Source organism: Mytilus galloprovincialis, chromosome 7, assembly GCF_965363235.1.
Source record: "Mytilus galloprovincialis chromosome 7, xbMytGall1.hap1.1, whole genome shotgun sequence".
NCBI classification, from domain to species: domain Eukaryota; kingdom Metazoa; phylum Mollusca; class Bivalvia; order Mytilida; family Mytilidae; genus Mytilus; species Mytilus galloprovincialis.
Genome location: NC_134844.1, coordinates 64,965,308 through 65,037,396, shown reverse-complemented (window position 1 = coordinate 65,037,396; position 72,089 = coordinate 64,965,308). Strand labels below are relative to the sequence as shown.

Genomic DNA, 72,089 nt, shown 5'->3' with positions numbered 1-72,089 from the left:
AAATAATCTTACGTCGTTGAAAGACCAGAGAAGACGTATAGAGAATGAAATCAAACAAACAAGGATGAAAATAAACAGTCACCTAGACCAAATCCAAGAAGACCTGATAAAGGAGTTGAATATTACGGAGGATAGAGAAAGAAAGAAAATTGAAGATTTACTGACTTCATTGGAGAAAACCAAAAAGAAATTCAATGTACACAAAACGACTATTTCTAATGTCAAGCAGTATGCTTCAGAATTTCAAACATTTTTAGCAATGAAAACAATGGAAACTAATGTTTCTAATGAAGAAAGATTTTTGGAAACATTAGCAACCTCCAAAAGTCTCCGGCAGATTGCATTGTCAGTGAAATATGATGGAGCTTTACAAACGATTTATAATTTCAAATCTATTGGACATATAGAAGTTGAAATGATACCCAGTGAAATAATTATGACAAGAATGAAGCGGAAACAAGCCCAGCTGGAAGTAATCAGTAAATCAGCAAGATTAATTGAAGATATACAATTGAACTTGAAACAAACTATTAAAACAGGATTGTCCCAGACCACTGGCTGTTTAATACTACCTAATAACAGATTGGTACTTTCTTGTCGAGTCAATAACATTGTACGAGTTTTCAAAAATGATGGGTACAAAGATTTTGAAATAGTTCTTAAACCATTCAATATTATTGACATAGCCTTTGATTCAGAAAACAATACTATTGTTGCAACATCTGGTGAGTCAGGCAAGCACTTTATCAATATTATTAATATGCAGGATAGAAAAATCAGCAGACAGATAAGTGTGAATTCGTCGTATTATGGAGTAGTGTACACTGACTGTAGGTTTGTCACTTGTGCAAAGATAAAGGTTCACACATAATAAAAAAGAAGCAGTGAAGTTATTGAAGAAATAAAAAACAAAGAAATATCCGCATTTTCATACGTTGCAGCTTTTGCCAACAAACTGTATTACACAAATATCAACCTACATACATGTTGTGATATGAAAAGAAAAGAACTTTAGACATTTAATGACAAGAGCGTTCTGCAGTCACCAAGATGTATCACTGTAGACAATGATGGTAATAGTTATGTATCAAGTTGTGGTACTGCTAAAGATATTGTGATATCATCTGATGGAAAACGATGTTTAGAACTGTTGAGCGCGAAAGATGGACTACATAACCCACGTGTACTTCACTATGATCGACCAACAAATCAATAACTAGTGGCAAATAATGAGGATACCGCCTTCCTTTTTCATGTTACAACCAAAAATTAGAAACCAATCAATACAACATGGAGATAGATGTTTATACTGATAAAACCTGATACGAAAAGTATTCAATGACAATATTCATAACAAACTTACAATCACTATGACTATGATAAATGTTAAAGCAGTTGCCAATTTTGGAGAAAAAAATGTTTATCCCCGGCTTAGTATATTTTTAGGATTCTGATTAGTTAACGTTTGTCGTTACAAAACCACAAGCCCCGGGTTGGAGCTGACCCACATACCCTTGCGTTGCTTTCCAACACACCGAGGAACTTCACTTGTGTTTTCCTTAGTTCCATAGTTGTTTCTTTGTGAAATATCGAGTTAGTTAGCTTAATCATGATGCCTAAAATTCAATATTTAATCCACTATCGATTCTATCTAATTATGTCAATCATCTGCGCGCATTTTAGTTATTTGAATGCATCACTTAGCTGTCACATTTTTAATGACCTCCTGTTATTCAGTGGTTGTCGTTTGTTGGCTTTTTGCATATTTGTTTTTCGTTAATTTTTCGTTCATAAATTAGGCCGTAAGTTTTCTCGTTTAAATTGTTTTACATTTGTCATTTTTGGGTCTTTTATAGCTGAATATGCGGTATGGGCTTTTCTCATTATTGAAGGCCGTACGGTGACCTATAGTTGTACATTTTTGTGTCATTTGTTGTCTCCTTTGCAATCATACCTCATCTTCTTGATATATAGCTATGCAAAATGACCCACGTTGACGTCACGCCGTCTTAATGCAACACTTACAACATTGAGCGTACATTCGACACATTATAGTTTCTCTATCTCTAGATTAAAAATAACTTATATTGAACTACTCGTAGGTACTACCAAAAAAGTAATACCGTACTATTACGTCAAAAATACATGTATGTCAAATTTTAATCACATATTTGTTAAAACGAAAAAAATTACTTACTTTTAGCTAACACTTTGTTGGCGAATTTCTGTAAAAAATCTCAAGATTTGGACAAAGACGGGGGATACATTCGTTATCTACGTTTATATCCGTAGATATGAATATGTTAGTACCCTGTACTTGGATACTCCAGGGTGTTGAAATGTCTATATCTACGGATATGCACGTAGATAACTTATAGTATATCCTTACAAGGGTTCCAATTCAAATAATAGTAATTTCAAAATAGTTTGCATAAATAGAAAATTGTGTAATTTTTAGTTTTATAAAAATTGATAACTACCACGTGAATCACTGTTTACATTTACTCGGAAGAAATTGTTCCGAGTATTCCTTATTTTGATTGGCTAATTCTTTGTTCAACACAGTTGTTTGTTTTTGGCGGCAGTTGTCTTGACGGCTAGATCATATGTTTATTCGATCTGGTTGGATTATTATATTTATTATTTCTAATGGCTTGGCTCTATATTTGCTCATTAACATTAACTATACATGAGACTGTCAGTGGTATAGTCGAGTGTTTATCCGGTGCTGTGAAACATATTTGATTTCGAGGTAACAATATCAAATTTCAATCCTGGTTTCTATAGTGAGTTTATTACATCTGAAGAAAGACATGTTATCTTATCCGGACACGTTTGTCAATTAATCTGATTTACAGGGTATTTTTCATAAAACGGCTTATTTGTGACAAACTATAAACGTATGTATTCTACTTTATCTTATCTCCTTTATATTTATGAAGATATGATTGGTATACATATATTTGATAAAAGGTGTCCTAAAAAATGGGTTTAGTAACCATATAGGGTTAGTAACCATATGGGTTAGTTAGGAGTTACTTCCCTTTCAATTTGGGGCTAAAACTGTGACACTTTTACTATGAAGTTTTGTGAAACATTATATCCTAGAATGGGAAGTTAGTATGCGCTACTATTCTATTCAAAGATAAAAAAAAAAGGGCTGTGAGCCATATTTTCAACATTCATATGCCTTGAACTTGTTAGAGTTTAAACTTATATTAAAATTGTTTATTACCCTTACCTTTACTGTTTGCCTACTTAAGAATTAATTTTTCATCGCAATAGTATGTTTTTTTGGGGGGTTAAAGTCCCAAGTTATAGCAATATCCTTTAACTTTACTTTTCGCTATATAGATGATGTTCTTTCACTAAATAATTCAAAATTTGGTGACTATGTGGAACGCATCTATCCAATCAAGCTAGAGATAAAGGATACTACAGATACAGTTACGTCGGCCTCATATCTTGACTTACATCTAGAAATTGACAATGAGGGTCGGTTGAAAACAAAACTTTACGACAAAAGAGATGATTTCAGCTTTCCAATTGTGAACTTTCCATTTGTAAGTAGCAACATTCCAGCAGCACCTGCATACGGGGTATATATCTCCCAATTGATACGATATTCCCGTGCTTGCATTTCCTATCATGATTTTCTTGATAGAGGGTTGCTGTTCACAAGGAAGCTATTAAACCAAGAGTTCCAAATGGTGAAGTTGAAATCATCCCTTTGTAAATTTTACGGACGCCATCACGAGTTGGTTGACCGTTATGGAATAACCGTTTCACAAATGATATCGGATATGTTCCTTACGTCGTAACTACAATCCCCTTCCCTTTCATGAATGTGACCTACCGAATTAGACTATTTACCGGATTTGTTATCACATAAGCAACACGACGGGTGCCGCATGTGGAACAGGATCTGCTTACCCTTCCGGAGCACCTGAGATCACCCCTAGTTTTGTGGTGGGGTTCGTGTTGTTTATTCTTTAGTTTTCTATGTTGTGTCATTTGTGCTGTTGTTTGTTTGTCTTTTTCATTTTTAGCCATGGCGTTGTCAGTTTGCTTTAGATTTATGAGTTTGACTGTCCCTTTGGTATCTTTCGTCCCTCTTTTATGTCTGTATGAGATAAAACATAGAGATCATATCTGGGAATCAGTATGTCAACAAATCAAATTATCTATGAATATTATATATCTCCCCAAAAGAGGCGTGATTTGAGAAACAGCTGTATTTACAAAGTGCAACCTAAAGAGAATACTTTTGAAACAAGATATGATTGTCAATGTAATAAATGTCAACAATAAAGCAAAAGACGTGGAAAGATGTAAGCGTATATAGGTTTGATTACATCCTTAAACAAGGTCAAAACCCTTATGTTATATTAAACTTTAAAGATTAAGACATACAGTCAAAAGTAATAAAATTAAAAGATTGTGGTTATATTGCAAATGAAAATTCAATTTATCATTCAGTGACGAAATAAGATAGATGGGACCAACTTACGGTTAAACCTTATAAACTTTTTATATATATGTGTTATGTGTTTGTTGTGTTGTATGTCCGTGATGCATGTCCACACTGTTTTTTGCTGTTGGATCCCAACTATTATAACTTGAACCTATTCATCCGTTTGGACTACTAATCCAGTTCTGTCAAGATAACGGAATAATATACGGTCATACAAATTAAAGGTAAAACAAACTATTAAATCTTCAGAAAATGCATGTATCAAGTTAGGAATATTACAGTTTTTTTTTACTTTGTCCATTGATTGATATAATAGCGTTTGATTTTGTCAGTTATGGACCTTAAAGATTTTTGTTATCTTTTGTTTACATTTTTTGTATAACTTGAAGTTCGTACTATGCTTTTTTTTTCTTCACACTAGTGTAAGAAACGAATATCATTGTGAAGCAAATATAGGGTTGTTTGTGCTCAAACTAAATGAAATAAACATTATCTATGTGATGATTTTAGCCAGTAGTATGCAGTGATGCTCCAAGTCAAAGGTATGTAGTTCGGTGATTGTTCTTGAATACAGTTTGTCATAATTGTTTTTCGTTTAATGTCATTGGTTTAAACCAGTTGTTACTTTTGTCTTCTAAATTGTTTCTTATTATGTTAGCCGGGCTTTGATTAAATTATTGTACATTATAAGCTTTGACGGAAGTGGTACAGTATTTCTTAATTCACCTATATTCTTGTTCTATTATCTTTGAAAGAAAGTTGTGTTATAATGAATTATACCTCGTCGCCTAATAAATGTTCTTTTATTATTATTCATAACAAGGTACTACTGTATATTTCGCATAAATGCAAGTCTCAACAAAATAAACAGAAAGAGTTCTATGAATAAAAGTTCAATCAACATTTATGAAGTATGCGTAGTACATGGGCATGCAGCTTCCGTTATAATTGTTTGCAATGCATTAATGATTTATTATTCACTAAAGAGAACTTTAAAAAGAGACCACAGAATGATGGGCAATAAACATCAAACATTCCAGGAGTAGATATGAGGTCATCAATGAACACCTGAAGTATATTTCACTGTCTGTTTTCATCAATGTAACCAACATTTACACTTGTAAACATTCGGTTACTAAAAGTATTTAGAGTTCACCCCTGAAATCGTGCAGTTTCTCAAGTAGACGGAACTACAAGGCAATTCACACCAGAATCCGCTTTATAAAAAAGAACATCCGTATCTTTTCTGCCACATTACAGAACCACTGACTGTTGTATGATACGATATGTTAACATTCGTAACAAGTATTTGGGAAGATGTTTGTCAACAAATTTGACGTACGGTGTCCGACCATTAAACGCGCTGATGCATCGAAGCGAGGCATACAAATACATGGGAAAAACATGGAGCAGTTTCATGTGAAACTCAATGCCCTGTACTGTCAATTCTGGGTTTTCATCAAATATAACTGAACTGCAGCATACTAAAGACTGTTCGCAATCATATTGTAACAAAAACCGAGCGGTCAGGCTTTGATGTTAAACCATAAATGTGTAACCCTTAGTGTGTTGCTATAAGAATGTGTTTTATAACAATGTATAAGTATATATGAACTAAAGTTGTAACTGGCGACCCTTTTTTGGTAGAGTGGTACTCTGGTATCGTGGTTCTTTGCGGTATTCCGGTAGATCTAAGGTTGGTTCTGTATAGGTTTTGTGGCACTTAGTGGTATTCTGGTAGATCATAGTTTAATTCTGTTTAGGTTTTTGTAAGAATAACAGACTCGTTAAATACAAATCAACTTGTATTCACTTTAAGATGGATTAAATATCAACAATTCATACAAATAGTATATAACTTAACAGTATTCTAGTCTAACAAATAAATACCGTACTTTATTAGAATATCGTAAAGAAAATGGATAGCGGAAATATAAATACTCGAAAGTTAAGTTTGGTTATCGGCAAATGGTAAATCAAATTCAATGTGAAAAGATAACGTTTCTCTCTAGAAGTTATTCTCTAAATACAACTTGTTATGGAACTAACAAGCCCACATTATACGGAAATAGTCTGGTTATTACTTAGTCTGGTAAATGGTTTCGGTACATGTATATTTAAATCGCTTGGAATTAGCGTGTGTTACTTGCCCAGGGTAAAGTCGTACTGAGCCTTATCCTTTCTCTCCTCTGTATTTATACTTTGGTAAACCATTACCGAAATGGTTTACCATTTACCATTTCGGCTTACCATTCACCTAAATTACCAAACCCAGAGCCGACGTCATACCAATATGTACGTGTACTCTCCCTTGCCATTTCTATAGTACAACATGATTACCCTGGCGCCTAAATGAATGAGTAGGTGTGAGTCAGGATGCAATTCACGCATACCTTTATAATCAATGAAAATTAGATAATGAGGTCACACATGTAAAATGACATTAAAATAACAAATAGGTGAATAAATGATAAAAAGAACTACATAATGAAGATCGTTACAACATTTTTATCCTGTAAACCATCTCACAAGAGTCTTCAAAGATCGTGACTCTTATGAGAATCAGGCATGGACGGAAATTTGAAAAGCTAGAACTAATATCACGAGACTCTAAGTGTGAATAGCGCATAACCATAATCCTTTTTCATATATTAATGAATAAAATATGTTTAAAATCAAAAGAGATGTCACCTGTCACATGACTAGAATTAAATTTGAACAAAAAATAAGGTTTTCCATTAATTGAACATGACGTCTGAGCCCAATGTGTTGTCATGGTTGCTACCCAACAAAATTTAAAAGTAATATTAATTGTTTTTGCCATATTATTCTACTTGATCGACCGGAGCTTACGCATCAATTTGCATAAGGACAATCTATTCGAAGATGTGTGTGATAAGAATGATTGCCGTTATAATTATAATTACTGATTTCTAATCACCTATCAATGCCATCAAACAGATATACAAAAGAACTGAGTGTACTATATGGGAAGAAGAAAATAATTTAAGACTGATAGCATTTATATATGCTGAAGAAAGTATTTTAAATATCAGCTATTTTATAATTCTGCTTGAAACTTTTCTGATTGTGAGATTTTTTTTTAAATGTGATTTATGAAAACATTTTTATACAAAAGAAAAAAATATCTACCCTTATTTTTCCTTACTTAACTATGATCAAATCTTATTTGCTATTTATCCCCGTTTAACCTCCTTCACCGCCACCAACCTGCCAAAAAACCAACATTCATAATGTAAGGAAGGAAAAAAGTTGTTCAAAGTGTTATAAAATAACGGTATATGCATATTTTGCAACTGATATCGTTATAGTTTTACCTGTATATCCAAAAATGCCAAAACGTGGTAAATTTTACATGTTTTTTTATTTTGTTTTACAAGAAAATCAACGGTTGTGTCTCATCATTTATTTTGCGAAAACACATAACTACAGTGTCTACATATTTTAACCGGATCAATGACCACAACTGTACACTTCATTGATGAGATTATCCAAAAACGGGTTAAACTCCTCCAAGTCAAGTGAAATAAATAAAGTAATAAGAATAAAGATAAAAAGAGTAAAAGGCAGTGTTTGATATATACATTTTATAACATAAAACGTGTTAAGGTTTTTCATAATATTCAAGCAACTGTATATAATGCAGCATTAGTGCTGGCCTTATCACAAACAAGTAATATTTTACGTTGTTTGTCATAATATATTGCTTGTGGCTCGTCTATTCCATCAGCAGATGTTAACAGCGTTTTACTATCTTTACCGTCGTGGCGAATTATTGTGATGTTGTTTGATGCACTCCCAGCTACAAACACGTCGTCATTTTCCCCGATTGCTAAACCAGAAGGAAGTGAAATAGACTTGTTTCGAGTAACCCAAATTTTCTGTCCATTCATATCATAGCAATTGATGGTGTTTTTGCCCTCGTCCGTGAAATATATTCTATTTACGGCAGTTGCAATGTGCATGACATTAAAAGCAGCTATATAAAATGTGTTGACTAATTTCCCTGATAATTCATACACCATTATCCCAATTTCTCTTGCTACTAGGTACAGTTTGCCATTCTGATATGAAAGTCCCACGCAGCACTCTGGAAGTTTAAACTTTTTATTTACTCGTTTGAAAGTGACATCTACTATTTCAATATGTCTTCCATATGAAATTGCAATTTGGTTAGAATCAATCACTGTTAAATCATTTGGTCTTTGCAAAAGTGGGATATCACGGATGTGTTGACCCTTTTCGTTAAACTCTGTTAGTTGATCCTTCCCAAGGTCATAGGCAATCAACAGATGACCGTTTGGAAGTATCGCACAATGTTCTACATTATATTTATATGGTCCCGACTTTTTGATTTTGAACTTTTGCTTCAAGTGTAAATTAATGTCATGGATGCTGGTCGTTGGCATGGAAACCTGGATTTGGGCTTGTTCTATTTTGGTGTCCTTAAATGAAAAGTCTGCGTTGCTCTCAGTGATCAAAAGTTTTCCAAAATGACCGACATTTTCTGCTAAAGACATGATCATTGAATCTACTCCGAAACTTATCTTGTAGAGCTTTATCTTGCTGACTGAACTTTTAATAGATTTTATCTCCTCTGCAACTGTTTTGTTAATTTCTCGAGTTCCAAGAAACACTTGTAGATTTGAACCCAACATTTTCATTTTTTCAGTTTCTTGTTTTAGATGTTCAAGTCTTTGGTTTGCAAGTTTCAAATTTTGTAATGTTTCCCCATTAACCGATTTGCAATTGTTTGATTTCGCAGTTAAATCTTGTACTAATATTTGCTCTAGGTAATCTAAATGTTTACTCAACTTATCACGTGTTTCCGTTATGCTATTCCTGATTTTAACTTCCTGCTTTTTAAATGTTGTTGAAGCAGATTCTTGATCTTTGATTATTTTCCCAACATTTTGTAACGCTCCAATGATCGTGTCCTCCAAATCGGCTAGAGCAGTTGATCGCTTCGCATTTACCGCTGCTTCATCAAGAGGAATGACTTTTAGACATAACCTATGCTGATCTACGCATGTGCTACACAAAGCAACATCGTGCGAGGAACAGTATAGGTTGTATCTCTGTCCGTGTCTAAAGCATGATTGGACTATTGACACACCAATCATTTTCTGATGATCTTGAATTGAGATAAGATTATGGTTTCGTGACATTTTAAGAGATCCATGGACTTTTTCACAGCCTTCACATAGCCCTTCCTTGCAATTTGTACACCACTTTTTAGCATGTTTAATGTTATTATCATGCCTACATGGTCCACAAAGGTCGTTTTGAGCCATGATTATATCCCTGTTGAAAATACATATAGGTTATTTTTGGCTAGTAATTAAAAAAAAAATTTCTGTTATAAAATAATAGCGAAAATTTATGGAACCGACTGATTTTAAATTAGAAAAGTCCTATCAAAGTTACTAAGGAGTCAAATCTTATACATGAAAGCTAATGAATATATAAGACTATCATTACACAGATATTCAAACAGCTATTTTATTGGAGTCGAACCAAAAAAATACCGAACATTTCCTAAGGTCAACTTTTCACAAGAAATAACGGATGCTTCTATCGCTCCCTACCTATAAGTATGCATTTTAACCTCATAATGACAGTAAAATTATTAGTAATAGAAAAACAAACGATATGGGGTATCTATACATGACACGAAATCACAGCAACAAAAACATAATAAAACACACACAAAGCAAAGGAACAACGCTTTTATTGTTGTTCCTGGTCTCAAAATCACAGTGATAAGTTTAAGACGAATAAGTTTACCAATTTCTTTTGTAAAATATTGGTTTAACGATTTTAAGCTAAAAGTTAACAAAAGATTCGCCAAATTCTACACACTAATTCAACATGCAGTAAAAGCAGCTGTGGATATTAGTATTCAAATTATTTTGTTTGCATGTTTTTGCTTATTATCATGTTAACTATAACAGATAAATAGAAACCATAAAAGGTAAAAATTTTAGCAGGATAAGATGTTAAAATATGTTAACATGACTGAAATTGTCATATATACTGATAATTTATAAAAGAGTTATTTCCCTTTCGTGATTTAATGAATTAATGATGCAGGTGAACGACACCATCTCTTAAGAGCCTCTCGTTTATATTAGATACCCTAATAGAGTGGCCAAGTTTGGTTAAATTTGGCCCTGTTGTTTCAGAGACGCTGATTGTTAAAATTATCTAACGACAACCACCACAGACAACGGATAACGGACACCAAGTGATGAATAAAGCTTATTTGGCATTTCGGCCTTGTGAGCTAAATATTTCGTTAGGATTACAAATCTGATAAATGTTTAAAAAACTTCAATTGCAGACTGTATGCCATTTTAACTGGAAAAAAACCTAAGTCCCTTTTTAAATAATATACGGAAAAGCAGGAAATAATTTGTTTACAAATTGCCTTTCTAGTAACTATCTTTTGAGCATAAACAAGCTTCTGTTCAAGTTTGGTACAAATCAAGGATAGTTTAGGAACGTTATTAAAACTCTTAAAACAATAGCCACAGTGTGAATATACTGTTAACTGGCATAAGGATATGAAGAAGTAACTATGCAGAATGTTTGAAATAAAAGCTATCAACAGAAACCAGTTAAGAGTCCTGGTCAATTAAGTGGATGTAAACCAGCTGTGCATTACTACATGTTGAACCGAAGGTTTCGTCTGCGATTTTTCTACTGTATAAAAGTTCATTGTTGACTGATAAAATCTACGCCCTCGAAGTAAAATGAAAACAAATGATTTTTTTGTATTTCGAAAATGCTGTTGATTTTGTCTTTTGAGATCGAAGAAGATTAGGTCCACATACATAAAAGTACCTGAACTTGGCTGAAGGTTTGACCGAATCATTGACGGGAAAATAATTCTTACCACACTGAACGTAAATGTTGATAACCCCAACGACGAAATAGAGAACTACTTTCGTCTATAGACAGAAAGTATTGAAAAACGGCTCATTCAAAAGGAAATAATATCATGCATATGACAAAGACAATATATACGTAAATATGTTTCATTTATTTTACTGGTAATGATTGCATTTATAATGAAAGTCTTTACAATAAAGATTCTTTAAATAGTAGCAAACATCATTAATGGTAATATATCCATACTATGCGTTGCTATGTAAGATTTTTAAACTAGCTCCAGTGTGATAATAGGTTTTGCCAGCGTTAACAAAATATGACTGTAAGTATAATATCACCCTTGAAACTATCGTCACCATTGACCATTTTTGTATACAATTGGAAAGACCATCAAACTATGAAATTACTGCAAAATCAAATTAAAAGATTAAATAATTCTTCACTACATACCTGTTTCACAGTTGGATCAATATGTATATGTGTCGTTTAAAATCATTAATCTGTTTATAATCAATAACACAGGTGAAAACACACAGGTTCTAAACATTTTCTTTTAATAATTTAGTACGTAAATCTAAATTTAATACCGACATACCTTTAAACATTAATCGGGTTAACTAAAGGTCAGAACTTAAGGAAGACTTGCTATATATACATTCAGACCTTTCTTGTTTTTCAGTTTTACTGTTATATCTAAGAGATTGTGATGATATTGACGCATGCAGAAGATCGTCTAAGCATTTACTAATAATTTGCTAACAGTACGCGGCTAGCAGCTAGGCGGTTGATGGCCTGATGTGCAGGCGGGTGGTAAAAAGGGTATACTAATTTTGTTAATTAAAACTCCTGCTACGGGTTTTATTTGAGATATGTTTTGCAGGTTTTCGGTAGGTTTAAACTTCGTCAGCCGTTACAAAGCCTTGCAACAGATCTTTTAAAAAGTATTATGAATTTCAACATATACTTAGGAATGTATCTCCAATATATATTTCTAATCACTCTGTATGTGATTCAAAAAGGAGTAGGTCCGGTAAGGGCCGATTAAGGCCTCAAATTTCATGTTCGTCTGACGAAATATTTTGGACACGTTTTAAAGACTTAAGTGTCTATTTCAGATGATTCAATTAGTTTATGTGAAAGATTTTTCTGATTAAGTCATTAAAAACGCTCCGATTCAAGCTGAAATATGAAAAATCTATCTATGTATGACAAAAAAAATGTCACTTTTCAGATGGTTTTTGTCAAAAAATGAAAGTGGCCGCATCAGTGTTTATCCTCAACCTTTATATATGTTATGTATTATCATCAAATACGACTAACATTTTAATATTAAGAATGAACACAAATGCGGCCACTTTCATTTAAGACAGAAACCGTCAAAAATTTATATAAAATGCTAAATTGTGAAGATTTCAGTAATTTAGCAGGAGTTAATGATGATAGTACCCGACATATGTGCATTGTATTGTCAAAAACAGCCCATATTTATGTAACAGAAGCATTCTACTTTCCAATAAATAATTAACAGTTTACATCTTAACAATTTTGTAAAACTGCTATATTTTGGGACCAAAAGGGGATGTTACTGAACCTACTCCTTTCGTTATTATGTAACACGTTAGAATAATAGGCTTATTATCTCTGCTACCATACATATTTTTTGTTTCTAACCGGGACGGTTTCAAGGATTATACTTTACATATGTGTCCATTTTCAACTTGAACCATGTTGTATTGTAGTTTCAAAGAAAATCGTAGAATATCTGTCCTTATTTCTACAAAAATCGTCGATTTTTTTTTTATTTGCCAATGTAAAGTTTTCATTGTTTGCTTGTTTTGTTTGGGATTTTTTTCCCCTGGTTTGTCTTCGTCTCTAAAATATCGTTCTTTTCGACTTATACTTCGTTTTTCAATCCTTTCCTCTGATCAGTTTAACCCGGCGTTCAAAATACAAAAAAAAACTGAACCTTTTACTATAAAATTTAACCTCATTGAAAGTCAATAGAGTCTCCGAGAAAAAAAATAACTGGACCATGCCGACTGAAGATATTATTTTCGCTGGTTTAGTGTAGTTACAGATTGTACTTTTCCATGATCTGTAAATCAAATCGAACTGGCTTACTATCGTAATTTCAACATTCTAGCGGTTCAAAACAACTTTTGAATAATTTTAAATATTTGGGATACCACAAAGATCCTGAATCAAATCTAAGTATATATTTCTAAATATTGAAATGAAAACTGTCATGATAACAAACACAATCATCAGGGAAGTTTTAACATTATTTACCACTACATGTATTGCTGCAAAATTAGTAGAAAAAACTACTTAGTGCAAAAGGTGTGAATAGTGCCACTACATATATTGTAAAATCTTTCTATATTCGGAGATTTTTTTTATTGTTAAGTGCATGTCAAGCTTGTTGTGAACAAGAACCCTACACAAAAATCATTAATTATTGTGGGTCATCCTAAGGTATTAGGCTGCAGTGAAAATCTAGTCCATTTATTAAATACTACAATCTGGTCAGTTATAAAATACTAAACGTTTCAATAATTTTTAATCTCTTAAACTGAAATTTCTGTGCGCATAATTGACAATCATTTTAGTGTATGTAACTGTAAAATTCAACTCGTTCATTTTGCTCTGTGTATGCTCAGACACTTGTCATAGTCTGCAAAATACCTTAAAGTTTATACGTTGATAAAACATTAACAGAGACAAGTGTGTGTATGTGATTATGCTGAATTGTACCTATTTCATGCCTTTTATCTTGAATAACATATTATTTTTACTTCTATTTTCGTAACATGTTTGAGTCAGACTTGACTTATATATTGCAGTGTGCAAAAAGCTCACAACAGGTAACAATTATTGTACAACATTCAAAGATTGTTTGTTAATTTATATTTATCTCGAAATATTATTAAGCTGATCGCCAAATATCTACATTTTTATTGTTTGTTCTAATACGTATGTCTTGCTATTACACCACTGTACCAGGTTTATTTAGCAGGTCTTGTCCGTCTTGTATTACTAATCATAATTATTGTTTACATATAATTGGCTAGTTCAAATAATTATGACATTTTAAAATGCTATTTTCCTAGGCGTCACAGAAGAATATTTAAATAGCCTTTCAAGACGTCAAATTCATTTGGACTAAAATCAACAGTGTATAGTATCCCGCTTTTCAAAAGTCATTAATCGATGAGAGAAAAGCTAATAAATTAACTAAAACCAAAAGAAAAACATCAACAATCAGAGGAAAACAACGAAACAGAAGTTGAACACTGATGTGCAACAAAAAACAAACAAACAGCGTCATTAAAGGACTATAACTAAAGGTTTTGGTAAAATTGGGAATTTAGTAGATCTCATATTGCTTATCTCTTTTTTGTTAACCATTTTCGTCGTGTGTTATATTTTTGGGGTTAATAAGCAACAACATGATTTAGGAGTTGTCTGATAACTTTTGTCAATTAGGAATATTTTCTCCATCTTTTATAATTTTCAAGATAGGGATACAAATCTATTATTACATTTAACCTTCTATTTTTAACCATGACGGCAATGTTTGTAGCGGCAGACAAAATAAATAAAATCAACTTACTTAATACTTAAACGATCATTTTCCATGAGTTTGTTAAAATTTGGTCATGAATGTAGTTTCGAAGGGAAATAGTTTGTATACAGTTTACGACGACGAACGAAAGTCGCCAAGTGATGGCAATACCTGTCCAGTTCACATTGGAATTTGGTCAGATAAGCAACAACAAAAAATAAGTTATAACGTATTGATCAACATATGCGATTCATAAAAAGTTTCAAAGTCATTTGATCATATCTTCACTAACCTTGACAATTTCGTTTCTTAGACATAATCCTTCCAACCACGGCGAAGATTGATTGCATGATCAAAATTTTATTCATGAAACTATTATAAAAGAGCAGAAAACAAATTAAAATCATATTTTACAAATTTCATGCATTCTGGTCGTATTGTGAATGTTCATATCTAACAGATGTTAGTTACTTTGAACAAACATTGTGTAAATTTAAATACGTAATCATAAACTTCTAGTCGAACGTTCAAGTTGGTACAATAATGAAAGGGAAAACATACAGTTAATGTATGCAATTTTGGCATTATATATTTATTTCATTAGATTATAAATTCTTCATTTGTAATAGAATGAAATAAATTTATTAATCAAAGTTTTAATAGAAGGCAAGATACTGATTATACCATCTACTGAAATTATGACCTCTTCAAATAGGACAGATTTCAAAAATTTATGTAAGTTTATAAAAATTATAAACAACAAGTGTGTTCTCCTGAATAAATTGAAAATGTTTTTGTTTTCGTTATATACAGTATATTAATGTTTTGAACTATGAACGACGTGTAGTAGTCAGTCGAAAACCAGCTTAACGTGGTTTCCTAAATCCAATAGTTTGACTCCGAATCTTGACGGATACACTAAGGTCAAGAGATGACTTCATTTGTCAAATCAAATGTAATGTTCCTCATTCAAACTTTATAGAAAAATTAAATGTTTTAGTCTTACAGCTTCAAAAGATTTCTAAGTAAAGATTACGGTTGATAATACATTTTTATTATATATTTTAAACGACTTTGTACAATGCAGCATTTGTTTTATCACATACGAGCAAAGTTTTACTATTTTTATCAAAATGCAAAGCTTTCGGTTCGTTAAGCCCGTCTGATGCAGTCAATAGATTTTTAATATCTGTGCCGTCGCAGTGAATAAGAGCAATGTTATTAGTCGCACAACCGATGATGAATATATGCATATCGTCAGCAACTGATAATCCTGCGGGAAGGATTAAACTTTTATGTTGGAAGACCCAGATTTCTTTGCCGTTCATGTCGCAAAAATGTACAGTACTGCGTACGTCGTTTGAGTAGCATATAACATCTTTAGATGTTGAAATATATTTAACATTGCGGGTATTTAACGGTAAAGTATTTAAGATGTTTCCTTCTACATCAGCTACCAGAATACCCTCTTTTTTCACTATAATGTATAGTCTTCCGTCCTGATGAGATATTCCCCAGCAACGATACTTTGTTGGAATATTAATTATAGAGTCATCTGTGATGCTTATTATTTTGGCATAATTTCTATGACTGCTTAATCCATAAAGGTAGTTGACATGTTGTTTCGTCGTTCTGGAATCAGGTGCGATATGGGTTACAGCAATCAAATTTGAATTGATAAATGTTAAATCAAAAATAGGTCTGGAGACTTGAATATCACGGATGTAATCACCATCCTCGGTATACTCCATTAAATAATCAGTCGCTGCTGCTATCAACAAATGACCATTTGGCAATAAGATGCAGCCTGTGACATTTCTTCTCTCTGTTGTCTTTCTAATTTCTAACTTCTGTTTTAACTGTAAATGAAGGTACCGAAAACCTCTTTCAGGTGAAACAGAGACTTGCTTTTGAGCTTGGTCAATTTTTGCATCGTTGATCTGTAAACCTGCCGGAATTTCCTGAAGTAATATCTGCCCCATTCCATCTGTCCGATTTAGTAATGAAGAAATATCTAAATCCAATTCTGCCTCGATCTTAAAATGAAGAGCAGCATTAATCGTCCTCGTGATAGTCTCTATTTCCTTGGCAACAATTATATTCATTTCACGTGTTCCTAGAAAGACTTGTACATCTGAGGCAAACTCTTTCATCTTCTGTGTTTCTTCTTTTAACTGATTTAACTTTTTGTCTGCAGATTTTAACTGGTTTAATGTTTTTTCCAGTGATGATTTGCACTTAGCAGATTTAGCTGAAAGGTCGTTGATCAGTTTTTGCTCTAGGACATTCAAGTGTTTATCAATTTTTTCGCGTATTTCCTTAATCTTTTTCCTTATCATTTGTTCTTGATTTTCGACATGTTTTTCTGTCGATTCTTGATCTTTGATGCAAGTTTCAATATTATCTAGCGCCCCATTTATTGTGCCTTCTACGTCAGCGAAAGCAGTTGACTGTTTGGAATCACGAGTAGCTTCTTCCAGTGCAATGACGTCAGGACAAGATTTGTGTTGATTAACACAACTTATACACAAAGCTTTGTCATGTGTACTGCAGTACAGATCAAACCTTTTACCGTGATCATCACAATTTTGTTTAACGAAAACATCCTTCATTTTCTGATAATCAGCAATGGATATTAGTGTATGATTCCTGGACATTTTTGTAGATCTATGGACCTTTTCACAGTCTTCGCAATATCCATCTTCACAATCAGTACACCATTTCTTCGCACCTTTAATATTGTCCTCATACTGACATGGTCCACACAGAATGCTTGACGACATGGCTAAATTTCTGAAGGTAAAAAAAACAGCTACTTATATTGATTAGTGGGAAGAAGTCATCGATATGTATCATATCAATATCACTGCATTTAGCAGGTTGTGTAAACAATAGACGGTATAAAAGTTAAAAAAAACATGGAAAGTCAATAATAGTTTAAATAAAAGTGTACGAACATTTCAACTATAGTCTAACATTAACGGGGTCTATCAACCTTTCATCCTATCTAAATCTAAATGATGGAAGACCTTGTTATTTGACTGTGGCAATGGGGTCAAAATAAGATCAATTCAAACATGTACCCTTCATAATAATTGCACTTACTAAATAAGGTTGACATCTGCCTAGTAAATACTGTGATGCATTCCTTTATCTCAAAATATGAATGTTGGCCACTGAAGTATCAGATACACCCTGTGATACATGGGCATGTACCTTTTATCAAGTATTCCATATATTTTGAAATACTCGTTTGTTTTTGTTATTTTTCATATGTTTCCATTAAGATATATTGTGGTTTGTTTTAAAAGAATATACTTTATTTAATATTAATGGACCCACAATGTGGCAAAACAAGCTTATTGCAAAATGTACAAAAACAATACTGAAGGAAAGAATGACTTAATTAATTCAATGTAACTGAGATGGAGAAATACAAGTTGTTTACTTATGAATTATTTGCCTTGAACTGTTGCAAAGTCTATAACATCTGTACAACGTCATACAAATAAATACATGAAATATTTAAGATGAGAATTCCGATGAAGTTTAAGGATAATGGTCATACAAAAATTGAGTGTAAACATCCCAGGACTTGTCTCTGAAAAAAAAACTTCCTATATAGCATTATGTTACACATGGTACTTAACTCTCATTTTTGAAAAATGTCACCCGATCGGGAACTTCCGTTATATTTCGATAACTCGAATGTCTGCCCAAATAAAACTTATTATGCCGTAAATCTACATTGATTTATCTACACAATGATGTGTAACTCGCTTACCTTTGTTGTTGGAATCATTCGTAGTAATTAAGCCTCCCAAAGTATGTCAACCGTAGTTACTTCCAATAATAGTACCCACAAACGATTGCAAATGTTAAGTGCAGTTAGTGATTCATAAAAAATGTTCCCTATCTATAGTAGCCTTCAAGATGATTTAGATATAACCGCTAAACTGATACCCACTCTCCTTTTTCCTCTCTTAAGTTCTAATTTCAGCAAGTGTTCCATAGTTTGTCCCAAAATGAAAACCGAGAACAATCTTAAAAATGATATCAGCTTTTTGTTTTTGTAACACAAATTAATAAAATAATTTTTCAATATTAGACATCCAATATAAAAAAAAGAAGATGTGGTGTGATTGCCAATGAGACAACTATCCACAAAAGACCAAAATGACACAGACATTAACAACTATAGGTCACCGTACGGCCTTCAACAATGAGCAAAGCCCATACCGCATAGTCAGCTCTAAAAGGCCCCGATAAGACAATGTAAAACAATTCAAAAGAGAAAACTAACGGCCTTATTTATGTAATCAAAGCGCGAACGCGCTGTTAAGGCAGTTAATTACAGGTTGTGTGTATTTCTGGTCCAGTTATATCATCATCTTCCATAGAACAGAGGTGGTATGTAGTATTTAAGATTTAGAGTTCTCTTGTACCTAGTTCACATATATCTATAGTCTACTGTTTACAGTATATTTTCTGTACCTCGCCATGAAATGCATTTTTAAGACATATATAAGAACTTTCCCTTTTTAATATAAATAGACTATTTTTAATTATTGATTATATACGCATATTCAATGACTCCCATCCGGCTTGAGCGCACACCAGAAATATCTGACAAAGCATTGTCAATTTTATTATAGTAATATTAAAAGCTTTAGATATAAATTGATTTATATTGTCAATATTATTGTAGATAACGGTTTCATAGCAGTCACAGATATAAATTCAGATTCTAATATAAATCTCAAGGTGGGACATTATTATATTTTCTAAATTTATGTTAAAATAATCCGTCGACTAGATTTAAATCGTGACGAAATTAAAAGTATCTTGTCTAAATTAAAACCCAAAATCTGATTGATGTCAATGAATATCAATTATAAGTCGTAACGGCAATTTTCAGTTATTTCTAGTAGTATTTTGATAAAATGCTGAAAAACGCCTTGGATGAAAATAATTGTATCATATGCTTAGGTGATATGAACAAAATGTTATGTCAGAGCTACCGTCAAATAAAAGAGATAGTATTTTCATTAATGGCCTAATTATCATTATTGAAAAAGCTACTAATCTTGACACAGGAGCAGGTGGCGAGTAATCGATCTTTTCTCAATCACTGATTCAATACATGTGTTAGATAAAGACGTGTAGTGATTCCTTTTGATAGAAATGTAAATGATTACAGCGGGACATACGTCACAATCTATTGTGGTTAAGGTAGCACTCCACAGTTAGGATTGTTAGTTTCGCATTATGGCCCCTGTTGATTTTTTTTATGAAACAAATTAACTTGGTAAAAGTAGTTGAAAATTAGTAAAAACAAAAGGTGTAGCTATGAAAGTGGTTTTAATGGAAAGATATGACTCCAGAGAAGAGATTGAGCCATGTTTTGTTCAACAGAAGTGTACATTTCGGGTTCAAATTAGTTTCCATTCCAGCAATGACTCTAAAATTATATCAGCATTATTTGACTATTTTGGTAAGGTGTTAATTTAGCACGAACTTTTGAAAGTTAATTTTCGAGAAAATGAGGCGAAAGACCCCAATTTATTTCCCTATTTTTTAAAGGGCTATACATCAGTGTTAAAGTATTGTATATCTGATATGCATTGAAATTCTAGTTTATATATATTTTTTAGCCTGATTGAGAGGGTCCCAACGCCATTTTTGAAGAAAAAATCAGAAAACAAATCCTTTTTGTTTCTATGGATACTGATCTTATAAATCATTGTTTTAACTATTTTGTTACAGATTTGGAATTGTCTGAAAAAAAGGATTCTAAATGTGTATACATGTTTTGGTATCAATGTAAAAGTGGCTTTGTGCATTTCAAAATGCATGTTCATGTTCCTGCACTTTTAGATGCAATTTTACCTTCAAATGTGACTGTGGAGTGCTACCTTATAGCACTATGGAATTTCTCAATTTAATGGTCATAAAATTGAAAACACTGAATTTTTGGTAGAAATTTTGACCGACCAATTTACTATAGTGTTTGTGACCTAAAATCCTATCTTTGTCACAACATTTTGCTTATCATACTATAATTTTGTTTTTTAAATAGCGTTTTAGAGCTTATTGTCATGAATTTTTGCAATGAAGTCAACTACAGTATATAGACGTCGTTAGATGTGAAGGTTCATACAATTCTATTTTTGGCACAAAAAGAAACAACTGTTTAAATAACAAAGAAAAGAACTATCAAAAGTGCATATTTAATTTTATTCACCATTATGATTGTATACTTATAATTGTATTCATAATTTCTTGCAGGTTTAAATATAATATATAGCTGCATGCAGTATGTCAGAAATATACTTGTGTCACTTAACTATTCGTGAACAATTAAAGATTGAAAAAAAAACCTAATTTTGACGTTCAGTCTGGGTGCCATATATTAATTGGTGGAAATGTATCTACTTATGGATACGGTACGATAAGAATTGTTTTCCGAGGAAAAAGAAAACGATTCTTTGAACACCGTCTTCTGTATTTTATTGAAGTTAAACATGAGTTATGTCCCACTTTTCATGTTTCACATCTTTGTCATACAAAGTTGTGTATTAATTTTAAACATTTATCGTATGCACCTTAATCGGCAATGAATCAAGAAATATTTGTAAAAGAATGGTGAATGTACTGGACATAGAAGCTATAAAATGCATTTTATTAAAATAAACGTTATGCATGTGGTAAGAATATTTTTTTTTTTTTTTATTAATTGTTCATTTCATTCGGCAGAGGTGTACGGATAAATTTTCTTTTTCTGTTTATAAAACGATTTGTTTTGTACCAAGGAGTCTTTTTCCTCTCAATGTGATAACGGTCTTTGTCATCCCGTTTCACCATGAACCTAAAGAATGTATCAATTTTGGTATATTTAATCCCAGTTTGCCTTGCAACCAAAAGAACAAATTTCTCTGTGCCAACAGATGTCGAATGTACTGCATTTTTGGGGGCATAAGAAAAAACTCTGTGATGTAGGCTCTCAGACTTATTGGTATTAAGAAGACGAGAAATTTTCTGCAAGTTTTCCAAAGACAGAGACTTTTGTATCGCGTTTTTTAATTTCAGCTCGTCTTCTATGCCTAATTTTTAATGTCTCCCATACGGCAATAAATTTGTGTTGTATGCTGCCAAATACAGATACAGATATGCGATACAGACCATTGCATTAATTTTACAATTTGTATGCCTACCTTTAAAACATGAAGCCATATTTTCTATTGCTGTCATCGCTTTTTTTTACAAAAGGTCTCCTCAAAAGGAAAGATTTTCTTAATGCGCACTATTACCAAACGCACTCTTGTTCGAACACAAGTAGCTAATCTGTGAAAAAATATGTCTCTGTTTGTATGGGGAGGAGTGCGATTCAATTTTAAATTTTTTACATTTTTTTTAACTGTGCGCATCTTGTAAACAAAACAGGTATACTGCCGTATGGTGTAGCCAAAGTTTTCGGAAGTTTCACGGATTGTTTTTGCGAGTTAAGCACTAGCATTACAGGTGAAAGAGTTTAACTTTAAGCCCCCCCCCCCTCTGAATTAACCTTTTGTAAATTAAATTTAACTTGAAGAAATAGACTCCTCAGTATTATAATGTTTTTTATAGTTTGCATTTTCATGTGTACATTTTCTTTTTCTAAATAATTTATTTTTCACATTCAAGGCTAATGTTTATTTTTTTGTTGTATTTATTTCAACAAGCGGTGTAAAGGACTGTGTGCCAGCTTCACCACCAGTTTGCGGTCTGTTGTTGTAAGATGTATCGGTCTCAACATCTATAAAGTGATCATGACCTAGTATATTGTTTACCTTTAAAAAAAAACCGTTGATTTTCATTCATAGATTGTTCAATAATTGTAACCATTTTATCACAGGTGCTACTGACCTTACGGTAAAAAAGACTTAGAGATGGTGGTCTAATATTAAGACAAGAAAGAAAAAAAACAATGCCACTCGGTCCACATTTGGTCTTTAAAACATGAATGACGAGGGCCTCATTCAGTGCACCAGGATTTGGTCCAGGCATGTTGGTATTCTGTATTTTTTCATACATGTCTTTATTAACTGATTGAAAAGTACAGTTTTCACACATCACAGTAATGGAAACACAAACACCAATTATTTCTGCTATGTGAACTGCAGGCTTTGGTGATCTGCATTTAGTATTCATGTGTAGTAAAAATTCAGCAATAACAGTTGAAATTTTAGTTACATTCGCAATAATATTTTCATTTGTATCATCAAAATCTATTCCCAAATGATGCTGGGTTTAGTTGGCAGTATCGTTACATCACGCTGTTTACAACCTCTGTTTTCAGAGCTTCGGCAAAAATGAATTTATCCGGTCTTGAAAGATTATTGGATTGAAGATTAAGTGCAGGAAAATCAGAAGAATTACTAGAATGAGAAGATGAGATGTACAGTTCATGAAATAAAGAACCAGTTCTTTGTAAAGAAGAGTTATTCCTGCAGTCTGCCTCAATTTGAAGAACTTAATCCTTTATACCCTTATTCCAAGGTATGTTCCCATTTTTAAAAATACACTTGCCTTTTGTTGATTTTCTTGTTCCAACCATTTTATTAGTTAACATATAGTTGCTTTATGTTTTAATGTTGCTAACCGGTATTTGTGACGTCATAATTCCCTTTATGAAATCATCATAATTGAAAGAGCAGATAAAACCATAAGAAATTTTAAAAGATTTTCAACAAAGTCATTTGTAAATTATCTAATTTAAAAGTAAACGTTATTTCGATACTAATTATCTCATCTGTACAGCTTTAAAATTTCAAATAAAAAGCATCTAAAATTATGTTATTTTTTAACTGATCTGCCCTTTGACCATTAATCTTTGCAGTGTATTTTTTTTCCAATCAAGGTACAATTCTAGTAGAAAGCTTGGTAAATTTTCATATTAGAATAAGTCAAAGCTTAGAAAATCCACTTTAAGAAAAACAAAATGTATTTGTTACATAGTGTGTGGCTGGGAAAATAAAAAAATCATAAAAAATTTAACATTTTTTATTTTTTTTCCCTGTTGTTGCCCATAGCAACACATTTTTTTTCAGAAAAAGTTAAGAATTTGTATATACACTTAGCATAACTACCAGGTACTTCAAACCTCCTCTTATTGGATCAATTTACTTTTATTTTAGATTTTATACTCGTCATCAATAACTAAAATCACAACAGTTTTATCTGAAAAACTTCAACAATATTCTCAAATAGCATGTTATATGAAAACAGGCATATATGTGGCTATTTTCGCTCGAATTTGAAAAATAAGACACCAAAATGCTCGAAACGTTGTACCATTGATAAAAAGATATGAATTTAAGTAGAAAAAAAAAGTTTTATAAATCTTTAAGAAACTCTCCACAGTTAGGATTGTTAGTTTCGCATCATGGCCCCTGTGGATTTTTTTTTATAAAACAAATTAACTTGGTCAAAGTAGTTGAAAATTAGTAAAAACAAATAATGTAGCTATGTAAGTGGTTTTAATGGAAAGATATGACTCCAGAGAAAAGATTGAGCCATGTTTTGTTCAGTAGAAGTGTACATTTCGGGTTCAAATTAGTTTCCATTCCAGCAATGACTCTAAAATTATATCAGCATTTGTTGACTATTTTGGTAAGGTGTTAATTTAGCACGAACTTTTGAAAGTTAATTTGCGAGAAAATAAGGCAAAAGACCCCCATTTATTTCCCTATTTTTTTAAAGGGCTATATATCAGTGTTAAAGTATTGTATATCTGATATGCATTGAAATTCTAGTTTATATATTTTTTTAGCCTGAATGAGAGGGTCCCAACGCCATTTTTGAAGAAAAAATCAGAAAATAAATCCTTTTTGCTTCCATGGATACTGATCTTATAAATTATTGTTTTAACTATTTTGTTACAGATTTGGAATTGTCTGAAAAAAAAATTCTAAATATGTATACATGTTTTGGTATCAATGTAAAAGTGACTTTATGCATTTTCATGTTCCTGCACTTTTAGATGCAATTTTACCTTCAAATGTAACTGTTGCTGCTTCTAATTTTCTAACAAATGTTTACACTCAACTTTTTCTCAGCGGTTGCAAAGCATGTTTTCTAAATCAATTTAGTTTTGAATCAGGATGACACAGTCACAATAGTACTGTAAATAGTCTTTTGATGTTCTAAGACAATGTCATAAAACTATGCCAATGTAATCAACAAGGTTTACTCTTGCAATGTGTTTTTTAAATGCAATGTAAAACTTGTCAATTTTTTGAAAAATACGTTCATGGTTATTTTTATGGTTTCTATATTTATAAACAATTATTATATTTATAAGATATCGTTCTTCCCGTTTCGGTCTCTGCTGAAAATTGTCACAGGTATTTTATACTATTTACATAAAAAGTGTGTAAAACTATGATACTACAATGCATTAGAAATTTATCACAAGTGATACTAAAATTTTCAAGACTAACGGGTATGTTTTTCTCAAATACGTTTTTGTGTTAAATAAGTCACTTCGCCATATTTTCGCTTGTGGAAGAAGACCGTTTGATTGCTATTCTGAGACTACTATCAAATGAAATTAACAAATAAGGTTACGTGGACTTTAATAACGAAAACAAGATAACATAGAAATTTTACAATTCCCCATAGAAGTATAGGACTTTGAAATATAAATAAACATTCTCTTTTTACTTAGGTTCTTGAAAAGGCCTTCAATGAATCGTTAGATAAGTCTTCATACCTAGAATCAGAATCGTTACCTGTACTTGACAGTACAGAAAATAGGGAAGTAATTCCGGTAGATCTTCAAATGCCGACGATACAAACGTGTCAAAAACAAAAACACAAACAGATTCCTTAAAACAGAGAACAAGAAGATTACAAACATTAAATCCTAAGAAAAAATCAAAGGCATCCATTTTAATCCATTCGATATTGATTCGCAATGTCTAGTCGCCACAACAAAAGATTTCACAACTTCCAACATGGCAAGCAATAGCCAAACACAGGTGACGACCGAACTTAACTCTGATGACAATAATGACATGGATGACGAAGAAGAAAGTCGATGAATTTGATAAAAATGATCCTGATTGTTTTTTTCGTTGAGGAAGAAGTGGACGATGATTATGGTTCTGATGGTGATGATGATGATAATCAAGAAACAAGCATGCGCAATTACAGAATAGAAGTATGTACTGATCCAGTGGAAGAAATATATTATATGGTATCTGAAACGGCATTATTTCAGCTACTCTCAGTATGCTGACAGTGTAACAGTCGATGCTTTCCACTCATTGAATTTAGTAAAGGGACAATGATATCTACATCATCTGTATGTGCTTTGGGACACGTTTTGTAATGGAAATCCCATAACTGTCATGAAAGACTACCATGGGGAAATCTTTTCTTGCAAGTGCGATCATGTTTAGTGGGAAAAATACAGCCAAAATTATAAGATTATTCGATCAAATGAAATTGAAAGGCATCAGTGAACGTTCAGTTAGAAGACTGCAAACAGCATACACATCCTGTGCTGTAATGTACGATTTGACTCACAGCAGGCAGACCTGATTTCCTCCTTGTAAGGTATGAACATTTCTTCATAGATACTCACGGTTATACTCCGTTTCTTATACTTATTGTCTATAAATTAGCTGAAATATGTTTACTCTTATCCTCATTTTTCCCACTTTTAAATTAGGTATCTTGTAACAGAACATTGTATATTTTCTTTACGAAAAAAATTATCATTTATCATATAAATAAAAAAAAATGTTATACAATTGAGAATGGAAATGGGTAATATGTCAAAAAGACAACGCATCGAGAAGATCCCGCACCAGGAGGTGATCCTCAGCTGGCCCTTAAATAAAATTGTGTACTAGGTTAGTGAAAATGGACGTCACACTAAACTCCAAAACATATAAATGAACTTCAATTTAAAAACATACAAGATAATCTTCATGTATTACACTTTTTAATATTGCAGGTCCAGATAAACAAGTAGTACATGGTGGCGATGGAATGTGTGACAGTCCTGGTTATAGTGCTGAATATGGAAGTTACACCCTGATGGACACTAATAAAATATTTGATATTCAGCTTGTTCAGGTTTGCATTTATTCATCTCTTGATAGGGTTCTTGATATAAATTTAAAAATAAGGGATGCATAAATGAGTCAAAATAAATACAGCTTAACATACTATAATATTGTATTTTATTTTTAAACGTCTTGATTGTTGTTGTCCAGTGGTAAGTATTTAATGAATATTACCCAAGTCACCTTTTTTCATAAATAATGTTGACAAATATTGTTATTGTTGCATATATATATATATATATCAGTCGAAACATATGGAATTGGAAGGATTAAAAGGGGTCTGTACCTTCTTATGGAAACCCATTATATCTAGGTCTCGACACTTGTAACAGATAGAAATGTGATTAATAAAAAAAATCATGAAGGACAACCACCCCAAAAAAGATCATTATTTTGATGTATGGTATATAACAAAAGGCAGAACTCATTCCACTTCATAATATTATATATTAATATATTCTAATCGAGTTTGTTAAAACAAATCTCAAATAACTAATTGGAACATGTTATGTTCTATAAAATCGCAATACTTCTGAAATGATAAAAAAAAATTTATGCAGTTCGAAATATTTAGTTTAATCTTTTGCTTTCATGAATACCCAAAAATTGGAAACCAGAGCCAAGACGGAAGATTCAGGAGACTTCGGACCATGGATAAAGAACATTGTTAACCATAGCTGTATCAAGTGGAGAGGATCAAATATGAAAATACACAAATGGACATCATCATCAAATCATATAGTCTATAAACATGTCCATGATTCTGATGTATTTCTGCAATGTACCCATGGGCTGCTTAAGGATCAAAGAGCTTGGCTTGAACAAGGTAAGAGAACATCTTGAAATAAGAAATGGTTTCCATATTTCTATGAAAAAATCAATAGTTATTTTTTATGCTTTTGTCCAACTTCAAAAAGGAATTAAGTGAAATAAAATGTAAATGTTATAAACATTGTATTTATAAGCAATATATTCTTAAATGTTTGCATCTAGTGAGAATTTCAAATTTTGAAACAGATATGTTATCAATTATGGACTTTTGAGGTCAATACGTTATACATGGACCTGTTCAGATTATATTGACCGATAACGAGAAAATGTCCGTATATAACACATTAACTGAGTGAAAATCCTTAATTTATATATTACATATGTGAATATTGTGTATTATGGAAATGGACTTCCACGTTCTCTATATTTAACATTGTATTTTTATTCAGTTTTTTTCAATATTGTCTTTAATTTCAGGTACATGGAATACCATTTGAATTTCTCCATCTTAATAACCTATGAAAAAAAGATTGCTACACCATATGTAATATAATCATATATTACAAAACAAACAATAAGTATTTTAGGAATATTCTTCATCAGATAACGTATTCTGCAGAGAATCATTTTGGAAAACTTGTTTTGTGTCAGAACAAAAGACGGCCTTTTCAGAACAACCAAAATCGACAAAAAAACACTCTTGACCCAGTTCTTACGAAACTTTCTGATAGATATATTATTCAAATACTGCTAATTGACAACAATACACATCAATTGAATAATCACACCAATATCAATGGACATTCTTCTCATTGTGTCCTATCCTAGTGGCTCAAAGTCCAAAAGAATGACCTCGACTTTTTATACATCATACAAACGCATGGTCTTCTCTTTGTGAAAACCGTTCGTTCGCAATATTTTGACTTGACACGACATTGATGTTTGTTTTAAACACTACCTTTCATAAAAATCACTTTTGTTTATTATATAAAACGAAGATTACAAAGCTTTTCTACTGTAAGGAGGCTTTGGTTTCCCTAAAAGTCATCTGTATAATAATTTTTGACAAAATACAGTGACTAACAAGGTAAAACAAATTGTAAGAATCTGAATACATCAACTTAAGGTATAGATATAGCACCACAAAATGTTGATAGAAATATTCAAAGATAGAAAAAGAAACTCATTCATCATGTTCATTTTGTGACAAATATTTAATATCTTCAAAGTTTCATATTTTTTATCAAGTAATCGAAAAGAAAATTATAATAGTTTTTATTTGTACTGTATTATACATAAAATGTGCGATGTAGTTTTTCAGAAGGACTCGTGAAAATGGTAAAAAACTTTCGACCAAATATTCTTCCCTCGCATATTCTTGTTCACCAAGTATAGAATAATCATACTTCTGTATTTCTATACTATACGTCAATATATATACTTAGGCAGAGAAAACAATATGAATATTGCTTGACCGAAGAATGAATTGACACTTTCAATGCTTATAGTGTTAAACAAAACCTTAACAGCGCTTCTACCTTTGCATAAAGTTTTCATGGGTTTGAGGTTATTTCACTTACACGATATAATCAAATTAAGTATTAAATGATTTCTACTTTACAAACTTCCAAGGTACAGTGTCCCTCTTGATTTACCATTCATTCGTTTAATTCGTGATTATTAACACAGGTAAAGACACAAATGAAGGCACACCAAAAAAAGAAGATTTAATTCAAAAAATTCTTTGATCTCAATTTAAAAGTAGGTAAACAAATTATTGAGTGTGTTTAATAAATCTAATAATAAGAAATTAATGCAACAAAAATTGTCCACGACTTTGTTTACAACATCAAAGAAATTTTGTATAGTAGGGTTAAAAAAATACTTTGACACTCATTTCAATATTTTATTCTTATTAACTTCTAAAATTAACATTTTCACGTTCAGTAGAAATCTAAAAACAAATTCATTCAGTCAATCATAACCCGCCTATGTCCCACGACGTGTATTTCCCTATCCATCTGCGATCAGAAGGCATTCCAAAGCTCAGCAAATTCAGCACTTTTGAAAAACAATATACAACGATGTTGTATATTGTAGAAGATAAAACTGTTGCAATTTGCACTAAAATAGTTATAAAAGGAAACAGGATTATCATTTAATACGCCAGACGCGCGTTTCGTCAACACAAGACTCATCAGTGACGCTCATATCAAAATAGTTAAAAAGCCAAACAAATACATAGTTGAAGAGGATTGTATATATACAAACACGTCTGTTGAGCCATAACTTTTAATAATAACTCACTGAAGTCGCCGACGTTGACAATGGTAGAGTACAAACTAAAGAACGTGTTTATCCCGCGATAATCTCGACTTATATACATACTTATATCACAAATTATGAATAGAACAAAAATTCAGATTTAACTCCCTCAAGCTAATCTGCCATACACCACTACAAAGTGACCGGAAGTCAATGTAAATTTGTCCATAAAATGAAATATATATCATATACAAGTAAAAATCAAAACAGCGTATCTGGTCTTTTACGGACGTCATCATTATAAGTCATTATGCATGATTGAGGCTATCTGTTACTTATCAAATTGTATATACAATTTCATTTAGATTCAATATGACAGAAAGTGCGATTCAATTGAAGAGTATGCGAGATTATGGAAAGCATGTGATTAAGAAGATTTTATATAGTTTCGGAAAGATATAGCATGGATCGTGGATTCACATTCGATTTTAAAAACTTATAACAAATCTATGAACACCTACCTATCTACAAATACCTAAGTGAAGTTCTCTCTTCATGGCAATTTTGTTGTCGTCCATGTTGAGAAAGTCACTAGCACTTGTTTTTATTTGAAATCACATTACAAAAACTGCTTGATAAGGAATAAGGTCTGGAAAATTCACCCGTAAATCAAACAACTTCCACAACACTTACTAACCTCCAATCATAGGTTGTACTATTTTCTTTGTTTGTCAAAAACACAATGAAAATATTATAGGTCGATTAGATAAAGAAAGGTAACAGTAGTTTACCGCTGTTTAAAAATTATAAATCGATTGAGAGAAAACAAATCCGGGTTATATACTAAAACCGTGGGAAACACATCAATAATAAGAGGAAAACAACGGAACAACAGAAATACTGAAGTGCAACAAAAACAAACTGCAACATACATAGTAACGGACTATTTGATAACAACTACCATATTCCTGACTTGGTACAGGACATTTTACGAAAAAAATATTGAATGCCATTTATCTATAAGCAACTCTTGGTCTACAATTGAATATTTTATTCTGCACTCATTAGCTATGACATCACTTATTACAGTAGAAATTATTTGATCAAATAGCTTCTACTTTAAATACCTTCTCGATTAAGTGTACCATTGTTGTCTTTTAACGACTTTTTATACATAATATAAATACACATTAAATATTTCAAAGCAGTGAATTTTAAACATTCTTTGTCAGTTATCAACCTTATTCGTATTATAATAACCAACAACGAATGTCAGTTGTTGAAAGGCAAAGTTCATGCCATCCCCAAAGTATGTCAACAATCTACCTTAGAGAAGTTTCATGAAATTTAGATGATGACAACTTTAGTTAGAGTCGATCCAAAGAAATAGCAATTTTCAATATCAATAAGCATTATCGTTATAATTGGGTTTTTTTCACTTAATATGTCTATTTGTAATCAGTATGAGTAACATGCTCTTCTTATGGTCAATAGTTGGCTAAATAGCAGCATTTCTTTTACAAATACAGTATTCGTATTCGATTGTTGATTGCTTTACGGATTTAATAAGCTATAAGAAAGTATCATGAATGCAGAAAACATTGACTTGACAACAGTTTTAAAACTTTTAACTTTGTTATTAAAATGAACGCATCGTGACCCTTTTACTGAGGTTAGCTTCGGTGTCATCTATAAGATTAGTCTGTTTACAATCAACATTGAAATTGGAATGCCTGTTTTGAGAAAATGTAAACCAAATGAAAATAAGATAACTTAATATTTTGCATAAGGCAAATGTTTCTTCCTTAAACTTTGATCGCCATTTGATTTCGTTTAAAATTGAATTTAACCAAACGTTGCATTCAATTCTTATTTTTTATTTCTTTGTGGTAAAATGTACATATGTTATGAGACTTGAAACACAAAACTCCTGCAAAACTATATAGAAAGTAGAATGGAGGGAGTTTTATACCTTGCCAAATCAAATAATATATATTATATACTATGTAAACTTAGCAAAATGAAGATGTTCGATTTTAAATAAGATGGCTTATAACTTCTTTATCAATGGGATTTTTTTTTTTAAATAAAATGCATCAAAATTTATGTCTCTGAATACTGCAGAAGAATGGTGGCGTTACGTTTCATTTTTTTATAAATTAAAACATTCAAATTCATCTTCTATCAACAATTACCATTGAATTATCATAAGCTTATTACTAGATTTATTTCACTTGACTTGGCGGGGTTTAAAAAGTTCGCATATTTAAGACCAGTCCATCTATAGACAAGAGTTTTGGGATGAACTCATCAATTAAGTATCCAGTTATTCGTTCCATAACATACACTCAGTTCTTTTGTATATGTGTTTGGTGACACTGATAGGTTATTTAAATTCAATAATAGTTATAACGGCAATCATCCTTATTACACACATCTTCAAATAGACTGTTCTTATGCAAATTAAAACGTAAGCTGTGTCCGATCAGTTGAAATAACATTGGTAATACTGTTGTTTTATCTTAAGCTACGTTATCGTCATAAGGAGACTTATAGTCTTTTTATTTGCAGTAATTCATATGTAAAATATAAAACAAAATCAAGGTCAGGACATCTAAAAAAAATACTTCCCAAGCCAATTACCAAATACAAAGATCATATATCTTCTTCTTTCCAATGTACTTATTTTACTTTTTGTATTCAATTTATCGTTTAATAATATTTACTCATTTGAACAACATTCATATATATATATTTATATATACTAGTCTAAATTGAAAACTTTTATATATATTCACACACATTGAATATTTAAAAGCCAAATATTTTAAACATGCTTTGATAGTAGTCAAACCTTTTTATAAGTTATAAATTATATTGTTTGATGAATTGATTATTCTCAAGGCAACAGCAAATATTACCCTTAAATTCTATTCATCACCACAATAAGAACTAAAGCTTTTTTCATTTCGGTTAAATTCAATTCAAGTTTAACAATGATATTTGAGGAGTGTGTTATGATTTTAATGGATTAATAAACACCATGAACTAATTTTAATATTATATTTCTCAAAGCTTCACTTCAACATGAATATTATATATTATGCTTTACCGGTGTCCACAGATTTTAAGAGGATTCGTATTTCTGTGACTTTCAATTAAGTATCTAAATGTAAAGTTTGTTTATGTGTTACATATTTGTTTTTCGTTCATTTTTTTACATAAATAAGGCCGTTAGTTTTCTCGTTTGAGTTGTTTAACATTGTCTTATCGGGGCCTATTATAGCTGACTATGCGGTATGGGCTTTGCTCATTGTTGAAGGCTGTACGGTGACCTATAGTTGTTAATGTCTGTGTCATTTTGGTCTTTTGTGGACAGTTGTCTCATTGGCAATCATACTACATTTTCTTTTTTACAGTGTTTGGGAAGTAACCTTTTTCTATAGCAAAATAAATACCGATATGCACTTTACCCTTTTCTGGTTGAGTTTCATGTCTAGTTCTGATTGATATCTCGGGAATTCCCTGGACTAAAATTTGATTCTATTTCAAAATTTCAAGTTGTTAAGATGCATTTTTAATGGATGCATTTTAAAATTTGGATGAAACTGAGATTAATATAAAATTCTAAGACAAGTTAACCTCATAATAAAACCTAAACATAGGTCTGAAGTCATTTGACATAAGATAGACTACGATGTATAACTTTTCTCGGTTTCATGTTTTCTTTATTGTTTTCGAAAAGGAACAAACTTCAGAATTTAATTACATGGACGATCCAGGGTAAATGATTTGGTTTTTGGCTTTTCCTTCTTCATCTTTTTAAGATGAAAAATGATAACTACAATATTATAAATTTGTATTTGTAGCGACAAATTTGTTAATCCACAAAAAGACATGAAATACTTTTGCCCCAAAGCACAATGTAAACTAAACATTTACTTTTCTATAAAAAAAAAAAGAGTTTACACTTGATGTTATATTACTATAAAATGGTGCAGAATTGGTGATAACTAACGTTTCAACCATGAGAGAAAACGATCTGTATTTCACTGCGCTTGTCTGTAATGAATATTTTTTTACAAAAATAAGAAGGTATGACATAACTTCAAATGAGATAAATAGGACGATTATGTGACAAAATATAAGTAATCGTAATGTTTTCATCGATATACTTAACTCATTCCATAAAGTTAGTTACAAAAGGCCCCGGGAAACAAAACGCACATCAATTCAAAAGAAACATTGCCTGCTATATGCTTAAATAATGCAGGAAAAACAAATTCGGGTGGTTCAAACCAACTGTTTAAGAGGCTCATGACCATTTAGAACCTCAATTTTTTTTAGTTTTCGCCCAATCTTCGGACAGTGGTGTAATAGCAAGCACAGCAAAACACATTATAAATAGACAACAATAATTGAACAGTTACCACATTTAACAGAAAACAAGTTAAATTTTATAAAACAATAATATGTTTTATAGAGATTTAAAAACAACAACAACAACAACTACAAAAACATAAATCATGAAATTAAAAGAAAAAATAAAGAAAAACTAAAGAATCCTATGTATTAGGGGAAAAAACTATCTTTACTCCATGACGGATTTTTTTCTTCTCTTGGCTCTTGATATTTTATTGGCAATGAACGTGAGATTAGTTTGATCTCAGTTCATCATTGCTCAACAGTCAGTTATGACTTTTTTTTTTCTTTCCTCTGAATTTTCTAGCCTTACTTCACCACAAAAATCTGCCTTACCTGATAAAAAGAACACATTTTGCAGATAATTGGAAAAGAAGGATGAAGTTTTTCTTTCATCACCAAAAACACATGAAAAAGAACATAAGAGAATCGTATTCCATCAAGAAAGTTCATGCGTTACGATTTCCCCTCCCCCTCTCGACAGTACGATTTTAAGTGTAAAAATTTAGCTTACTAGAGTGGAGAAACATCGTATCACACTCGGTGAAATAGTAGGAAAGATCTTTCAGAGTACATTTGTATACGTATTTTCGCTTACAATAAGGTTAGGTAGCATTTTAATAACTGTTGCTTCACATTTCATCCTTGTTTCGAATAAAAGTAAAAAACAAAGTTGTTTTCGTTATATATATTCGTATAACTAAATTACTAGATTATTAATAGGCCCAAATGTTGCAAAACAGTTGTCCTACCTCAATGACAAATATATTATTGTCCCCTCAGATAAAGCCCTAAACAACATCGTTTGTGTGTGTAAATCACATTACATAAACTGCTTAATAAATGAATTAGGTATAGACAATTCATTTGGAAACTCAACATATACCCCCACGAAACTTACTGAGGAAGAAATCCTGGATAATCATAGGTATGTTCTATGTTCCTTGGAATTTTACCAAAGATGAAGAACTGGATCGTCCATCACTGTATTGGATACATTAACTACATTAGTGTCCATACACACAACGGTATATTGCTGGGTCTTCCAAGTGCTCAATGAAACCCCTTTCTAAATTATTTACATCTATTTTATCAACGATCAAATCCGGGCTTCAAAGTTATTGTGAAACTTATTATTTTAGAGGTTGCGTGAATCAGATGTAGATACTAAAAAATTCAAAAGATATTTCAGTGTACATAAACTCTTAGACTCTTTCATTTTTCAATAGTATTAAAACATTTGACTTTTTTACACTTTACACAAGTATTCCCCATTCCAAACTAAAAGACAAATTGAAAGAGGTGGTCCTGCTTTGTTTCATAAAAAAGAATAGCCAAAGTAGATACACGTATCCTGTCTTAGAGAGGGGTCAATCCTATACTTCGTAAAAATCACTCTGATTTTAACAATAAATTTTCTGAAACTGACATTATCAATATGCTTGATTTCTTGATTGTCATATTTGTTACATTTGTAGGAGGGGTTTTCAACAAATAATCGGCATTCCCATGGGAACAAAATGGGCCCCTCTGCGGCGACTTGTTCCTTTATTCATATGAGGCTGACTTCATACAGGAACTTCTTAGGGAAAACAAGAAGCTAGCAGTATCCTTTAACTTAACTTTCCGCTATTAAGATAATGTTCTCTGACTAAATAATTCGAAATTTGGTGACTATGTTGAACGCAGAATCCTTGTGACCTCAAACTTTGAAGAGTTTCGTCATGCAGCACATATAATTCAAATCGAATTTCGCTATGAGATGGATATGTCATGTTTATGCGATAAGTTCCAGTTGAGAGGGCATTTTTTTCAAGACTGTTTTTGTTGGCAAATACTCAACTTGAACATAATTAATACCGTATGTTGGGTTGTTTTTTTTCGCGTGTGTTTAGCTTTCACTTTGTTCGCGGCAGCGAGAGAAACGCAAAAACTTGATCTCGCGTAAATTTCAATATATTTCATTTCCTTTGAAATTGGGTTTTTCCCGTTTGCTATTTTTAGTAATTATATTCAAATGGGTACTATATAAAGTTTGGCATTTATATGTATTCGTATCGAAGGTGCTCGCGTTTATGTCGAATCGATCGAAGCTAGTCACATTAGTATATATATAGTTACTACTATGTCAATTACATGTATTTATATGTTGTTTGGATCGAAGAAATCTGTACAATAAAGTAAAATAGAACATCGTATCGCCAGAGAAAATAACATGTTACTGCGAGCAACTAATCCTATTACTGTGTTTGTTTTGTTTATAGCCTTTTGAAATACTTTACATCCGGACGAGCAGGGCAATGGAAAATTTAACTGCATATTCCTGGATGTATCATTGTTTGAAAGTTTCGTACATTATTCAGTCGATTTTCAAGTCTTTATTGTTGTTCGGTAGATCACAAGAAAGTGTATACCTAATTTAGATCTCTATTTTTATAATAATTAAAATGATTAAGCAGCCTTTGCACACTTTTTGATAACACAGCAACCAGTGACAGGTTAAAAATTTCAATTATCGACGATCTATTGATTGATGTCATAACCCGAACATTTTGCATAAGTGTGAAACTAAAATTGAAATAAATCACATTTACACGGATATTTGTATTTCTGAGACGATCTTAACTATCATTTATAAGAATTCTCTTATGTACACATTTCTAGAAAGTTCACTTAATTATGTGTATTATTATTAATATTATCATGTGTTATTTCCGTTATTTAGTTTTCATAATTATTTGCAATCGATTACTTGTCAATTAATCAAGTTTACATTTTTAATTACACGATACAGTTATTGTTTCGTGTGTACTTTTCCGTTCAGTGAAAATTATACACAGTGAAAATTTAACCTGCAACTTTTTTCTCATCAAATCGGGAAAAAAATGCCGAATACCAATAGCTAAATATTCAAAATGTATTTCAACTCATTTCGCTGCAAGATGAAATCAGGATATGCGATGTGATTGAGGATGATACAAATGGGTCTTCAGCCATGAGCGGTAAAAGGCCGCCACAACCTGGCCAAATATAAAAAAATTCAAACGAAAAACAAAAGGACCGATCTATGGCACTACAATAAACGCAAAACAAACATGACAGCAACAAACTACAACCACCGAATTACAAGATCCTGACTTAGGACAGGCACATTTGTGGTTAAACATGTTTATGAGCGCTTAACCCTCAAATTACCTGGGACAATCGAGTAGCAGCACAACATACGAACAAGTTGTAAAATTAAATTGGAAATGGCTTGACTCTTCATATCGGCACCAAGCACTAAAAGAACAATCATTTAGATAAAATACATAAAATGTCGATCTAAGAGTACTCGCAGCTATAAAAGCTAGCCAAAGTCAAATACAGCTTATAGTTAAGTATATTTTCCTTAACTTAAGTATCAATCAGAACACATCAAAAATATTTAGTGTAAACACACAATATAAACAATCTGAGAAAAGCCTAACCTTGTGCAATGCCAATATATAAAAATATATTATCGACAGGAACAAGGGCCTTACGTCTTCATAAGTGTAAAGCAATACGTATGTAGTTATGTTCTAAATCATATCAATTTTAATACCAATAAAACAGTCTTTAAAGATTTTACTGCCATAACGGTTTTTAGTTGATATCTCAAAAAAAGAATATTTAAAGAATTTAGGATGAAAGAGCATCTGTAATTACCTTTCGACATCGTTCAAATTCATTTTCAATGGACCCGATACTTTGGTCCTTTTTAAAAATATTTGCAATTTTATCATCCTGAACGATGATGAAGTTCCTTGTTATTTCAATGCCGAAGAGATTAAATATTAACACTGTCATTTATATGCATTAACTTAATATCGAAACACAAGCCTCATTGCGTGTGCTTTTCCCTATGACTGACAGTTTCCTAGAATGACACCATATCACAATAATTTATATAACATATGGTCTACTCAGTATAACAATTAACAACTTAACATGCAGGAACTTCTTACTAGGAAGACAGATAAGAAGTTAGCACTATCCTTTAACTCTACTTTTCGCTATATAGATGATGTTCTTTCACTAAATAATTCAAAATTTGGTGACTATGTGAAACGCATCTATCCTATCGAGCTAGAGATAAAGGATACTACAGATACAGTTAAGTCGGCCTCACATCTTGACTTACATCTAGAAATTGACAATGAGGGTCGGTTGAAAACAAAACTTTACGACAAAAGAGATGATGTCAGCTTTCCAATTGTGAACTTTCCATTTCTAAGTAGCAACATTCCAGCAGCACCTGCATACGGGGTATTATCTCCCAATTGATACGATATTCCCGTGCTTGCATTTCCTATCATGATTTTCTTGATAGAGGGTTGCTGCTCACAAGGAAGCTATTGAACCAAGAGTTCCAAATGGTGAAGTTGAAATCATCCCTTCGTAAATTTTACGGACGCCATCAAGAGTTGGTTGACCGTTATGGAATAACCGTATCACAAATTATATCGGATATGTTCCTTACTTCGTAATTACAATCCCCTTCCCTTTCCTGAATGTGACCTACCGAATTAGACTATTTACCGGATTTGTTATCACATAAGCAACACGACGGGTGCCGCATGTGGAGCAGGATCTGCTTACCCTTCCGGAGCACCTGAGATCACCCCTAGTTTTTTGGTGGGGTTCGTGTTGTTTATTCTTTAGTTTTCTATGTTGTGATCTGTTGTGTCGTGTTTGCTGTTGTTTGTTTGTCTTTTTCATTTTTAGCCATGGCGTTGTCAGTTTGTTTTAGATTTATGAGTTTGACTGTCCCTTTGGTATCTTTCGTCCCTCTTTTAAACTTCTATTTCGATACATGAAATGGCTTAGATCCGTTTCAATCGTAAAAAAATATTTTCGAAAAGCACTATCGTCTCTTTCGTCGCTATTTTGTCGTTTAACTCGACTCGATTAAACCTGGTCAGGGGCAGGATTGATATCGAGTTAACTCGAGGGTTGTAAAATGATAAAACTCGGGTACTTCGATTGCAACTCGAGTAACTCGGGTTATCCGAGTTGGACGAATCGAAGTAGGCCTTGGAGATATTTCGATTGGGCAGAACATTGAAATATTGCTTTAATTATTATATTACTTATAGGTATCATGAACTTCAGTTTGTTGAAATGAAATGAAGGCCTAAATTCTTACTTCAGTAAGAGAACTTTGATATCTCTTCGATACATTTTTATATCAATTTAACTAGACGCTAAATGTATCAAATCAAGGTCTTAAATTGTCATTTAAATCTGCCAATGAAACATAGAATCCCTCATCTTGTATCAAATTCAGACATATGTATGTTAACCATCAGCCAACACAATTTATTTGCTTTTATATTTCATCAATCATTGTTAATGTAACATCTATACTTTTATCTATTCTATTAAACGAGAAGACCTTATTTTGTCTGTCGCTTCTCTTCCTCCAAAAATAAATTGGGCGTCATGCCTCTGTGTCCTAAAGGTACCATGCATAGTCGCATTTGTCATCCATTCTTATGACTATTCAGTTTGGGTTATTTTGGGAGAAAAATGAAAAATTAAGGCGTTCGGATATTCATTTCGTGATCAGACCGACTTTTACGACAGACATGACTACAGGTTTTAACATTGAGAACCAATCGTATGATGGATAACAAAAATGAAAAATAAATAAGCCAATCAGAGTGTTGTCCATATCGTGGTTTTTAGATCGGAAGAACCACTACTTTTATACCTCGGTTTTCATTTGCACATAATTTGCATAAGTACTCGGACGGTGACAGGACACTTATTTTTGCGTTTAAATCTGTATGTACTGTATACTATGATTAAAATACTACTATAATATATATAGACACTCTATATAATATAGCAGTGATCGCCATGGAGAAGAAACTTAGAATTAATAGTTAATAGAAAATTAAATACACTTTAATATTTATAATATGAATACGTATTTTCATAGCAGAGAGATATAATGAATTATATGTCTCTGTTCATAGTATACAGAAACGCAAAAATAATGGAATATAACAGAAAACAAAATGATAACGGACTTTATAAAAAGGGAGCAGGCTTAAAAATATTGTCCTGTCTCGATGTACCTATATGACTTCCTTAAATTCTCCAGATATAAAATCTTTTACACATAAATTCTTCCTAAAAGAGATGACATGCTTTCAACCAAGCTTAAATTGCCCGCGATTTCGCTTTTAAGTCAAACAGGACTCCCAGTTTTAAACTTGCACATAAATTTCATAAGAGTACTCGGGGACAGCACAATAATTATCCGGTTGGTAGAGACTCCCTCTATAATATAGCAGTGATCGCCTATGAGAAGAAACTTGAAATTGATAGTTTATTGCAAAATAGACTTTATTTATAGGATACGTAAGTTTATAGTATACAGAAACGCGAAAATAATGGAATTTAACAGAGAAAAAATAACAGTCTTTGGAAACTGTTTCCAAGTACCTATGAATTTTAATACCTTTTCTGAAATTCTCCAAACATCAACTCTTTTACTTAAATTCTCCAGACACAAAATCTTTTACAACATTTCTCCCTAAAACAGTATACATACTTTCAACCAAGCTCTAAATTCCCGCGATTTCGCGGGTGTGTTCTAGTTGTGTTTAACTTTCAAGATTTTCTTCAAATATTTGTTTAGTATAGCATGAATTTAATTTGCAATATTTCATACGTCATTTATACTGAAAGTCGTTTTTGAAGGGAACGCCTGAAATGCTTAACAAATTGTCGACACAAAATAGGTTTATGTAATATGCTGCGTATATAACTTGATCAACTGTAACAGTAAAACTGGTATGCGTTAAAACAAATCATTATCTGTCAATTACATTATACAATCAAAATAATCAAATAATCTCTACTTTACTTACTTCTCCGATACGGTGTTCCTATGTTTTCTCATTCATCCGTTTGATTCATGTTTTTAACACAGGTGATTAAAACATATAAAGGCACACAATATATGTTTTCAAACGGTTAGTTTCAAAATATTATGTATTAGTTGTCAAGGTTTTTCTTTCATCTCGGAACAATGAATTTTGTCGATTATATGATTTCAAGTGACAAAATATTTGTTTTTTTGACCCAATGAAGCTGCAAAATCCATATTAATCAAACAAATCAGATATGAAAGCGGCGAAAAATTGGCTACGATTTTGATAGCCACTTGAAGAGAGTTTTGAGAAGTGATAGGGAAACAAATGTTGACACTGCACTAATTCTTGTCATTATTATTGACTTCGACAAAATGTAACTACTGCACTGAAGTCTGACAGCCATGAGCTGCTTACAAACAACACAAATATATTCATTTCAACAAGTTAGTGGAAACTGGAAAGCTTAGTAAATTTAACTTTTGTGACTTGCATGCAAAGAAATATTGGTCTTTTGTATATTGATATATAATCATTTCTAATTAGGAATTATGTTTTGTACAAAAATCAAGGATCAATCTAAACTGAACTTAGCAACTCACTGCAACATGATGAAAACTTATTGTGAAATTCGTCCCTGGACAATATCTCTCAAAACCCTAAGAACCATATATCAAAAAAAGGTTTATCATTATTAAATCTTAATAAGGATTTATTGAATATATCTGTCATTTGTAAAGTTACAATTTACGAGTTCTTTATGCGTCCATATCATGCATTTGATTGAAGATTGATTTAATGGATGATAAAAAAGGTGTTAATCATTGCTCAAATCTTGCTAATTGATTATCACATAGACTAATCAGGATCACAAAAAAATTATAAGGGCATCGCATAGACTCATAAACTTAAGGTGCTTTGACAGGGTAAGCGTCTCCTGCTTTCGTGCATCACTCGGCATGAAAATCGCCAGTCGCCATCGGTAATAACACATAGCCGCTTAAACTACAAATAAAACGATAATACTGGCATTTTGTCGGTTTACAAATTAATGATGGTGACCCCAAAACTTATGCCGAATCACTATCCCTATGTCGAGCTTTCTGCGACAAAAGTCGCAGACTCGACAATAAAATAAATAATAATTCACTTGGAAATCAAAAAACTCCTACTAACCTTAATAAATAGGAAATCATGAACACTCATATACGTCTGTTATTTTGTTTAATTTTAAAAGTTGAAAAGGACATAATTCGTCAATAGCAGAATAAATATAATTATCAAATTACGTTATCTCTACAGTGGCGTTTTCCTTTGTTGATTTTCTATTCATCTGTTCTATAATTATTTATGCAGATATAAATATGCATTGAATGTTTAAAGGTAGTGTATTCTACTCATTCTTTGTCAGGTATTAAAGTAATATGAAACTTCAAATTAATAAAAAGAGGCTGACAATATTTTATATATTTTAATGGCTAAGTTTTACTTCAAAAAGTGTACGTGAAGAAAATTATTTATCGACAAAAAATCTTCATAAATGTATTACTATTGAATTATATTCTTCCAGTACACTATTTTCCCGTATGCAGTGATCTTTACTACGGGACCTCTCGTTATAGTATCGCACATCAAGTGCGAGAGAAAAACTGTGATGCAAGAATGTAAACAAACATGGAATTGAAGGTTCAAAGAAATAACTGACAGCTTAAAATAAATCAAATATACACGAAATCGAATAACAACTGTTAACATGTGTTAAGGAAAAGATTAGTTAACAAATTGGAATGCATGCACAATTTAAAACTACAATATCATGACTCTATTAATTTTATTAATTTTTACCTGTTCCAAGTGCTCTGTGTTGATTAATTATCAATGTCACGATCTGGTAAACATGGTTAACTTCGGCAAAAACTCATTTCATATAACTAAAACATAAGGGGGCAAGGAGGTTTCAATAACAGGTAAACAGTAAATTGATTTGGTTTAAAACAGATAACAAGGAATTGAAAAGGGAAAAAAGCAGAAAACAATAAATGAAATTTTAAATCAGTCCAGTCCAGGTCCAATCCAGTAGATGATTTATAGATCTTGATAATATAACAGGTTGTATGGACCTAGAAAATTGTAAATTGTGCAAACAAGACTTTTCAGCCATTGAGAAAGTTCGGCCTTGTTTGATTTTTTGGTAAATTGTACAAATTTCGGCTTAAATTCACTTAATACTTGTACAATAAATGATAGGATTGATGTTGAATTTTTATGAACAAAATTAATAGTTCTGTTTACGTAAAATATTTTAAATTAAGGGCATTTGATAGATCCATGTCTGTGGCTTAGTTTATTTTTTCTTTCTGAAAAGCAATTTATAGTATGGGCAATTCTGATAGTATAACAGAAATTGGCCCAAGTGACAATTCTGATATTATAATAGAAATTGCCCCGAGTGACAATTTGGAAGACACCAAGTGACAATTTGGATGACACCAAGTGACAATTTTGAAGACACCAAGTGACAATTTGGATACAGAACTATTTTATAATTTTGTAAAAAAGTATAAAAGAATGTCGTATTATTATTAATGAGACATCTCTCCACAAGAGACCACTTGACACAGAAATAAAAAAAACTCTAGCTCATCATACGGCCTTCAACAATGAGCGAACCCTAACCACATAGTCTGTTATAAAATGCCATGAAACGACAAATGTACAACAATTCAAACGGGAAACTAACGTCCTAATTTATGGACAAAAAATGTACTAAAAACTTAATAGCACAGCAACAAACGGCGACAACTGAATTACATAGGTAACAATGAACGCCATACTAATTTCCAAATTGTACACAAGAAACTAAAATTAAAATAATACAAGACTAACAAAGGCCAGAGGCTCCTGACTTGGGACAGGCGCAAAAATGCGGCGGGGTTAAACATGTTTGTGAGATCTCAACCCTCCCCTTATACCTCTAGCCAATGTAGAAAAGTAAACGCATAATAATACGCACATTAAAATTCAGTTCAAGAGAAGTCCAAGTCTGATGTCAGAAGATGTAACCAAAGAAAATAAACAAAATGACAATAATACATAAATAACAACAGACTACTAGCAGTTAACTGACATGCCAGCTCCAGACTTCAATTAAACTGACTGAAAGATTATGATTTCATCATATGAACATCAGGCACAATCCTTCCCGTTAGGGGTTTAGTATCATACCATCATAACATATATGAGAAGAACATAACCCGTGTCATGCCAACAACTGGTTTTTTAATAAATGTGTTTAGTTCCGATGCAAAGACCCTATAAGTGAATCAATATTAACGCCAAAATATGCAATCTTTAATGACCTGACAACAGTATCGTAACTATATCCCTTCTTAATAAGTCTATTCAAAGGTTTTGTTAGTTTTTGAGGTGAATACTGACACCTTTGTGCTTTATAAAGAATATTTCCATAAAAAATTGGATGTGAAATACCTGAACGTATAAGAAGTCTGCATATTGAGCTATATTTACGAATGATGTCCTTATACCGATGATAAAATTTAGTAAATGTTTTGACTAGTTTGTGATATCGAAAACCCTGGTGTAATAATTTTTCAGTAATACATAAATTTCTCTCGTTAAAATCTAAAACATTGTTACATACACGAGCGAATCGTACAATTTGAGATATATAAACACCGTAAGATGGTGACAAGGGAACGTCACCATCTAAAAATGGATAATTAACGATAGGAAATGAAAAATCATCTATTTTATCATAAATTTTAGTATTCAGCTTTCCGTTAGTGATATAGATATCAAGATCGAGGAAAGGACAGTGGTCATTGTTAGTATTAGCTTTATTTAAAGTAAGTTCAACAGGATAAATTTCTTTAATATACATACTGAAGTCGTCATTATTGAGAGCCAAAATATCATCCAAATATATAAAAGTATTATTAAATTTGTTTATTAGATGTTGTTTCGATGGGTATTTGCTTATTTTTGTCATAAATTGTATCTCATAGCAATACAAAAACAGGTCCATGTTTTTCATGGTTTATATTGACCATGTAAAAAATCAGCTGTTTGTTACGATAAAATTTTCAAAAACTGATCAAAAAGGGAAATCCACTACAGTACTTTAGTTGTTGAAAAAAATGAATCAAATGAGATTTGTCCTCTACAAAGTTTGAAAGCCTTTTTGCAAATTAGACCTGGAAATGATGGTCCTCTTTTTTGCCATATAAATGGGAAATCATTGACAAGATTTCAGTTTCAGACTGTTTTAAACAAAGGACTCAAGTTTTTGAGTTTAAACACATCTAGATTTAATACGCTTTCGTTTAGAATAGGAGCAGCGACGTCAGCCTTTATGTCTGGTAAAACTGAAAATCAGATTAAAACCATGGGTCGCTGGATGTCGTCATCATTTCAGCGCTACATTAGAATTCCTAATATTTAATTTTGCTTTCAGCAAAAAATGACATTTGGATAATTGGTTCATCTTTGGTAAAAAAAATGCATCTGAACACACTCAAACTAGAGCAACTGGTATTGATCTGGGTCTGGAAAAACTTGGTTACAGTATTGTGTGGATAGGTCATTCAGGAATGTTATGGCACATGGTTCCTTCAATTATAACTGCATTGTTGAATTGGAGATCGCAACCTTCAATAATTCTTATTCATTGCGGTGGTAATGATTTATGTAACATTCAAAATGGTAAACTTTTATACAATATTAAGGACACTTTACGTCAGTTAATGTCATCGTTACCAAACGCAAATGTTATTTGGTCATACATTTTGCCAAGGCGAATTTGGAGGAATGCCATGAATAAAAAGGCAATAGAACGGTATAGAGCTCGTGTAAATAGGGGTGTTAGATCTTACCTACACAAAGTTGGGGGCAAGGCTATTAAACATACTGATTTTGATGATATCCATCCAACTCTTTTCGCTGATGATGGCGTACATCTGTCATATATTGGCATTGAAATTTTTATTAATGCTTTTCAGTCAGCATTAGAGTTGTTCATTAAGTATCCAAACAGATTTTTATATCCAGATGAACTTTAAACTGTTCTAAGTTGTAAGCCATCGTGCATGGACTCATTAAGTTGTATGTCAGTTGAATAATTTATTCAGTTGTTAAACGCATGTATCAAGTTGAAAGCTCTGTTGAAGATACAACAGTTTTGTTGTTAGTTGTAAATACATAGTTGAATAAATGTTTGTTGTTGTGCAAGTTGTTTATACTGTTGTATAGTAAAGTATATTACTTCTTCGTTGAACTGTTGTATAGTATAGTTGATATACTTCGTTGAACTGTTGTATAGTATAGTTGATATACTTCGTTGAACTGTTGTATAGTATAGTTGATATACTTCGTTGAACTGTTGTATAGTATAGTTGATATACTTCGTTGAACTTATGTTTAGTTGTTGAACTCTGTTTAAATTGATATGTTTGTTCAAAACCTAGATTTTTTCATTTGTTTTGTGTGTTAAAATAATTTTTTTGTCATGGATTGATAAATTTTGTTGGTGATGCTTTCAAATAAGTTTGTTAGCATTTGGCTGAATTTATTACAGTTGGCGTCTGGTAGCCCAGTTGCCATTTGGAGAAAACATATGATGGTTGCCCTTCATTGTTTTTATCTTGGACATTAATGAGACATTGTCGATGAATGCAAATTCATAGGCCGGTTGAAAATAGTTGAACTGTGCTAATAAATCCATGACAAAAAATTGCCAAAAATTCAAACTTACTATTTGTTGTTTTTTATTATGATCATTATTTAGTTTGTCTTACAATTTATCTTCGTTTGTATAAAGAAGGTAATCTGGAGTCATTGGAAATATTACGAGTGATTTCAATGGATTTGGGTTATCTTTTATCTGGTATATCGAATTCCTAAATCTATATCTATTGGTTTCTTTCGAATATTTAATAATACCCAGACACACCATACAATCCAATACAAGCTTAGATGCTGATTAATTATTTAATGATAAATTATTACTTGTTTACCGTTAAGTCATTTGCAAGTACAATAATAAATTTTGAATGCGCAAATTTTGAATTGTTTTTAATTAATTCGATGACCCTGGAACGGTTGGATGAAAAGAAGTGCTTGTGCCACAGATACCACCGATACCAATATTAAAATTTAGTGCGCAAATAAAAAAAAATGATGATTTATATTTTGTCATGCTGGAACATGACAAAAAATAAGAAGATGTGATATGCTTGCAAACGAGGCATTTTTACACATGAGATCAATGAAACAAAAACTGACCACTATATATGTCAACGTGTATTTTGTATTCTAAAGTTTTAATTGCTAACGTCATTCCCTAGAAAGTTTAAAGCAACACTTTTAAATTTGAGCTTTACTGAACACCAGAATGGCCAGCATATGTAAGAAAAACAAATAAAGATATCGAATACTAGAGCTCAAAATTTGAAAAAATAGAGAACAATGTGTTAATAAAAGTAAATAATGCATAAATAGTTATCAAATGTACCAGGATTATAATTTAATACGCCAGACGCGCGTTTCGTCTACATAAAACTCATCAGTGACGCTTAAATCAAAATAGTAATAAAGCCAAACAAGTACAAAGTTGAAGAGCTTGGAGGACCAAAATTCCAATACGTTGTGCCAAATACGGATGAGATAAGATAAGATAAGATAATTTTATTAACTAATCATGGTGCCCAAAATTTGAGCTATACAATCAAATGAATTACAAAATAAAGCACAGAAAATGATTAGAATGATTAAAGTACATTTAAACCAAAAAACCACATGAATACACATTTACACTAATTAACCTGATATAAATCAAGTTATTGACAAAACATAGTTATGGGTGCCACTGTGACCTGGAGAAATTACATAAATCTTTATAGTTCTAGGTCTATGGGAGACAACTCCTGATCAATTTTATTTCCTATATACATGTATATATATATCTATAAATATTTTTTTTCTTCTATTTTTTTTTCTTTTTCAAACAACAATATTTTCTATTATTTTCTTTGGTTCTTCAAAAAGGGAGTGCAATAAATTGGATAAGTTTGAAGTAACAAACAAATCTTCAGATGAAAGAATCCAAACAAATTTCATTTCATCAGATAATCTTGAAAAATTTTTGAATTTTGAATTTAAATTAGATAGATGTTGAGATCGAGTATCTTTTAGAACAGGACATTTTAAAAGAAAATGTAGTTCGTCTTCAACTGCGTTCTTACATAGCTTACACTTTCTGTCTTCAGCTTTAATTCCAATATACCTCCCTCTTTCGATTTCAAGATCATGACAGCTAGTTCTAAATCTTGTGATTATTTGCCTGTCTTTTTTTGAATTCATTTTTAAATATGGTTCAAACATAAAAATATTTTTAAATTTTCTGTAAGTTCTTAATTTATTACCAGATTGTAAATTAGTACACTTCCCAGAATTGCTTTCTAAACTAGCTAACCAGCTTTCTTTAAATTTAATAGTTAAAGATGTTTTTACTTTTTTTAGAATATGGTTTTGTTTAAAGTTTGACTGGTTAACAAATAGATATTCTAAGTCTAGAAATTTAAATATATGTTTAATGCTTCCTATCCAAGATTCCTGGTTATGTTTGTCCATAGAATGAGATAGATTTATGGCTTCCCTTAGAATAATATTTGAAGGTTCAATATCTTTCATAAGATGGATCCAATATTTTACCATATTCATTATTACATAATACAGTGTAGGGAGTGAACCTAATTCTCCTCTACATGCCATATTTGATGTTTTTATATTAACTCCAAGTGAAAATTTACAAAGCTTAGTATGAATTTTCTCTAGTACAAGATAATCAGTTTCTTTTGATATAAAGTTATCCAAATGTATTTGTTTCTTATGTGGTATATAACCCCAAATTTCAGATCCATACAACAAGATTGGTCGGATTGTATGGTTATAGATGTGTAATAAAGTACTAGGTTTTGGGCTTTCCACTGAAAAGGTCTTCCTTAATTTGAAATATGCTTTCATTCCTTTGTTATAAAGTTCTTTCTTTGCTATTTGGAAACTCCCAGACGATGAAAAATTTATACCTAAGTATGTGTAGTTCTGTACACATTCTAAAGTCTGGTTTCCTAATGATATTTTAATATTTTTAAGTCTTCCTGATTTGTTAAATACAAGAACCTTGGTCTTTTTTGTGTTAACTGTCATTTTAAATCAACTGTAAATTTATTTAATTTGTTAACACAATTTTGAAGTCCTTGCTCTGATGATGATAAAAGAACTACATCATCAGCATACATTAAAATATTTAAGGGATGTGTATTTAATGGGATTGGGTCACATGTTTGGTCAAATTAGGTTGGCAAATCATTTAAATGTATATTAAAGAGACAGGGACTGAGATTATCCCCTTGTCTTACTCCTATATTTGATTTAAAAAGGTTTGTCCTGTGTTGGTCTATTTTTACACAAGTTTCTGTGTTTTCATACATACATTTTATAATGTCATAAAATTTTGTTCCAACACCTATACATTTAAGTTTATAAAAAAGGTGGAGATGTGAAACTGAATCAAATGCACGCTTAAAATCTACAAAGCATGCATACAGAGGCTTCGAATTATTTTTCACAAATTTTTGAATGATGGTATTTAACACATACATATGGTCTGTTGTGCGACATCCTTTAGTAAAACCAATTTGCTCACTTCTAATTATATTTCTAGTTTTTAAAAATTTTGTCAACCTGTTATTTAGAATTGAATTAAATAACTTGCCTGTGTTATCTGCAATAGTAATGCCCCTGTAGTTTGATGGATCATGATTAGATCTAGACTTGAGATGATCTATGCCTAGGATAGGAAAATCTTTAGTTTTTCGAAATATTCAAAACTTTGTAACAGGAAATTTATAAAATAGCCATAAAGTAATTGATATTCATGTCAACACCAAAGTTCTGACAACTGGGATGGTAATACACTCGGGGACGACACGCCCACCAGCAGTGGCATCGACCAAGTGCTGTAAATAGTTATCAAAGGTAAAAATGAAAATTGAAATGGGGAATGTGTCAAAGAGACAACAACCCGACCATAGAAAAAACAACAGCAGAAGGTCACCAATAGGTCTTCAATGTAGCGAGAAATTCCCGCACCTGGAGGCGTCCTCAGTTGGCCCCTAAACAAATATATACTAGTTCAGTGATAATGAACGCATAATCATTTCCAAATTGTACACAAGAAACTAACATTAAAATAATACAAGACTAACAAAGGCCAGAGGCTCCTGGCTTGGGACAGGCGCAAAAATGCGGCGGGGTTAAACATGTTAATGAGATCTCAACCCTCCCCCTATACCTCTAGCCAATGTAGAAAAGTAAACGCATAACAAAAAGCACATTAAAATTCAGTTCAAGAGAAGTTCGAGTCTGATCTTAGAAGATGTAACCAAAGAAAATAAACAATATGACAATAATACATAAATAACAACAGACTACTAGCAGTAAACTGCCATGCCAGCTCCAGACTTCAATAAAACTGATTGAAAGATTATGATTTCATCATATGAATATCAGGCACAATCCTTCCCGTTAGGGGTTTAGTATCATACCATCATAAAATATATGAGAAGAACATAACCCGTGTCATGCCAACAACTGGTTTTTAAATAAATGTGTTTAGTTCCGATGCAAAGACCCTATAAGTGAATTAATATTAACGCCAAAATATGCAATCTTTAATGACCTGACAACAGTATCGTAACTATATCCCTTCTTAATAAGTCTATTTAAAGGTTTTGTTAGTTTCTGAGGTGAATACTGACATTTTTGGGCTTTATAAAGAATATTTCCATAAAAAATTGGATGTGAAATACCTGAACGTATAAGAAGTCAGCATGTTGAGCTATATTTACGAATGATGTCCTTATACCGATGATAAAATTTAGTTAATGTTTTGACTAATTTGTAATATCGAAAACCCTTGTGTAATAATTTTTCAGTAATACACAAATTTCTTTCGTTAAAATCCAAATATTGTTACATACATGAGCGAATCGTACAAGTTGAGATATATAAGCACCGTAAGATGGTGACAAGGGAACGTCACCAACTAAAAATGGATAATTAACGAAAGGAAATGAAAAATCATCTATTTTATCATAAATTTTAGTATCAAGCTTTCCGTTAGTGATATAGATATCAAGATCGAGGAAAGGGCAGTGGTCATTGTTAGTATTAGCTTTATTTAAAGTAAGTTCAACAGGATAAATTTCTTTAGTATACATACTGAAGTCGTCATTATTGAGAGTCAAAATATCATCCAAATATCTAAAAGTATTATTAAATTTGTTTACCATATGTTGTTTCGATGGGTCTTTGCTGATTTTTGTTATAAATGTACCAGGATTATAATTTAATACGCGCGTTTCGTCTACATAAGACTCATAAATGACGCCCAGATCAAAATAGTCATACTGCCAAACAAGTACAAAGTTGGAGAGCAAAGAGGACCTTAAATTCTAAAAAGTTTTAACGGTAATTTTGTTTTTTAAAGAATACAAAAACGTAGGCCCCCATCCCATCAACAACTTTATGATACAGATAAAACAAAAAAGAGAAAGCTCATATTTTGTTTTTGAAAAACTTACGTATTTAAATTTATTAGTGAAAATGAAGAAACAAAACTATTCTAATTTAAAACAATTTAAAAATTTAAAAATAAAGAAAGATTCAAGCGTATTTAAACAGAAGCAAGGTTTGACGCGTCTTCGTATTAAATCATAAAATATCATATAAACGAATTTCGTAAATACCGCCAGATTAAGAGTATAAACTTTTATCACGTGACACAAAGGAATTTTTACTACGTTTACCAGCCGTGTTTTGATCACCAATATTGAGATGTAAACAAAGAATGAAATTTGACAGACAGTGATTAAGGTTTGTAACATCTAACATATGTGCTTATAAATAATATTGATAACATGAATTTCTATAAAGACTTGGCTCTACAGAACATATATAGATATCTAATTAGACAAATCTACTTTCGTTTTTCGTTGACTCTGCATGCGTAAAAATTCCAATCAATTTATGTAGATTACTTTTCTTGTTATTACTCTATGTTAATAAGAAATGCTGTTTTAATCACTCATCGAGTCTATAGTGTATTTTATAAAATCAGACAATGTACGGTGTAACAATCGCACACATTACCCATCCCCCTTTTTTGTTTGTAGAAAAATCAATCCTGCTGCAAACTCTTTTTTCAAAAGAGTGATTAGTCAAACATAATAGTCTGATTTTCCCCTCTATCTATTTTATATCCTCGCATTTAAAGTGATGTACCTGTCTTATGAATTCTAAATTAAATCGTGAATTTATCGGTCAATGATTCATGACTTAAAAGTTTAAAAGCACACAACACAATTCTTGTCAAGGTAAAGAAAAATGCAATGCCCAACATTTAAATATAAAATACATTATACATGTATAAAATGAATTTACAATATCGCAAAATTAAGAAAAAATATTTTAATGATAAACAATCAAAGTTAGAATACTTTTTTATGCACTGTGTCTAAAGGTGTCAGACCACCAATTCAAAATCCCTGTCTGTTCAACCAAATTTTGCAATTTTCACAGCTTTCTAAATATTTTACCTTAAGTTTAACTTCATAGAAACCAGGTATATCCTTAATTGTACATGTATCAGCTTTTAACATGCCAATTTTCACCATACCTTTAAAGCCTTCTAACAAAATAACTGACCATCAAACAGAGGTACTCCAAAACAAAAACCTGGTTTTCTGGAAATCTAAAATTAGTATACTATTGAGCGCATTAATCCTCAATTTTTAATGCAAACTCATAGACAAGTAAATTTTGGCTCAAAATGATCTAGATATATTTCTCTTTTACCAAAAGTTTCATTTCTGCAAATTTGTTGGTTAGTTTAAGTAAACAAGGACATCAAAAGCACTATTTTGTGTCAGAGTAGGGCTACTTTTACATACGTTCTAAATTGGAGGGAGTAATTGGTGGTCTGACACCTAAAGAGCAAAAAAAGTAGATCAGAAATCTTTTGTTTTGTTTATTCTTAATCCTTAGTCAATTTGAAGTTAAAAACATCCTTTCTGAGCATAATGCGACTCATATAACAAATTTCACAGCTCAATTTAAACTGACTGTAATGTAAGCCTTTGATAGAAAATACTTGAAAATCTCATTTTGGACTAGAGAAACATAAACTTTCAATATCAAGATCAGCTTTTGTTGATTTTTCCTTGTTTGTTCTACTGCTTTAAAGACTTTCCACAATTTTTACAATGAGTTTAATAAAAAAATCCAAGATATTGAAGAGTCAAGGAATATTGACCCCCTTTGTTTACACCTGGTGTCAGTAATGGGACTATTAACTGATCAAAAGTGCAGTCATGGTCATTTAACTGTTTTATTTACTATCAGTCAATAAAATTTAAAGTATAAAACTTTCATTTAGGATAATAAATGAGATTTTTGTGAGTTTATGCAGTGTTTATATTAGGCTATGTTAACTGCCATATACATGGTATGCCGCAATTATATAAGGGGTAAAAATCAAATAATTTCATCAAATCTTCATGACGACAATTTTTTTGGGGTAGCAATCAACCTATGTTTAAATGTTTAACACCACAGAAACAACTTACTGTGCATTTATAACAATTTATAACATTTTTTATATGAAAGCATATTGTCAGGGTGGGAAAAGCTAAAAAAAAAGCACACATTCAGGTTTAAGGCTCTAAATTTGCAATATATGACTTTTTGCTCCACAAAAGAATTAAAATGTGGCTACTTTTATTTCAAATGATCAGTTAAGACCAACAAATCAATTGTTTTCTGAATTTTGGGTTTCACCGCATTTCTCTTAAAGGTGTCAGACCACCAATTAAAAATCCCTATCTGTTCAACCAAATTTTGCAATTTTCACAGCTTTCTAAATATTTTACCTTAAGTTTAACTTCATAGAAACCAGGTATATCCTTAATCGTACATGTATCAGCTTTTAACATGCCAATTTTCACCATACCTTTAAAGCCTTCTAACAAAATAACTGACCATCAAACAGAGGTACTCCAAAACAAAAACCAGGTTTTCTGGAAATCTAAAATTAGTATACTATGGAGCGCATTAATCCTCAATTTTTAATGCAAACTCATAGACAAGTAAAAAAGCACTATTTTGTGTCAGAGTATGGCTACTTTACATACGTTCTAAATTGGAGGGAGTAATTGGTGGTCTGACACCTAAACCACATCGGCAAAATTTGTTCAGACTCGATGGTATCTAACATCCGGCACAATGACGGAACATTAATAGACAGAAGAAAGATAGGTTTCTCCTTATTTTCTTATTTGTTATAATGATATCAAAGAATATATATACATATACAACTATTTTCTATTGCGATATGCAATATTTTCTACAACCGTTCTATATTAACGGAGAAATAAGTCAAAATGAACGTCAAAATGACGAATTGAGTGAACCTTGCCTCAAAATTGTTTAATTTCTTGTTAAATTGTTCACATTGTATGGAAAGAAAGGTATGGGAAGATAAATACTGACACGGAGATTGCAAAACTTGTTATTATGAACATCTCAATACTTGTATTTCTGAGTATGGAACGAAAGAAGTGGGTCATGTCAAAATGGAACTGGCCGGTTTTGTCAATGTTTACCACCCGGTTTGGTCAAAAAAAAAAAAAAAAATCTATTACATAATAATTGATAATTTAACTTCAGTGTTAAAGGGGAGTTTTGTGAGTCGTTGGAAAACAAGTTCTTTCAGAGGACAACGGCTTATTATATATATGATCAGTCTCAGATTCAAATAAATAATAAGCAAACACTTGAATTTCTACTCTTATAGAACACAAATGATTTTTAATTTTACTTTGCATTCAAACATTTTTAACAGCAGAATTGATAGAAATGAAGGTTATAACACACATTGAGGTTAAAGCTCTCAAATATGCGTTTTCTATATTGGAAAATATGTTTGAACTTGAAATTAAAGTTTACGGTCTTAACAAATAGAAACACACAATTGATATGTGATTTTCTCATACAATAGGATAGGCACCTTTATAAGTAATCTAATCATTTTTAGTATGTATGTAATCTTTTCTATGATCGTTAGTAATAAATCTTCTTAAGGATAAAGGTTGATAGTAAGACAAATGTATATGCATGCATAATCGACATAGAAAGTGAATGTTTATAGAAAGAAAAGGATTACAACTACCATACATTAAAAAAAAATATCACTAATTGTAACTTATGTCTAAATTAGTATAATAGTCTCAGGTCCTCGACAAAATTCAATGAAATATTACTTCCATGGTTAACTTTACTATAAAAAAAAAAAACGGGTCTGTACTGTCGCCATTGTGTTATGATGATCATACACTGACGTTGGTCAATATATTTTGACAATATATACGGACAGACGGATTCAGTTATTACAAAGTGGACGTAATTCGAACAGCTTTTACATACCGTCGAGCGTAACGAGTCGAACAATATTTTCACTATTATTTGCTTTAAAGGGGTCAGGGCGTGCAACCTATACGTCTTCTAGATTCGCCACTTATCTTATAAAGTCTATACCGAATTGAAATATTGTAAGAAATAAGAAAACAGGGACACCCGCGAAATCGGATTATGTCAGTTTGATTATGTTTATTATAAACATTTGCATTGATATTTTTAAATAAGCGAGACCAAGTGATTCGATAGCGTTTTGAACTATTTGTATAAAGCTGCATATGTCAAAACTTTGTCAAAGGTTTGACTGCAACATATACAAGTATGGAACACATATCAAACGATTTTTTCACTATTTGCCATATGTCCATTACCCTTGCCCTTGACCTCAGTTCTATATTATTTTTCCTTTGGCCACATTACGATTCATGTGACCGTGAACTTATTTCCTTCATTAATTGGTAAATGGTAAGGGTTGTGTGTTGTTGGTTTTAATATTTAAAATGTTTCATGTCCGTCTGGCAGGATTCATTATACCTCGACGTAATTGGTTCCATAAACAATCGGTTAAGTTTCTGTAACCATTTTTTTAGCTCACCTGTCCCGAAGGGACAAGTGAGCTTATGCCATCACTTGGCGTCCGTCGTCGTCCGTCGTCTGTCGTCCGTCGTCTGTCGTCGTCTGTCGTCGTAAACTATTTCAAGAATCTTCTCCTCTGAAACTACTGGACCAAATACTTTCAAACTTTAACTGAATGTTCCTTAGGGTATCTAATTTATAAAATGTATCCGAAGTTTTGATCTATCAACAAACATGGTCGCCATTGCTAAAAATAGAACATAGGGGTCAAATGCAGTTTTTGGCTTATAACTCAAAAACCAAAGCATTTAGAGCAAATCTGACGTGGTAATATTGTTTATCAGGTCAAGATCTATCTGCCCTGAAATTTTCAGATGAATCAGACAACCCGTTGTTGGGTTGCTGCCCCTGTATTGGTAATTTTAAGGAAATTTTGCTGTTTTTGGTTATTATCTTGAATATTATTATAGATAGAGATAAACTGTAAACAGCAATAATGTTCAGCAAAGTAAGATTTACAAATAAGTTAACATGACAGAAATGGTCAGTTGACCCCTTTAGGAGTTATTGCCCTTTATAGTCAATTTTTAACCATTTTTCGTAAATCTTAGTAATCTTTTACAAAAATCTTCTCCTCTGAAACTACTGGGCCAAATACTTCCAAACTTTAAATGAATGTTCCTTAGGGTATCTAGTTTGTAAATTGTATCCGAAGTTATGATCTATCAACAAACATGGTCGCCATTGCTAAAAATAGAACATAGGGGTCAAATGCAGTTTTTGGCTTATAACTCAAAAACCAAAACATTTAGAGCAAATCTGACGTTGGGTAATATTGTTTATCAGGTCAAGATCTATCTGCCCTGAAATTTTCAGATGAATCAGACAACCTGTTGTTGGGTTGCTGCCCCTGAATTGATAATTTTAAGCAAATTTTGCTGTTTTTGTTTATTATCTTGAATATAATTATAGATAGAAATAAACTGTAAACAGCAATAATGTTCAGCAAAGTAAGATCTTCAATTAAGTCAATTTGACCAAAATTGTCAATTGACCCCTTAAGGAGTTATTGCCCTTTAAAGACTTTTTTCACAATTTGTTCATCATGTTGACTTACTTTAAAAAATCTTCTCCTTTGAAACTGCTGTATCAATTTCAGCCAAACTTAGGCTAAATGAGTTTCAGAGTATCTAGTATAAATTTTATATTTTATTTCCTTGTATGTCAAGAAACATAGCTCCTATGGCTAAAATAGAACATAGGAGAAAATGATTATTTTTTTTGGCTTTTGAAGAAAATAGGACGATCCAAAAAACATTTAAATAAATTGAAAAGCCAAAATAATCATTGATGAGAGATTTAACCAAAAGAATTAAGGTGAGCGATTCAGGCTCTTGAGAGCCTCTTGTTTTATCTTGCAGACCTTCAAAATAAATTGAATTGCGGTCATTTAAGCATTTCTGACATGTCAGTGCGTACACTTAAGTATAAATAGTTGTTTGCTATGTCCAATCAAGTTATCTCGTTCGTGAAATTTGAAATTTTCAGTTGTTACCCCAACAGGAAAAGTTTTTTTTTTTCATCACTTTGCACCGGTCGACCGTCGTTCATTATCTTTCAATGCAATATTTTACATAGATTTTCACATCTAAAATTACTAGGCTGCATTTAACAAACCTTCTCTGAAATCATATGTCTTTTATAGTAATAATTAGGGTATCTTGTTTTAAAAAGTTTACTAAGACCCCGCTTGTCAACCAAGATGGCCGTCATGGCTAAGAAATAAACATAGGGGGACATGCATGTACATGATGTCAATTATTTAAAAACAACCGTAGACATAGACAATTCGGAAGGGCCAGATGCTTATCTTCAAAATGTTGAGCTCTACGATTTGTCCATTTACTATAAAATTATCACATTAGTTCCTAAAGGAGTTATTGCATTGCCCTCAAATGACGAATTTGAAGTTCTTTTTATCAATTTCTATCTATTTTTTTCAAACATATAAAAGGCATATAGCAAAAATGATTAAGGAAGTCAAATAAATCGACTTGGGCGATATCCTTATAAAACTTATTGACCTTTAATTAAGAGGGGTTTTTTTTCATTTCTTTGCGTTTTTACACGTCCGTCACAATTTTGACAGGACGTATTATTGTATACATCTGTCCGTCCGTCTGTCCTTCCTTACATCCATCCGTTCCTCCATCTATCAGCCATTCTGTCTGTCCGTCCGTCCGTCTATCCTTCTGTGACTTCTGTCCAGCGTAAACATGTCCCACCGTAACTTGAGAACGATTTATCATTATTGCATCAAATTTTACACACTTCTTAGTAATTTAAATCTTAATTCTGCATACTTTTTGGTGATGTTTTAAATTTTGTTTATTAAGCGGTATTTAGTTTTTTTTGTAAAAAAAAAGGGGGGATCACTTATTGCGATGTATCTCAAAACCTATATAAAAAAAAATATCATAATGTTATAAAATAATCAGATATCAGTGTTTGCTATTGATTATTTATATTCCATTTAAAATTAGTTTGAAGATCAGAGAAATAATGGATACGCCTTTTATTAGGCAAATGTGTATTACTATAATTACCTATGTCCAAAAGTGTCCGTTTAAAATATATTTAAACAAGCCAAGTTTACTTTACAATAAATATATATATTCAAAAATGTTCAGATCCGTCTTAACGTTGCTTTTCATAAATTGTTGATTTAAAAAAAAATAAAAAAACCGGGTGATATATATAGACGAAACCGGGTGATTGTGTAGTAAACAACAATGACAAAACCGGTGTATTTTAATTTGACGTGATTCATTTCTTTCATTCCATACACAGAAATACAAGTATTGAGATGCTCATAATGACTAGTTTTGCAATCTCCGTGTCAGTATCTATCTTCTCGTACCTTTCTTTCCGTACAATGTGAACAATTTAACGAGAAATTAAACAATTTCGACGCAAGGTTCACTCAATTCGTCATTTTGACGTTCATTTTGACTTATTTCTCCGTTAATATAGAACGGTTGTAGAAAATATTGCATATCACAATAGAAAATAGTTGTATATGTATATATAATCTTCGATATCATGAAAAAAATAAGAAAATAGAAGAAACCTATCTTTTTTCTGTCTATAGATGTTCCGTCATTGTGCCGGATGTTAGATACCATCGAGTCCGAACAAATTTTGTCGGTGTGGTTTACACACAGAGTTATGGCGTCCCATAACAAAAATATAAATGTATTTAATAAAATTGTCTTTATTAAATATCTTTTATTTTTTAAACATATCTTATAGAATTCAAAATTAAGATATCAAATTAATGTTAATTATGCATTATATTTGATATATTAATATTGGGCCATCGGAATAGATCTAAAATGTTTTATGATAAAAAAAAATGCAATCATATCTAGGATTTTTTAACAAATTTAAAAGATATTTAATATATTTCAAAAGGATATAAGAATTTTTTTCAAATGTCAAACTTTAACTATTACATGACCAATTTTGAGATTATAGATCTGTTTATTCTTTTCATTGAAAGCCGCAATTTTGCCATCGAATGCAGCGTCTGAAATGTATCAAATTTTTTTTTCCGTTTTCTAAAGTTAAGGAAAAATGATAGGTTATTGATAGATATTAAGTTGTATTTGCTTCACGTTGGCCATGTTTATATCGACGGTTTATTATTACATAGTTACTTGTTTTTACAATATTTCTTTTATTTATATACTTAATAATTTTAGTTATATTATATTATGACATTTTTTCTGACAATAAATTAAGCTTAATATAACTGACAATATATATAATCTTTATAATATTATAACATATCCCTATGACTATTTTCATATTCTGCAAATTTTATTCGTTAAAAAATTCGTCGCCAAGCATTTAGTCATCTTCTATGAGATAATCAATTGTAATCTATATTTGTTAAACATTTAACGCATAATATCATGAAAACACTTCATGTGTTGAATACTTTTCGTTTGTTTTGTCCGATTTTGTTTTCCAGAAAACGCACGTTATGGGTTGAAGTGTTCTTTTGAACTTTGTAATATAGTTTGAACCCGCATCGACGAAAGGAGCCCAATAATTTCATAGCATCAGGATCAGTAGGAAGCGTATGACTTGTATAGTTGTACATGTTGTACTTAATACGTGGATTTTATTTTCATTATACATACTGGTTAATTGATTCAGGAAAAATGTAGTTTCTTTTATCAAAAAATGCACATTTGAGAACATTTTAAATTTCTAACATTTAGAACAAAAGAAAGATACATTAGTAAAATATGCAGTTTTCAATTAATTCACAGAGTAAAATTTGAGGATGAGGACTTAAGATTTGTTAAAAATCATAAATATGATAAAACATCTTTCAATGTTTAGCGTTCTTTTATTCTTTTAGGGTCATGGCAAGTAAATGGATGGTATGCGGTATTTGTGATTCACTAGAGATTACAAAGCCATCAGTTGTTTGGTGTTCCGAATGTGACGAGGGTCTATGCACTGAATGTGATAAATATCATGCTGTTTCTAAGGCAAGTCGTACTCACAGCACAATACCCATTGCCGAATATAAACAACTACCAACAGAAATTTTAAAAATTGCACATACTTGCTCAATACACAATGAAAAATTTCAAACCTACTGCAAAAAGCATGACTGTCCTTGTTGTCACATTTGCGTTATTGAAAGCCACAATGGCTGTAAAGATATCACAGCCATTAATGACATCATAAAGGGTATCAAGTCATCAAATGCACTACACAATATCGAGCTGCTGCTTGCAGAAGTAGCCGAAAATTTAGAGAAAGTTATAAAAGACCGAAAAGATAACCTGACGTCATTAAAACACCAGAGAATATGGATAGAGAACGATATAAAACAGACAAGGATAAAAATAAACAGCCACCTAGATCAACTCCAAGAAGACCTGGTGAAAAAACTGAATACTGTACAGGAGACAGAAAGAGAGAAAATACAAGATTTACTGACTTTATTGGAGAAAAAGAACAAAGAAATAAATAAGTACAAGACGACGCTTTCTAACGTTAAGCAGTATGCTTCAGAGCTTCAAACCCTTTTATCCATCAAACAAATGGAAAATAAAGTAACTGATGAAGGAAAATCTTTGGAAACATTGGCAAGTTCTGAAAGTCTCAAGCAAGTTTACTTATCGTTAAAAGATGAGGATGCTTTCCAAACGATTTACAATCTTAAATCCATTGGCGAGATAAAAGTTAAAATGAGAACCAGTGAATTAATGGTGACAAAATTCCAGGATACACAAGCTCAGCTGGAAGTAGTACATACCTCGCCAAGATTCACTCAAAATATAGAGTTTAAATTAAAACAAACTATTGTAACAGGTTTGTTCTTAACGACGGGCTGCTTGATACTACCTGATGGCGGTTTTGCACTTTCGTGTCGAAAAAACAATCTTGTAAGATTTTTCAATAAAGACGGGGACACAGATTTTGAAATTATTTTGGAACCAGACCACGTTATTGATATAACTTACATTGCAGATGATAATACAGTTGCTGCTACTTCCGGTAAGGGAGACATTCATAATATAAATATCATTGATATAAAGGATAAAAAAATCAGCAAAAAAATTGGCGTGGATTCATTCTATTACGGAGTCGTGTACCAGGACTCCATGTTTATCACTCTAGTAAAAGATAGAGGTTTACACATTCTTAAAAGTGGGAATGGTGAAGTTATTGAAGAATTTGTCATAAACAAAATGTCGTCGTATTCGTACGTTGCATCATTTGAAAATAAATTGTATTACACAAACAGGAGCAATAATACAGTAACATGTTGTGATATTAAAGGAAAAGAACTTTGGACATTCAAAGACGAAAGCGTTCTGATAAACCCTAGAGGTATAACGGTAGACAATGATGGAAACGTGTACGTAGTAAGTGATTTCCACTGTACTATTATAGTTATATCGCCTGATGGAAAACAAATGTATGAAGGATTATGCAAGGAAAACGGACTAAGCATTCCACGCGTACTAGACTTTGATAGATCAACAAATCACTTACTAGTTGCTAATCAAAAGAATACCGCTTTCCTCTTCCAGGTTTCAAGCAAAACCTAGAAATATATTCCATTAACAGAGACGTACTTCCCCCTTTCGATCGCTAAATAATTTTGAAAATCTCATGTTTTCCACAATATCTATACAAATATTTAGCGTATAATCGTCCAAATTATTTTTCGCATCTCTCGGAGCTCCACTCGTCAGTATAAATCCAAATATCGGGAACTACACCCTCTTTCAAATATCTTCGATCCGGCTATATTCACAAATTGTGTTGCGCGAAAAAAAAACTTAAATGATTGTCGATTGACTTTGATAAATACTTTTTAAAAACAACAATGTCTGAATATTAGCCAACTCGCATGAGATTTCAAAGTTTAAGACTGCATACTGAATTGGATTTTTTCTGTATTTTAGTAGCTCACTTAATACAGAATTGTGATACTGACGTGTAATCGAATGGACACCTGGAAAATACATATAATCTGCTATAAGGTTATGACCACTAATGGTCCTACAGACACTCTGTGCTTTTGACATGGCAAAAGGTCTTGCTTTTCTAGACTGTCTATGATTTTTTTATACTTAATTTGTGATGTGTACAAAACACAAGGTGTAGTATGATTGCCTATGAGACAACTCGTCAGAAGAGACCAAATGACATAGAAATTTTAACAAATATAGGCCATCGTACGGCTTTCAAAAATGAGCAAAGCCCATACCGCATAGTCAGTTAGAACACGCCACAAAATGAAAAATATAAAACATCTAAAACGAGAAAACTAACGGCCAAATTAAGGTTAAAAAATTTGAACGAAAACACAACAAACAATAAGCACTGATTCACAGGCTACTGACTTCTGACTGGCACATCCATATTAGGACACTGGTGTTACAATACGACATAATTGATCAATATTATAAATTCTCTATTCATTAGTTGTAGTTGTTTTAAAGATAGTGTTAAGCAGCTGTGGATATATACTACTAGAATGGTAAATGGAGTTTATTTGGAAATACTAGAAATTTTGGTTTTTATGCTTCGTTTCGGTCTCACGAGTCAATCCCTTTCTTACTGTTGTAATTGTGACATGATCATTTGATAAACATACTTCTATGATCTCCATTGGCTTTAACTTGGACATTTATAAGAATTATGTAGCATAGAGATGCATGCGTAAAATAAGTTATTGACATAACTTATTGGCTAAAATATGATCAGATAAGCCTAAAGATAAAATACTTACGACGAAGAAGCCTCAAGCTATATATAATACATGTAGTAGTAGTAGTAGTAGTTATGATGATGATTATACTGATGTATGTCTTATATCCAGCGACAAATATTACATATATATGAAGGATGATGAAATGATAATGATAAATGCATTGTTCCTTTTAGCTCACCTGTCCCGAAGGGACAAGTGAGCTTATGCCATCACTTGGCGTCCGTCGTCGTCCGTCGTCTGTCGTCTGTCGTCTGTCGTCGTCTGTCGTCGTCTGTCGTCGTAAACTATTTCAAGAATCTTCTTCTCTGAAACTACGTGGCCAAATACTTTCAAACTTTAACTGAATGTTCCTTAGGGTATCTAATTTATAAATTGTATCCGAAGTTTTGATCTATCAACAAACATGGTCGCCATTGCTAAAAATAGAACATAGGGGTCAAATGCAGTTTTTGGCTTATAACTCAAAAACCAAAGCATTTAGAGCAAATCTGACATCGGGTAATAATGTTTATGAGGTCAAGATCTATCTGCCCTGAAATTTTCAGATGAATCAGACAACCCGTTGTTGGGTTGCTGCCCCTGAATTGGTAATTTTAAGGAAATTTTGCTGTTTTTGGTTATTATCTTGAATATTATTATAGATAGAGATAAACTGTAAACAGGAATAATGTTCAGCAAAGTAAGATTTACAAATAAGTCAACATGACGGAAATGGTCAGTTGACCCCTTTAGGAGTTATTGCCCTTTATAGTCAATTTTTAACCATTTTTCGTAAATCTTAGTAATCTTTTACAAAAATCTTCTCCTCTGAAACTACTGGGCCAAATACTTCCAAACTTTAATTGAATGTTCCTTAGGGTATCTAGTTTGTAAATTATATCCGAAGTTATGATCTATCAACAAACATGGTCGCTTTTCTAAAAATAGAACATAGGGGTCAAATGCAGTTTTTGGCTTATAACTCAAAAACCAAAGCATTTAGAGCAAATCTGACATGGGATAATATTGTTTATCAGGTCAAGATCTATCTGCCCTGAAATTTTCAGATGAATCAGACAACCTGTTGTTGGGTTACTGCCCCTGAATTGGTAATTTTAAAGAAATTTTGCTGTTTTTGGTTATTATCTTGAATATTATTATAGATAGAGATAAACTGTAAACAGCAATAATGTTCAGCAAAGTAAGATTTACAAATAAGTCAACATGACGGAAATGGTCAGTTGACCCCTTTAGGAGTTATTGCCCTTTATAGTCAATTTTTAACCATTTTTCGTAAATCTTAGTAATCTTTTACAAAAATCTTCTCCTCTGAAACTACTGGGCCAAATACTTCCAAACTTTAATTGAATGTTCCTTAGGGTATCTAGTTTGTAAATTGTATCCGAAGTTATGATCTATCAACAAACATGGTCGCCATTGCTAAAAATAGAACATAGGGGTCAAATGCAGTTTTTGGCTTATAACTCAAAAACCAAAGCATTTAGAGCAAATCTGACGTTGGGTAATATTGTTTATCAGGTCAAGATCTATCTGCCCTGAAATTTTCAGATGAATCAGACAACCTGTTGTTGGGTTGCTGCCCCTGAATTGGTAATTTTAAGGAAATTTTGCTGTTTTTGGTTATTATCTTGAATATTATTATAGATAGAGACAAGTGAAACTGCGAGCTACTGCTCACTGATGATACCCCCGCCGCAAGTGGATAATATTAATAGTGTAAAAATATGCAAGTGTTCGGTAAACAGGAAGTTGTCGAGTGATGAATCTGAAAACGCATCACACGGTATAACTGACTTATAAAAATCCTGAAACCAAATTTCAGAAATCCTTGTATTGTAGTTCCTGAGAAAAATGTGACGAAAATTTTTAACTTGGTTATCATGTGTAAAATCATACAAGTGTTCGGTAAACAGGAAGTAGTCGAGTGATGAATCTGAAAACGCATCACACGGTATAGCTGACTTATATAAATCCTGAAACCAAATTTCAGAAATCCTTGTATTGTAGTTCCTGAGAAAAATGTGACGAAAATTTTCAACTTGGCTATCATGTGTAAAATCATACAAGTGTTCGGTAAACAGGAAGTTGTCGAGTGATGAATCTGAAAACGCATAACACGGTATAGCTGACTTATATAAATCCTGAAACCAAATTTCAGAAATCCTTGTATTGTAGTTCCTGAGAAAAATGTGACGAAAATTTTCAACTTGGCTATCATGTGTAAAATCAGACAAGTGTTCGGTAAACAGGAAGTTGTCAAGTGATGAATCTGAAAACGCATCACACGGTATGGCTGACATATACAAATGTTGATACCAAATTACAGAAAGGGTGGATGTGTAGTTCCTGAGAAAAATGTGACGAAAGTTTCATGGGACGGACTGACTGACGGACGGACGGACGGACGGACAGACAGAGGTAAAACAGTATACCCCCCTTTTTTAAAGCGGGGGTATAATAAACTGTAAACAGGAATAATGTTCAGCAAAGTTAGATTTACAAATAAGTCAACATGACGGAAATGGTCAGTTGACCCCTTTAGGAGTTATTGCCCTTTATAGTCAATTTTTAACCATTTTTCGTAAATCTTAGTAATCTTTTACAAAAATCTTCTCCTCTGAAACAACTGGGCCAAATACTTCCAAACTTTAACTGAATGTTCCTTAGGGTATCTAGTTTGTAAATTGTATCCGAAGTTATGATCTATCAACAAACATGGTCGCCATTGCTAAAAATAGAACATAGGGGTCAAATGCAGTTTTTGGCTTATAACTCAAAAACCAAAGCATTTAGAGCAAATCTGACATGGGGTAATATTGTTTATCAGGTCAAGATCTATCTGCCCTGAAATTTTCAGATGAATCAGACAACCTGTTGTTGGGTTGCTGCCCCTGAATTGATAATTTTAAGCAAATTTTGCTGTTTTTGTTTATTATCTTGAATATAATTATAGATAGAAATAAACTGTAAACAGCAATAATGTTCACAACAAGTTGCGTATATGTAGATGTTCTTATGACAATAAAGGGTAGGCGGGAATCTCAACAATCACTTTATATATAAAAATCATGATTTCTTTCGCTTTTCATCATCTTACAAATGCTAGATATTGATAAAATTTATTATAAATGGGTTTAATAACTTAGGAATACTTAGTTAAAACTTGAGTGATGCATTTACCAAAATTAATTGGTTAGCAATAACCGGTCCATTTACGTGCGTACGTCGAATTAAGTACGTATGTCATTTTATTGGAAATCACTAGTAGAGGCTGACGTAATGACATAATCCAGTTTATTGTTTAAAAGTTTACACTGGTTAAATGTGGAAAAACGCATTTAATACCAAAAGGCAAGACTTGTATTTAAATCATTAAATGGTATGGTTCCTAATTATTTACTTTACTGATAATCAAAATTATAACTTACGTTCAGCTAATGAAAAACTATTAAATCTTCCAAAACCAAAATCAATTTTTTTAAAGAAAACATTTACTTATTCAGGTTCTCAAATATGGAACAGTGTACCAAATGAAATAAAAATGAGTAATACACTTGTATCTTTTAAAACAAAAAGTTACAAATTTTTCATCAATTGTGCAAATTAATATGTTTTTTCATTATTATTTAAATACAATTGTATATTGTGTATAATATAACTTTATAATACTCTATGTACTTATAAATATGTTATTATTATTTTGAGGACTCTCAGGAAGATTATTTTTAACTAATGGGATCATCCTCTTGAAATAAAGATTATTAATTTTATTTATTTATGTATGTGTTTGAATATCTATGAATATAGCAGAGTATTTTTTTTTTAATTAAAGCTGATATGTGTTTGCTAGTATTTGAACCATCCTTTTTATTCAAACAGCCGTAGATGGTGTTGTCAAAATATATGATATAATTAGATTTTTCCAACCGTCTATGATATTTCCTACACTTGTTCGGTTAAAAAAAAAACTATGGCTAATGTTTTTAGAATGAATTGCTTCAGCACTTAACAATGCTTTATTGCGACGACTTTAAAATCATTAATATCATATGTCTAATAAATACTTTCAGGATGCCATCAGAGGGCATATTGTCAATAAATAAAATATTTGAACTTTCATTTACAATACTCCAAAGCTTTTAAGAATAAAGTAAAACTATCTGTTTTGTAAATACGCGTTTGAGGCAAAACGTCATATTAAATAAATGTAGTTGATCATGTTGATATTCTAGAAAACTGTATATATCAAGAGCACAAAAAATTGTTAACAATAAGTTAATTGAATAGTTAGCTAACATAATTTTAAAGAAAACAATTACAAGTTTTCTCTATTGGAAACAATATTGCACATTTTCGGACAATTTAAACAGGGCGAGTACACAATTCAGGTTAACATGTCAATACCTTGTATGATCACCTCTTGCATTTATGACCGCCTGACACCTCCGTCGCATGGAATCAATAAGACATCGAATAAAGTCTTGAGGGATGTTGTTCCATTCCCTGAAAAGTGCTGTTCGGAGCTGGGCGAGCGTTTCCGGTGGATTTTTGGCTATTTCTGATACGTCGTCCAAGTTCATCCCAAAGATGTTTAATGGCGATAAATCTAGAGACATTGCTGGCCAAGGCAACACACGAATATAGTTATTCTCCAAAAAGGTCATCGAAATGTGTGCCACGTGACAACGGGCGTTGTCTTGCTGAAAAACGTGGTTAAAACGATGTCTTTGGAGAAACGGGAGAACAATTGGAGCCAGAATTTTGACACTATACCTTGTTGCATTTAGGTTACCAACGATGATTTTGAGTTCGGTGTGTTCCTAGTAGGTTATTCCGCCCCATTTCATGATTCCGCTACCACCAAACCGATCTGTTTCATGCACGCACGCATCAGAAAATCGTTCATTGAGCCTCCGGTAGACCCTGGCTCTGCCGTCGCTAAATTTCAAGTAAAATTTAGATTCATCAGTAAAAAGAACCTGTCTCCATGTTTGCCTATTCCATCGAATCCGTACCCTAGTCCATTGAAGTCGCGCCATTCTGTGACGCTGGGTAAGGATAGGTCCCTTCAATGAACAACCAGCTCTTAGACAAACTTGACGCAATTGGTTACGAAATGTTTGAGCAGAAATTCTGTTGTTATGTCTTCCGTGGGTTTGTCGTGCAGTTTGTGACGCGTTTACAAATCGATTCCGGAGATGGATGATGCGGATTTGCCTGTCTTGACGTAACGTCGTTTCATGTGGCCTGACATTATGGGGGCGATCATTTGTTGTGTCAGTATCTCTAAGACGAGTCTTACAATGTAAGCCTTGCAATAATCATTCTAGAGACATTAAAATGATTTGCAACCTGCATTTGAGTCATTCCTGCTGCCAACATCCCAATAGCTCGTTCTCTTAGTTTAAATAAAGTCTGATGTTAGAATATGTAACAGAAAAAAAACTAAGCAAAATGAAAATGATCAACATAATTACCAAATGACTGCTTGTAGGTACTGCCATGCCATCTCAAGACATCAAACAAGTAATCAGACGATTATGTATGCATCTGACAAAATTAAGCACAATCTCTCTCGTGCCGGGTTTGTTATCATACCTTCAAAAATCATTCGACAAAAACATAACCCGTAACATGTAAACAACTGGTTTTAATATAAATGTGTTCATTTTCGATGCAAATTTCGTCTGAGTAAATCAATATCAATTCAAACAAAATGCTATTTTTAATAACTTGACAATATCATCGTAATAATATTCCTTACAGAAGGTTTACATTTCGGTTAAAGTTCGATGCGAATGACAACATTTGTTTTGCTTTGTATAGAATATTACCATCAAAAGGGAAATGAAATGCAAATGTATACAACGTCTGCACGTTGATTTATATTTACAAAAGATGTCCCTGTACCGATAATCAAACAAAGTTAAAGATTAGAAATTTGTCTTGAAATCTCACACCGTTGTGTAAACATATTTCAGTAATATGGAGATTGTTTTCTTTAAAATCAAATACGTTGTTGCATACACTAGCGAAAAGAATAAGGTAAGACATATAACCAGAATTAGATTTTGCTAAGGGAGAGTCACCATCTTAAAATGGAAAATAACAATTGAAAATGAAAAGTATTCTCTTTTATCTTAGATTGTAGTATTAAGCTTCCCGTTAAAGATATAGATATCAAGATCCACGAAAGGGCAGGGTAATAGTTGGTATGGTTACGGTTTAATATGCACGCTGCATGTTTTCACATAAAGTGCTACTCAGTAAACACTCACTTCTACTTTCACAATCTTTGTTTACTGTAAATCAACGCGTATACAAAGCCATTTGCTGAACATAACATATTCTTTTATGTTTATTGTATGTAAATATTGTTAGATAAATCAATAATATTTAGTTTGCTTTGAATTTACTGATAACATAATTAATATTTACCGTATGAGTGCACATTGTTTTGTATGCATTTGACTAAGAATAGATAATTATTTACAAAACATCGTCTGCCTTCAATGTATGACTTTTTCGAATTAATGTGACTCGCTGTATTTCTTGTCATAATCTCCTTCACTTGACCCTCAGAAACTTCTTGCTTCCTAATACAAAAGTTGTTTTAAAAGATGCGCTCTTATCATATGAAAACAAAAATGTGTTAATTGTGTTAACCGTATGAACAAAATTGGCACCATTTGATCGGGAATTAATTCTGTAAACATTTAGTTATCTAATAGTTCGTTTATATTATGTTGCATTATCGGTTTTAATTGGTTTGGTTTTTTTACACTTCAGTGTTTCTGTTGTTTGGTGGTTTTCCTCTTGATAGTTGATATGTTTCCCTCGGTATTAGTCTGTAACCCATAAATGTTTTCTCTCAATCGATTTATAAATTTTGAAAAGCGGTATACTATTGTTGCTTTTATTAACCCATTAATGAAACTTTGTTATAAAAAAGTTTGTATTTATAATTTATTAGGATAAACAGAGACCAAAGAGATAAACATCGGTATTTTGTGAACATAAATATTTTTTATGTGAATTATACAAAGAATCGAAATAATATTTTATTTCATTTTTGGTATGCAATTATTGTTTCCCAATTATATAAACAGTTCTATGTACCTTTTAATTTTATCAAACTTCTGCTTTGTGCTATATCGTGTTTACTTGTGCACAAAGGCGATCCTTTGTCAAAGGAATTGTGGTGTTTTCAGAAACCGCTTTCTACACGTTACTTTTCCATTTTGACTTTGATTTAAAAGAAAAAGGCAACAGTATTATACCGCTGTTCGAAATTCATTAATCGATTGAGAAAAAAAAATCCGGGTTACAAACTAAAACTGAGGGAAACACATCAAATACAATAGGAGAACTACGACACAACAGAAACACAACATTAAAAAGTAACAATTAAACACAGAAACAATCTATAATAAAACAATGGCCAATTTCCTGACTTGGTACAGGACATTTTAAGAAAAGATGGTGGGTTGAACCTTGTTTTGTGGCATACAAAACCTCCCGCTTGTATGGCAATGTTAAATATTACATCTAAATGACATCATTACATGACAGGACTACAATACAAATAAATGGGAGAACATATAGGACAGAGAATAATAGCTAACAAAAGGTACCAGGTTTAAAATCTATTACGCTAGACGCGCGTTTCGTCGATACAAGAATAACCAGTGACGCTCAGATGAAAAAAAAAGTTCGAAAGCCAAAACAAACACAAAATTGAAAAGCACTGAGGAACAAAAGTTAGGGTTTTCTGCCTGGATAAGAACATTTTCATTATATAGAATAACTTATACTTTTGCAATCAGTAAATTTTATAAAATGATTATATAATAGAGATACATGATAAAACCGAAGTGGTGACTAACTACAGAAAAAAAACTAGATACATTACATAAAACATCCTAAACCGGCACATAACAAAACACAGCCGAGTTAATCAATGCATTAATTCAATTTCAACCACTTCTTATCGTAAATAATGAATACGGTTTATATGCTAAAATATTTTCAATGTATAATAAATATGTAATAGAGCGTACACAAATGACATTAAAAGAGGGACGAAAGATACCAAAGGGACAGTCAAACTCATAAATCTAAAACAAACTGACAACGCCATGGCTAAAAATAAAAAAAGACAAACAGAAAAACAATAGTACACATGACACAACATAGAAAACTAAAGAATAAACAA

General features: G+C 31.9%; 1 long non-coding RNA gene across 1 annotated transcript; it reads left to right on the top strand.

Annotated features, from left to right (window-relative positions):
• Nucleotides 1-52,302: 52,302 nt before the first annotated feature.
• On the top strand, nucleotides 52,303-62,984 carry LOC143081876 (uncharacterized). Its single transcript, XR_012980131.1, has 2 exons — nucleotides 52,303-52,389; nucleotides 60,995-62,984. It is a non-coding gene; the product is annotated as an uncharacterized LOC143081876 (long non-coding RNA).
• The last annotated feature ends 9,105 nt before the right edge of the window (nucleotides 62,985-72,089 follow it).